The sequence below is a fragment of the Leopardus geoffroyi genome, chromosome X (genome assembly GCF_018350155.1).
Source record: "Leopardus geoffroyi isolate Oge1 chromosome X, O.geoffroyi_Oge1_pat1.0, whole genome shotgun sequence".
NCBI classification, from domain to species: Eukaryota; Metazoa; Chordata; class Mammalia; order Carnivora; family Felidae; genus Leopardus; species Leopardus geoffroyi.
The window spans coordinates 22107747-22179835 of record NC_059343.1 but is presented as its reverse complement, the minus strand read 5'-3'; the positions used below and the strand labels follow the sequence as shown (position 1 = coordinate 22179835).

The 72089-nt window shown below is 43.4% G+C and overlaps 3 protein-coding genes and 1 long non-coding RNA gene across 4 annotated transcripts in view; 1 reads left to right on the top strand and 3 right to left on the bottom strand.

Moving 5' to 3' along the window:
* Positions 1-45534: 45534 nt before the first annotated feature.
* LOC123594135 (melanoma-associated antigen B5-like) lies at positions 45535-53414 on the bottom strand. Its single transcript, XM_045470781.1, has 2 exons — positions 53326-53414; positions 45535-46883 (listed from the first exon to the last, which is right to left on the bottom strand). The coding sequence occupies exon 2, from the start codon at positions 46820-46822 to the stop codon at positions 45722-45724; it is 1101 nt and encodes a 366-aa protein (XP_045326737.1). The 5' UTR covers positions 46823-46883; positions 53326-53414; the 3' UTR covers positions 45535-45721.
* Positions 53415-56820: 3406 nt separating this feature from the next.
* LOC123594332 (melanoma-associated antigen B5-like) lies at positions 56821-57556 on the bottom strand. The gene is given in 3 exon segments (XM_045471141.1): positions 56821-57237; positions 57240-57439; positions 57442-57556. Coding segments are annotated over 3 exon segments (732 nt in total).
* A 5764-nt stretch (positions 57557-63320) lies between these two features.
* On the top strand, positions 63321-65670 carry LOC123595056. Its single transcript, XR_006711004.1, has 2 exons — positions 63321-63538; positions 65054-65670. It is a non-coding gene; the product is annotated as an uncharacterized LOC123595056 (long non-coding RNA).
* A 6029-nt stretch (positions 65671-71699) lies between these two features.
* The window catches only part of LOC123594331 (melanoma-associated antigen B4-like), a gene marked incomplete at its 5' end in the record, with an annotated part of 1277 nt that continues 887 nt past the window's right edge, over positions 71700-72089 (bottom strand). Inside the window, one exon of the mRNA XM_045471140.1 lies at positions 71700-72089. This exon is cut by the window's right edge and continues 887 nt beyond it.

The following is a 72089-nucleotide window of genomic DNA, read 5'->3' as shown; positions in this document are numbered from 1 at the left end:
GTTCTTGAGAGGTCTTCAAGATAGAAATAAACTCTCCCTCTCGCTCTCTCTTTTTCCCTCAAATAAAAGTGAAATCATTAAATTCAGGGAAAAAAACAGTGTCCCAAGGCAGCTATGGTCCAAACATGTGTATACATAATCTTGATTACTGAAATGTTTTACTTCAAATAAATTAGGGTCAATACATTTTATCCAAAACAAACTTTGGTAATCTTGGCATACTGCTCGGTTGGTCAGGAAATACTATTTCTGCACTCATAGTATCTGCATTATATTGACTTTACAGTGAATTTAATTTTAAGCTTTGCAAATTTATAGGCAAGAAAGTTATGATTACGGTTGAAGAAGAAAATGTAGGATTTAACAACCTTGACAAGTGTAAAAGTAAATCTGTAGGTGACAGATGGTGGGAGATGAGAGAGGAAAAGAATGTGGAGGATGCATGGAGGCAGTGACATCCTCATCCTACACGGAAGGGAGTCAAAAGCCTTAAGTAAATTTTATAGCACAAGAAATTGAGGAGTGAAGACATTACTTAACATCGTAAAGTTTCCCGGCACCAGAAGTAGTTACAGCCATCACTTGTTTGGAGACATGTGCATGTGGGCAATAGAATGAGCCAAAATTCAGGGCGCCTGGGTGGCTCATTTGGTTAAGTGTCTGACTTTGGCTCAGGCCATGATCTCATGGTTTGTGAGTTCGAGCCCCACGTTGGGCTCTGTGTTCTCAGTTCACAGCCTGGAGCCTGCTTCAGATGCTGTGTCTCCCTCTCTCTCTGCCCCTACCCTACTCACGCTCTGTCTCTCAAAAAATGAATAAATGTTAAAAAAAAAAATTTAGAATGAGTCAAAACTTTAAATTTCCTCTTGAGTTAACTTTTTCCCCTAAAACCAATCAAAACATGGAATTATAAGCCTATATAGTTTTAATGCGTTATAGCTTAAATTTTGGACATTACTTCCAGCAAAGTTATATTAGGAGCCTGTTACAAGCTAGGGAATGGTTAAGAAGATTTTCTATATTTATTTCAGATACATGTGTTTTATTATTTGATTTTTAATATTAATAGAAAATGTTTAAAAATTTATTTTCAAAGAAACATATTTACCAATCTATAAACATTAAATACTAGGAAGAATAAAGTAGGATTAGAAAAGAATATGAAATTTTAAATGTTGCAATTTACACGATACAAAATTTTAATTCTTTCCTAAATTAATGTTCCCTGGGACTGTTCAAATTTGTCCCATATCAAGGGAGCCTGGGTGGCACATTTGGTTAAGTGTCCGACTTCGGCTCAGGTCATGATCTCACAGTTTGTGGGTTTGAGCCCGGCATCGGGCTCGTTGCTGACAGTTCAGAGCCTGGAGCCTGCTTCAGATTCTGTGTCTCCCTCTTTCTGCCCCTTCCCCCACTTGTGCTTTGTTCTTCTCTCTCTCTCAAAAATAAACAAACATGTAAAGAAAAATTTAAGATTTGTCCCATTTCACATTCAGTCACCCAGACAAGTGCAAAGTGCACTTAACCATCAGAAATTATAGGCTATATAGTTTGACCAATGTCTATAAAATTGTAGTACTGTATTTGATATAATGCCTTGTAAAAATAGAAATAACCTTATGACCCTGTGTAGTTTAAAAATGTTAAATGCTATGTTAAAACTGTCCTCAGCATTATATGCGAGACAAGATTACATAATGTTTATGTTCTTGTCATCACACACAAAGGGCACTGTTCATATTATCTATCCACTTGGGGCTGCCTCAAGCAAGATGGAAGCCTGTGTGTGTTCATCCATATATGCGCTGTATGCATCACAGTGCTCATTGGTCTTGTGCTTCCAATTCCTGTACCTTGTTTACTACAGTAAAGCAAAGATTTGCAAGAGAACGTTTTTAACCACATGACTAGTCAGGTTTCATCACTTAGGGTAATAATAACAAAAACTATGGAGAGGCTAGTCTCAAGTAATCAAATCTGCCCATATAAATACTGGGTGACTTCTTTATTGAACAGAAAGCATTGTACTCTGTTTAGTCCGACCCTGTACTGCTCTAATAATTATTCCTGACTGAAACTTAGCCTACGATTTCATTTCTTCCTTAACCCATGGAGATCTTCACCTGGGTTTTTACATCCCATGTCCTAAACTACCTTTATGTATGTGGTTTCTTCTTACATGCCAGCAACACAGAAGCTGGCTTCCTGGCCAGCTTTTTCCTTTCCTGTCCAACACATGAACTGAGATCATGGAAAACTTTTCCATTAGGGTCCCCACAAATAATAATTATAACTTTATTTTATGGTGGTATTCTGGTGATTGAAGTAATAAATGACCTTTCTCTTCAGTTGAGATTTGCCATCATAAGGCGAAATACTTGATCCAACAGTGTAAAAAAAACTTAAAACTTATGCTAACCATGACACCTAGTCAAAAAGGTGAAACGATCTGCTGGAAATCATGTAAGTGTGCTGTGAGGTTACTGGTCTGAATCATACTTTCCAAAAAAAAGTCTTACTCTCTTACAAGCATTCGTATCCACTTAGTGTCATTGGAATATCTACCTTATATTCTAGTCCTGACTTTAAGTGGGATCTTCCATTTCGCATTCAATTAACATCTCCTACCGTTTCCATTTTTAACATGAAATTGCTTCTCCTTATAACGATCATGTTGAATGGATAGATCAGTCGGGTTTGTTCTCAGCACATGAGTTCTTTGACTTCCTTTTCTCTCCCACTATACATCTTAATCCAACATTTTCTTGTAGTTATTTCTATATTTAAGTTCTTCCTTTCACACTCTTGTCTCTTGGACCTAGGTCATCTCTTCCACTAGAATCAGAACAATCCGGTAGGCACCTCTTGCACAACACAAATTTGGAAGCAGCTGCCTCATAAATGATTTTATTTAGAGTCAGCATGTCCTTGTTGAGTCGGGTTTTTTATTGCATTGGTAAAAAGTTCAGCAAAATTGATAGAGAAAATCAAATTTTATCAGACCTTTTTTAAAAAGTTATCATCAATATGGGTATGCAGATACCTCTTAAATATGCTGATTTCATTTCCTTTGGATATATACCCTGAAGTGGGAGTGCTGGGTCATTGGATAGTTCTGGTTCTATTTGTAATTTTTTGAGAAAGAGTCATCCTGTTTTCCATAATGACTGTACCAATTAACATTCCCACCAAAAATAAATAAGGGTTTCCTTTCTCCAAATCCTCACCAACATTTGTTACGTTTTATATTTTTTATACTTGCCATCCTGTCTGGTGTAAGGAATAATTTCATTGCGGTGTTGATTTGCATTTCCCTAATGATTAGTGATTTTGAGCACCATTCCATGTACCTATTGACCAATGTGGCTCTTCTTTAGAAAAATGTCTGTTTTGCTCCTTTGCTCATTTTTTTTAATGTTTGTTTATTTTTGAGAAAGAGAGAAAGAGAGACAGAGTGGAAGCTGGGGAAGGGCAGAGAGAGAAATTGGGAAACATAGAATCTGAAGTAGGCTTCAGGCTCCGAGCTGTCAGCACACAGCCGGATGTGGGGCTCAACCCCATGAACCACAAGATCATGACCTGAGCCGAAGTCGGACGCTTAACTGACTGAGCCACCTAGGCGCCCCACCTCATTTGCCCATTTTTAACTGAATTATTAGCTTTTGTCTTTTTTTTTAATTTTGAAAAAAATGCTTAATGTTTGTTTATTTTTGAGTGAGAGAGTGCAAGCAGGGGAGGGGCAGAGAGAGAGAGAGGGAGACACAGAATCTGAAGCAGGCTCCAGGCTCTGAGCTGTCAGCAAAGAGCCTGACACAGGGCTTGAACTCTTGGACCTGCATGATCATGACCTGAGCCAAAGTCATAAGCTTAACTGCTGAGCCACCCAGGTGCCCCTCTTTTTTTAAAAGAATTTTTAAGTTTAATATTTATTTATTTTGAGAAAGAGCATGAGCTGGGGAGGAGCAGAGAGGGAGGGAAAGAGAGAGGATTCCAAGTAGGCTCCATGCTGCCAGCACTGAGCCCAAGGTGCAGCTCGAACTCATGAAACCATGAGTTCATGACCTGAGCCAAAACCAAGAGTCACACGGTTAACCGACTGAGCCCCCCCAGGCTCCCCTTAGCCTTTTTTTTTTTTCTATTGACTGGTATGAGTTCTTTATTTTGAGTATTTATTCCTTATCAGGTAGATGGTTTGTCTCCCATTCTGTAGATTGCTTTTTTAATTTATTGTTTGCTTTGCAGGAGCTCTTTATTTTGGTATACTCCTAGCATATGTTGTCTGTTATTTGGGTGTCTATTCTAAGGAATTATTGCCAAGACCTCTGTCAAGCAAGTTTTTCCCCTATGTTTTCTTCTAGGTCTTTTATGGTTTCAGACATAACATTTAAGTTTTTTATCCATTTTGAGTTAATTTTTATAAGCGATCTAAGATGTACACATGTAGATATGCAGTTTTCCCAACACCATGAATTGAAGAGCCTGTCCTTCCTTACTGTGTGTTCTCTGCATTCCCATGTTCATTGTAGCATTATTTGTAGTCGTCAAGATTTAGAAACAATCTATATGTTTTTTGACTGATGGATGAAGGTGTTAGGATATATAAAGGAATCTTATTCACCCATGAAAAAGAAGGAAGTCCTGCCATTTGTGACAACATAGGTGAAACTGGAGGCCATTCTGGCAAGCAAAATTAGCCAGACAGAGAAGGATAAATACTGCATGGCATCACTGACATGTGGAACCTTTTAAAAAATGAATAAAAGCCTATTTCATAGAAAGAACAGAATAGTGGTTGTCAGGGGCTGGGGAGAGGAGCAAATGGGGAGATGTAGGTTAAAGGGTACAAACTTTATAAGAAAAATAAGTTCTGAGCATCTAATGGAATGCATGATTACTGTAACTAATAATATGGCATCATACAATTGAAAGTTGCTAAGAGTAGATCTTGAGTATTCTCATCACATGCCCCAAAAGAGTTAACTATATGACATCATGGATTTGTTAATTGTCTTGATCTTGGTAATCATTCCACATTGTATATATCTAGTCACCATGTTGTACACTTTAATAGATAGTACTCTATTTTTCAATTACTCCTCAATAAAGTCAGGAAAAAAAGGAATTTATCAGATAGTATGGAAAATAATCTTGGTTTTTTGGGGTTTTGTTTTTGTTTTTGTTTTTGGAGAAGGGATGTATCTGTATTTTTGATAGCTCCTTAAATGAAATATGGTCATGGGTAGATGTGGAATTGATACATGCTGCTTATCCTGTGGTATCTCATCTTAATACTGCCCTTTAGATTTGGGTGTTTTTAATATGTCAGATTGTTACAAAGTTGTTTTAAACAAAATTGAAAATTACTGTCTCCCCTTCAAGAAAACTGTCTCACCTTCAAGGTGAAAAAAACATGATTCAAAGTCTGAACTCATATTCTTAATATGCCCTCTGTTCTGTGTTACTGGATTCAAATATGAGCCTCTATTCCTCATTTTACCACATTAACATACTAAGGATGGAAATCCAAAATACCACTCCAAAAGAGAATTTTAATTTAATTCCATGTCTTCCCATCATTAAGATAGGTTTTCATTTCTCCAAAAGAATTGGAAAAAAACCTGAGCCACTATTTTTAAAAAAATGTTGAATACCCTCTGTTGATTCTTTCACTGATTTCAAACACCTTTTCTCTCCTAGAGGAATAATTCGAAGTTATATATTTTCTTTGGAATTCCCTTAGTGTCCTATTTCTTTTCCTAGGATATATGCCACCTTCTACCTTATTAAGAATTTACATTTGCTGGGGCGCCTGGGTGGCGCAGTCGGTTAAGCGTCCGACTTCAGCCAGGTCACGATCTCGCGGTCCGTGAGTTCCAGCCCCGCGTCAGGCTCTGGGCTGACGCTCAGAGCCTGGAGCCTGTTTCCGATTCTGTGTCTCCCTCTCTCTCTGCCCCTCCCCCGTTCATGCTCTGTCTCTCTCTCTCTGTCCCAAAAATAAATAAAACGTTGAAAAAAAAATTAAAAAAAAAAAAAAGAATTTACATTTGAAAATTACTGTGTTTTTTGCTGTGGGATTAAGAGTTAGTTGAGAACAGATACTGTTTCTTATTCATTGACGTACTTCAGTGGCCAGTGAGCCAAGTCTATAGTGTTAGTTAGATAAGTGTTGAACTGAATCTGAACTTTCACTTTCCTTCTAGACCTCATTAATATGTTAGGTATTTTATGGAGAGTTTAACCAATGTATTGATGTTATCTTTTTCTTCAGTATTATCCATAATGAGTATAATTCTTTGATTTAACCAGTAAAAATAATAAGCAAAGAATTAAGTCAGGTCAGTCTATTATTTCTCATCTGGAATACATAACGTCTGAAATACGATTCCTAGTGAAAAATTCTGTAAAGACATGTAAGAATGTTAAGGAAAAGCATATCCCTGCTGATTTTACATAAATTGCTCAGCTTATTCCTAAAATCAGGTCATAAATTGTTAAAAATTTATCCAAGGCAAATCACATTTCTATTTTCTTGAATTTGGGGGGGGGGTGTATTATCATAACAAGTTGTATTTAACTATATCACCAGAACATAGCTATAAGATTCAAAGTAATACCCCATATGGAACAAGTCACTGTGAAACTACCAGTATTCCAAAACAAGTATTGTCATTTGAGTATTTTAAATTAACTGTTCCTCAACTTAAGATATAACTGAGTGCTGATTCATAGGGGTACATGTACCCCAATGTTTATAGCAGCACTATCACCAGTAGCCAAATTATGGAAAGAGCCCAAATTTCCATCAACTGATGAATGGATAAAGAAGTTGTGGTTTATATACACAATGGAATACTACTCAGCCATGAAAAAGAATGAAATCTTGCCATTTGCAACAACATGAATGGAATTGGAGAGTATTATGCTAAATGAAATCAGTCAGAGAAAGACCAGATATATATCAGTATGTTTTCACACATACCTGGAATTTGAGAAACTTAACAGAACACCATGGGGAAAGGGTAGGACCAAAAAAAAAAAAAATAGTTAAAACAGAGAGGGGAGCAAACCATAAGAGATTCTTAAATACACACAACAAACTGAAGGTTGATGGGGGTGGAGGAGCGGCGGGGCAGGGAAAATGGGTGATGGGCTTTGAGGAGGGTACTTGTTGGGATGAGTACCGGGTGTTGTATGTAATTGATGTATTAAAGGAATCTATTCCCAAAGCCAAGAGCACACTGTATATGATGTATGTTAGCTAACTTGACAATGAATTATATAATGAAAAAAAAGATATAACTCCAACTTTAGTAATAGGAAAAACCAAGGATAAACTCAACACCACAGGTTTGCTGGCTTTTCACAACCTGAAAGTTATATTTTATTTCCTTGCAAGGCTTATATAATAAAGTTAGGAAACATTTAGATGGCATTTATCCAAACTATACAACACAATTCAAGAAAATTAAGGATGTTAAATATAATGTGTCAGTATAGCTTGTACTAAGTTTATTTATTAAACCATTTGTTCATTCATGAAATATGTATCCTGTAACTATTTTGTGCCACAAATCTGTTAGACTTAGTCCTCATTTTCCTGGAGTCCATGCCTCAGCAGAGAAAGTGGATATCCCACAAGCAGTAAGAAATAGGATAAATACTAACAAAGAGAAGTATTGTTAATTATCGTTATAAATGTGCATGTCTTTATTCTATAACATTAAGTATATTGAAGGCATTTATGGATTTTTTAAAGCACCAAGTATAGTGTCTTGTAAATAGGTGATAAATATATGTTAAATGAACAAAGAAATCAATATGTAACTATGGTAGTCACGTTGAGTGCCTAAAGGCTATCGTGGTGTATGAGGAATGGCATGAGAAGTATTTTACACAAGGGCTAGAATGCATGCCCTCCAATTTTATTAGAAATGGAATAAGGAAAATTCAGATTTTCAAGTAAAGAGTACAGAGCTTAGAATAGATGTATGAAAGCTTTCCAAAGAGTTGGTAGTCATTAAATATTATAATTTATTTCCAGATGAAGTTGTCAAATTCTTTTTACATGTCTTTGAGAAGAAGATAGGAGTTTCATCTGTTCAGGATACTTTAATTGTCTCTACATTATGCCAAAACATCTGCTAGTTGCAGTCAGTAGTAAAAAGTCCATACTGTCAATTGAAAGAATAAAATCAGTTCAATCATTTTTCTGGCATCCTGTAGCTCAAACAAACCTGTTGATTGACATTTTTATTTTTCTTCAAATTATTTTAACTTGATGGCAACTCCAAGGCTCTTACAGTTCTGAGTGGGGTAGATTAAATAAAATTTCCAAATTCCTTTTCTGTTATATGTGAATTAAACTGTTGTTATTTGTGATGTCTGAATATAAAATATATGTTACCTTTATATAACTTGAAGCTTACTTTAAGTACCTTTGAAAACATTTAAAGTGAGAAAATGCTAATGTCTGTGTTGAAATTATAAGGAAAATTGCTAGAACTTAAGAAGTTGGCCTCAATGTTCAAAGGCCAGTGTGTTTTCTGTATTTCACTTGTGTAATCATCATACATAGTGGTGTGCAGTGAAAAAACTTTGGAAAGAATACCAGTTATACCAAAAGTGAGGAAAATAAGAAGGAAATGGCTTTTTACATTTTTTTGGAAAAAAAAAATAAGAGCTTGGCTGATGTTCAATGAATACCTATTGGATAGATTAACTGGCTGATTGCTTTATATGGTGAGTCGCTGATCTGAGGTATATATGATAAGAAGCGGTATTGTTAATCTGTTAATTCAGTGTGTCTAAGACAATACTTAATCTTCAGCTAAGGATATTTCCAGTGAGAAGAGGGAATTGGACAACACTGGTATATGGGGGCCAAAACTGCTGCTTGTTTCATGTTCTACTTGAGTTTTTACCTCATGATCGTTTAAGGTGATATTTCTAGTGAACAAAATAAATCAACTGCTTTTTATGGACATTCATATCTGTATAAATGACCAATATCTAAGGTTATAAGTTAATTCAATTTAAAAGTAATAGACCTTTATGAGATGTTCCCTTGTGAACATAGCATTTAGGCTAAGGGCTTTACATTTCTTTCTTTTTTTTTTTTTTTGAGAGAGAGAGAGAGAGAGAGAGAGAGCATGAGTGAAGTAGGGGCAGAGAGAAAGGGAGACAGAATCCGAAGCAGGCTCCAGGCTCTGAGCTGTCAGCACAGAGCCCGAGCAGGGCTCAAACCCACAAACTATGAGGTCATCACCTGGGCAGAAGTCAGATGCTTAACCAACTGAGTCTCCCTGGTGCCCCTACATTTCTTTCTTAGGAGCTACATAAACTAAGTGGGGAGGTACTCATTTTTCAGATGAGGTGATAAAGATAAGGGGTCAATGTTAAAAAGGTGAGTGAGTAAAAACAGCTTTCGTGACCAGTTAGTCCTTACTCTTTTTTTAAACTTTTTTAATGTGTATTTATTGAGAGAGAGACAGAGCATGAATGGGGGAGGGGCAGAGAAAGAGGGAGACACAGAATCCGAAGCAGGCTCCAGACTCTGAGCTGGCAGCGCAGAGCCCGACACGGGCTCGAACTCAAAAGCCGTGAGATCATGACCTGAGCCGAAGTTGGACACTTAACTGAGTGAGCCACCCAGGCGCCCCATACAGTCCTCATTCTTATAAAATAATATACTATTTTGATTATAACTATTCAGTCAGTGTTATCTCATATGTACTCAAAGTGTCATTAGTAGCTATAAAAGATAAGAATAAAAGCTCAAACTTATAAAAGATTATTGATCATTTATATAAGGCTCACTAGGAATGTTTCAAACCTGTGTGTGGTTCTCTTTAAGTAATATTTAGATACCCTTGTTCTTTTTGGTTTGTGGGTCTGCCATTTTAATAAGTGACTTCTGGGGTGCCTGAGTGGCTCAGTTGGTTAAGCCTCCAACTTTGGTTCAGGTCATGATCTCAGGTTTGTGATTTTCAGCCCTGCATCGGGCTCTGTGCTCACAGAGCCTGGAGCCTGCTTCTGATTCTGTGTCTGCCTCTCTGTCTGCCCCTCCACCACTCGCGCTCAGTTTCTCTCTGTTTCAACAATAAATAAAACATAAAAAAAAAAAAAAAAAAACCCAATATTCAAGCCCTAAGCCCCAGAACGGATGGATATGATAATTTACATGACAAAAGAGAATGGAATTAAATTTTCTAATCACCTGAATTTAGGATAAAGAAATTATCACAGCTTATCTGGGAGGGTGCTCTTATCTGTAATCACAGGATCCTTACAAGTAGAACAGGGAGCCAGAAGAGAAGTCAGTGTCAGAGAAGAAGAAATGATCAAAGGATATCGTAGTGATGTGTTGTGGAGACCCATTCAGCCGTTGCTGCCTTTGAAAGTGGAGGAAGGAGTCAGGAGCCATGTCCTGTGGGCAAGCCCTAGTTGTGGGAAAAGGTGAGGAAAGGGATTCTCAGCCGTGGTCTCCAGAAAGAGACCCAGTCCTGCTGACAATGATTTTGTACCAGCGACACCTTCATTGGACTTCTGCCCTCCCGGACTATGACACGATAAATTTATGCTGGCTAAAGTCACTAAATGTGTGATAATTTGTTACCGCATCAATAGGAAAGTAATACAACTCTCTCCCTCTGTGAACATCCAGTATACCAAAGGGGTCCTGGAATGGGATAACAGCAAATTGTTCCCATTTAGGGAAGGAAAAATGGGAGATAGGCAACAATATTGGCTCACAGCAATGATTTAACCTTGAGAGGAAGGCATTGTGATCCCGCTTTTCCCCTGCTAATTAGGAGAGTTTCTTAACTACTGCTGATTTTATTCTTTGTTGGCAAATTCGTTGCTTTTAAGTAAGGCTCGAGCTCTTTCTTCTGCAAACTTTATCCTCTGTCATTATTCTATACGTGAAATGGGTTGTGAGGATTATTATTTCCTTCAATATTACGTAGTTTTTACAAGCCACTCTTTTGCACATGTAAATCAGGAGCCATGATATTTTTGGTAACATAATCAAAAAGATATATTTAAAAACCTTAAGAGGCTTATTTTCTCTCAGATTTTGGGTAGTTCCTATGTGTTTACCACGTTGAAATTATTTTCCAGACAGAGCTAGAATATGGTATTTTCTTCGGTTCTTTATTGGTGGTGTGTTGGTGGTTTCTTAGATATTAAATCCCTTTGAGTTACAGTAGGTTCATTTGGAAAGCAGGGATTAACATAGTAGCTGTTTTATAGGATTAACATGTGGGTGAAGCATGAAAATGTATATAAATCACTTAGCTCATGGCCAGATAGACCCTAAATATTGAAAAAATTTGAGCTGTTGATGGCGGGGCACTCTTTCTGTTAGAATTACCAACGCTGCAAATTATTGTCACTAAACCTAGTTAAACTTGGGATGTGAAGGCTGCTGTAGCCACACTGATCACATTTATCTAGCACTTTTTGCTCCACTGATGAAATGAAGAATTTAATTCACATTTTACTTCACTGCCAGACACTGGTGTTTTCCATATTTGTTTGGCTCAAGTGTGTTTGTGGCTTTCGGCATCTCTAGGATTACCATGACCAGAAGTGACATCAAAAAGAGGTGTTCTTTTTAAAATCAGACCAAGGTAGAGGGGATTAGAACATTATCTGTTTTGCCATGTAGTAACAATAAGCTGTGGCATTTGTTATTGAGTAGTCACAGAAAATGGCTTCACCTATATATAAGGGACCTGGCAGCAAACAATACGGCTGAAGAATCCAGAACTAGTATCCTACAGATAGAGATTGTTATAGTTTAAATGTGAGAACCCTTATTTAAGGAGGCTCTACTTATCTTGAGGGTGTCTCTGGAACAGAAGTTTCAGGCCAGCGAGGAGCTTACAGGAATATTTGTTGTCATCGGTGCTGGTAGCATATCCTCCTGGAGCTCTGACGCGGAGGTCTTTTCGCTGTGGGATGGTGAATTCAGTACGGGGAATCCAAGGTATGGCTGTCTGCAATTTTAAGGAAGAGTGTGTGATTTATAGGACTACGCAGGGCCCTGTCCATATAGGATATAGTTGATCCTAGGATGACCCATTTTTCCACATTTTGAGATAAATCCATTCCCCCGGTTCATTGGGGTGAAGGTTAATTCCGATGGGTTGAAGGAAGCAAACATTTTCCATACGTGTTGAATGCATCCACCGCCTGTTGGAGATCAACTCTATGCCAAATGGCCAGAGAAACTTCCAGGTGAGAAGGAGTCAGAGCCTTTTGGAAAAGCCTCCCATAAGTCATTCCACCTGGGATGAACTTTTAGTTTGCCCTTTGAGACAGCTCTCAGTCTGGTCAGAGCTACCGGTAGTAAACTGAACCAGTATTCCTGTGTTTCCTGGCACAACTTCGTCAGGGTCTTTTTCAGGGTTTTGTTAGCATGTTCTGTTGTCACAGAAGCCTGAGGTCTCCAGGCAGTTTGTACCCTCCACTTAATATTTAAAGCCTTGGTTACCTCAGAAATCATTTTTGATATAAAGGCGGGCCCATTCTCATTTTGGGTTGACCTTGATGATTGAAATCAGGGAATTATGTCTTAATAAAAGAACTTTATTGCTTTATTAGCTCTTTCTGTCCTATAGGGAAATGCATTTACAAACACCAGAAGGTACTCGAAACTTCCAGGAGCTATAGGCCTTACGGTGAAGTTTGTTTGTCGATCCTCCCCTGGCACTGTACCCTGAATTTGAGTTGCTCCAACTGCAGGGGGTACTGGGGTTCTGGTTTGTACACTATTTGTCTGGCATTAGGCACATTGTTTTTTTCTTTCTCAATAATTTCCTTCATCATTTATGGGCTGACAGTCTTTATTAATGGTAGGTATAAAGCTTCCTTAACATCGTGAGTTGAGTCATGTGTAGTCTTAAGGATTCGTCAATCTGGTTGGCTTAGGTACCCAGATTATCTCGTTGTTCACCCTCCATCCTCTGTCCAATTTTACAACCTCTTTTATCTCATCCAGGAAGTAGGGTGGCATGAGCTTTTACAGTGGTAGAGACGGAATTAGTGACAGTTGCAGAACCCCCCCCAGACCTGGCAGACCGTTTTGTGACTGCAACAGCCCAATTATTTCCCTTTGTTACCTCTAAATTTCCCTTTTGATGGACTCTACAGTGAGCCATTGCTAATTCTTTAGGCTTATGTGTGGCCACTAGCACTCTGTGGATTTCCTTGCCATATTTAATTTCTGTTTTCACTCTTTATAAGTGCTCTTTCCCTCCATTTGGCTCCACTGGCTTGAATTACAGAGAAAGCATATTTGGAATCAGTATAAATAGTTAACACCACACCTTGTCCTTAGTCAATTCTGATGCTCTGGTTAATTGGCAGTTATTTCTGCCTTTTAGGCTGTGGTGCCTGGGGCCTGTCTTGTAGCCTTTACAATAACCTTTAGGAATACTACCACATATCTTGAACTTCTTCATCTATTTTCCATAAATTGCTGCCATCTACAAACCACATTTCTTCTGCGTTGGACACAGGTTTACTCTGGAGATCTTTGTGGCTAGAGTACATTTGATCAAATACTTGCTGATAGGTGAGGAGTAGGGTGGCAGCTGTAATGGGGGGGGGGGGGAGCAATGATTATCTGTCAGCATGGCCTGATACTGTAACATTCTGTTTTGTAACAGCCGCAGATGTCCCTAGGTTTCCAGTAAACTAGAAACTTGGTGTAGTGTTCAGTCATACGTTGGGTCGTAGTTACTTTTTCTGCTTCTTTTATCAAGAAGCATGTGGCTGCTACAGCTTTCAGTCAAGGGAGCCAACCTCTGGCCACCATGTCTAATTGTTTAGAAAAACAAGCCACCACCGTACTTTTTAAGGGCCCCAGCATTTGGGTTAACATCCGTACAGCTATTCTGTGCCTTTTGTGTATATACAAATCAGCTTGTCAGAATCAGGTAATGCTAAGTCTGGAGGCTTCATACTAGTGCTTTAAGTTGCCTAACTTTAGTTTGCAGGGCGATAGGGAAAAAGGTTGTTTTAGTTCTCAATGATCCCAAGTCAAGGGAATGAAACAAAGTTGGAAACCGTAGTTTGGCGATTCATAGCCAGATATGTAAGGAAACCAGATGAATTCAGGATCTAGACCAGCTTTATAGACAAACAACAACCACTAAAAGACATTCAGAATCTAATGTTGACCAAGATGTGTTATTGAAACAGTGTTTCTCTAAAATCACTCTCATTTCCCTCAAAGATAGCCAAATTAAGACTAAAGCATGTGTAAAACAAATCCAGGTTTAACAAACTCAGCCTAATTATTTACATAAACTCAGCAAGAGTAGCGATTCACCACGTAAGTTTTGTTTTTGTTTTTTTTAATTTGCTTTGCTGGAACTTTTATAAGGAATTTCAAATTGAATTTTTAATATCCTCTCAAGGCCAGAAGCTAAGCCAAATACTTGACTTCAGATTTGCCTGAAATACCTGTATATTTCAGTAAATTCCTCTTCTCAAGGTCTCCAAAATATCCTGACGTTTCCTGCACCTGGCAGGAAGTGACCTTTATTCAGCTGGTAAGGCTGCTGAGAACTCTCTAAGCAAAGTATCAGGCCAACATTTCCAACGGACTTTATTGGCTCCATAAAATTGGCCTTAGTTTCTAAAAGCTGTCAGGTCATACATACGTTTATGCTTGTCTTTCTCAAATATGATATTCCACTGAAAGCCTTGGTAATATAATCAATGTTTCCAATGGTGTTCTGTTAAAAACAAAAAAAAATTCTCATTGAATTTATGCAAATAATCATAATTGCCATGAAAGAAAGGAAGAATACTCATTGAGAGTTTCTGAATTCTGGAGGGTTCATGTAAGGAGAAAAGAAAATGTTTCAATTTGTTCACAAAGGTATATTTTAACGTACTTCTCTAAGTCATAGATATTTTAAGAGAAAAAGGTTCCTCAAATTTGGAAGATGACATTAGAAAGTCAGCAGCATTTCAAACAAGATTCATAAAAGTATAATCATCTTCCTCAATTCATTCAGTCCCATGTTATTAATTCTTGTTCTGCCTGAATGCAGCTTTTCCATTAGTTGTGGAAATCCTTACTCAGTTTTATGATCTAAAAGATAACAAAAACCTGTGTTTGTCAAAAAGTCCTTTTCATGAATCTCCTTGAAGATGAAACACATTTTGCAAGAGCATGAGCACAATAACTGTAAATGACAAAAATACTCAAAAAATGGACGTGGTTAAAGATCTGATGAGAGTTCATTATAATGCAGTCAACAAGTTGTTCTGGATATTTCCTGTGACACACATTTCAATAATTAGAATACTGAGTGATGACCCTGTAGAGGATGTATTAAAACCTTAGGAATTTCAAGGGTGTCCGGTGGCTCAGTTGGTTAAGCATCCTATTCTTGGTCTCGCCTCAGGTCATGATCTCACAATTCTTGAGATTGAGCCCAGCGTTGAGCTCCACACTCACAGTACGACGACTGCTTTGGATTCTCATTGTTTCTCTCTCTCTCTCTCTCTCTCTCTCTCTCTTTCTCTGCCACTCCTCTGTGTGCTCTCTCTCTTTCTCTGTCAAAATAAATAAAACAATAAAAAAACTTAAAGAATTTCATATAATTTTTAGAACATTTCCATATATAATATAATCCAAGAAAGTTTATCATCATCTGTTTGACTTTGCTTCCCATGTAGCATAACATACCAAATAAGCAAATCTAATTAGTCAAGACTTCATTTAGAATTTGAATCTTGGTAATTTTGTTAAAAACCTCACAAAGTTTTTTTTGTTGTTTTTTTGTTTTGTTTTGTTTTGTTTTATTATTTTGAGAGAGAGCCTGAGCAAGGGAGGGGCAGAGAGAGAGAGAGAGAGAGAGAGAGAGAATCCCAAGCAGTCTCCTCACTGTCAGTGCAGAGCCCAATGCACGGCTTAAACTCACAAACCGTGAGACCATGATCTGAGCTGAAGTCAGGAGTCAGACGCTTAACCGACTGAGCCACCCAGGCACCCCAAAAGCTTAATATTTAATCATCCATTTATCTAAGCTGGCAATATGAGATTCTGCAAAAGGTTTTAACTTGTTAGCAAAACTAAGCTTCTTTAATATTGAAAAGTTTTACTTAACTGATCAAAGTCTTGTTAAAGACAAAGCATAGAAATTTTGTTTTTCTGGGCATATAGAAAAACTTTGTTTACAACTTCTTATCAAGAGTAGACCAATAATCTAAGAAAACTTTGTCTTTTCACCAGAGAAAAGCCAAATTTCCATCTAATAATAGTGTACTTTTAAAATTCTTTCATTCCTGACCATCCATATGATTTTTTTCAAAGATTTTCCTTACAGACCTACTATCACTTTCTTTTTCATTCATATTTTGTCTGAACCCTCTCTTTAATAACCAGTAGCATTTTCAGACAAAATTTTTTTCCCCTCAAGAAAAATATATTCCCATTCTTTATATCTTTCTTTTCAAAAACATCTTATTTTACTTGCGTCCAGGTTGTTTCTCTTATTATTTCTAGCAGTCTCCATTATATTTAGCAGAATTTTTACTTTTAGTGTCCTTAGTCTCCAGTGAAAATGCAGTAGTAATCAGTTGTGAACTGTGTGTGACACCAGATCTTTACATCAGAAATTTATGACTATATTTCACAATTTCTCAAATCATGTTTTTTTCAGAGTACAACTTTTTAATAAAGCATAAAACATATTCACTAACAGACCCAAGTATCCTCAGTTACCTGCAAAAGAAGCCAAAAGCAGACAAACCTACATTCAGTAATCAATGCTTTAGTATTCTTATTTGAAAAAGTTTTAGATATCTAATGAATTCAACCCAATTTATCATTTAACTTAGCAAAACTTTAAAGTTTCAGGTTACCAAAGATTTTGAAAGCTATTTAAAGCTGTCAGCACTGAACCCAACCTGGGGCTTGAACCCACAAACTGTGAGATCATGACCTGAGCCAAAGTCGGAAGCTTAACCGACTGAGCCACCCAGGTGCTCCCAAATCAACCATCTTTCTAAGTCATTTTTGCTGACACATTATAACAGGTACAATATGAATTTAATAAATTCAGAGAGAATAAAAGTTGATTATTATATTTGATGTTGATAACACCAAAAGACATGTGTATTTTAATTTGCCAGACATTATCCCAGATCACATGAACTTGAAAAACATTTAGGTTAGTTTTTATTTTTCTGAGTTTTAGAATGCCCAGTTTTTACAAGTGCTTTTCTTTTAAACAATTCAATAGAGCTCTTACCTGTTCCAGGTAAATGCTTCCAGTGACCCACAGGGCTGTTGCTTCCTTTGTTCAGGTTTGTAAGGGAAGGAGGAGGAGGTACCCCAGGGCCAAGTAGCAAGGGTGGAGATTTAAACAGGGAACAAAAACAAACAGAGTAATAACGAACAGACCAAACATCCAGTTAGGGCAGAGATTACTTTCAACTTCCTAGGCCTTACCCAACAACCAGGCTGGATGGAGGTTTCTTTTAATCTCCCAGATCCTAGACTAGTCTTTGTTCGATCAGTCTTATGTTGTCAGGCTGGAGCATCCAAGTCTCCAATGGCCGGATCATGTGATCTTCTGTCACCCACAATGTCTGGATGGAAGTCTAATCGAGTGTTCAGTCTTCCAGAGTGTTGACCAGAGAGGCCCTGTCATTTCCCCAAGTATTCTGACTGTTAAACTGGCTTGCCCAGACTTTGTGACACAACTCTAGTTTTACTTCTAACAGTTGTGCCATGGATCTGCCATAACTTACTTAGCCCAACAGAATTCCCTCTGAGTAAAAGTATCAGAGTCACCACTGGATTTGAGGTGAGGACAAAAGGCCAGAATGGTGGGCACAAGTACCAAGAAGGGAGGGTGCCCTCCAAGGACTCCACTCCTGGTCCTAGTAGCTTGAACAGGTTAGCCTGGGTGAGCTGTCACGGTCCACTGGTCTGTCTGTTGCAAAACCAGGGAACTGAAGGGCAGAACCTCAGAAGGACAACTGTTCCATCTGGGTCACCAAATTTGTAACTTAACTAGTGTGAGTTTGCTCCTTGGTCAGTCACAAATAGAAACTGTAAGAGGTGAATTGGTGCACGAAGTAAACTTCATTTGCGGTAGGTAAGAAGATCACCCGGAATAACTTTGAAAGTTGTGACTCCCCAGTCAAGAGTGAATACCCATTTATTTAGGGTTACTATAGATAATTAGAAAGGGGACCTTGTCATGCTATGTAGAGCCTGGCATAAGGTTGCTCATGCACCTTAGAGAAACAAGCCTATACATACATCGTACGTTATGTAAATGAGCCTTGTGTTCCTGGTTGGGCACAGCTTTCAGTATTATAGTGAGGTAAAGATAACTGTTGGTTAGTCTGTGGTCTATCTGTGCAGGCATGAGTTGAAAGATAAGTTCAAATTGGTCTGGATTGTGTGGGCAGTAGGAGTTCTACCTCCAAGTAATCATTATGGACTGGTAGGTTTGGTTTCCATTATAGGGTGATATGCCTCTGTGTTCTTGTGCCTGAATTAAGACCTAAGCTGGAATGAAGAGTTTAGGGAAAATGTGGGACAAAGTCATGAGAACAAGCTGACTGAGCAGCGAAGGTCAGGTGTTGGACTCTAGCTGGTGACACTTCCTTCCTGAGGTTTCCAATACAATAGATTTACCCCCTACTCGGTGCCTTCCATTTGTTATCCTCTTACCTGCTCCAGGTGCCTTTTTTCTCTACAGCATTTCCTTAACTTTTGCAGTAAGAAAGTGAGGGAGGGAGAGCAGTGCTAAGATACTGTATTTCCTCTGTTCAGAAGCTATTTCCTCATGCTGAGTTTTTGAATTCCCCCAAAGAAAAGACACATCTATCATAGTGTCGAGGAGGAAAAATAATTTTCACTCCACTCTTGTGTAGTAGGATCTCTTGGGTGAGATTCCCTTTAATAAAAGACAGATTAACAGAAAAGAAAAAAATTTTTAAACATGTATACCTCCTGTATACATAGGAGATGTACAGGAAAATGGAGTAACTAACCACAATGGCCCAAGCTACCACCTTAAAGACCATTTCCAGCTACAGATAAAAGAAAGATGTTGCGGGGGGGGGGGGGGGGGGAAGGGTTAGGCAGTTATGAAAGTTTTTTATGCAAAATACAGTAATCAAAGGTGAAGTTGTTATGCAGACTTAAGTCATGACTTTCCATTGATAAGAGTGTTTTAGATATTCATCATCCTATTCTTGGTACAGAGAGGGTGACACCCTCCCAAATGAAGATTTTCCTTATAAACATAAATGTCTTCTGTAAAAGAGTAATTTCTACTCATTTTCTGAGCTTTTCTTATGTCTGCTGCTGCTTTAAGATGATTTCAAAACAATCCAAAAAGCAAAGAGGTGATATTTTGGGGTTGCATATTTTGTTCCCTTTGACTAATTTCGCTGAAGTCAAGCATGTTGCCAACCACATCCCTTCTCTTTATATTTTTTGGCTCTGACTCAATAGGCCATCTTTTGTACATAAAAATAATGTCTGAAATAAGTCAGCTATTTGAATCTTATATGAACTTGGTACCTGACAATTGTCCAGCTACTAAATAAATGTATCCCTGCCCCAAGATCTTGGCCCTTGTGTATACACATTTTTTTCCACCTTTTTAAAAGAGATTTCAAAGAAAACATTTTTAATGTGTCTTTCCCAAAGTTTCATTCCTAAATAATACTTGAATTTTCTACTTTTGATGCACCTGATCCTAAGAAGAAATTTATGCCTATAATCCAGTTCTCTCAATGCCATGTAATTGTTGTTAAAATTAATGAATTGGTACCATTAGCTTCAGAACCAAAGCTTTCTTGTAGATGGGAATGTGGAAAAGGCAAAAAATAATTTGCTTATTAAAATAAAATTGCTCACACTTATGGCAATAATTAAACTTGTTTTTTGCTTCCCCAAGATTTTTCTTCTCACCAACCAGTCTTTTCGGGGGAATTCAAATCAATAATTGTTAAAACATCTGTCATCTAGGATTTCTTTTCCATACACGTAATGTCAACATTTCCCTACCTGGAAAGTTGCTATCAGTGGAGCATTACTTCACCTGGTAGAATGAAAAGATGAAGTCATTAGATATATCTGAGATATAGTCAGGACCTCGGGGATTTCAAATCTCTTTTGGGGATCCTAGATCAATGGTTTTCAAAGTGTATTTTCAGTACCAGTAGCATTAGTAATATTTGGGAACTTGTTGGAAATGAAATTTCTTGGAAATCTTTTCTATGAAACCATCTGTGTGATTCTATGCCTTCTAAAGTTTGGCAACTGTTGTCCCATCAACACAGTTTTGAATAACAGCATTAAAGGAATCTGGAAAGTGATTCTTGGATTCCCTTGACTTTTGCTCATTTCTGTATAATTGTCCACCAGGCTTGATCACTCACAAATAAGGGGATTGGAGACAACTCTTCTTGACACAACTTCCTTATCAAATAAACTTCCTTCAACAATATAAACATCTTGAGTCCACAGATCTGCTTCATCACACAAAATTCCTTGTTTTTTTCCTGTAGGTCTAGATACCCCTTTCTAAAATCAAAACATGACACTAAAGAATCTTCATAACCAAACCATCTCTGTAACTGCAAAATTTCAGACAGTTGGTGTACTGGCAAAAGGAAACGACGGACCCTCTATAAATTCAGCATTTATTCAGCCAAGAAAGAGAAATTCAGCAGATGGTAGGTGACTACACAGAGCAGGATTAAATGGATAGTGTCTTGGATAGATACTTGAATTTCCCTGGCTCCTGGGTTTCCTAATAATGTATGTATCGGCCAGTGACACTTTCCAGACTGATGTTTCTTTGAAATAAAACAACTGAATAATTTGTATACTACTGTTCTTCTCTACTAGGGGAGGAGATCGCTGTAGCAGAAGTAACTACCGTGATCATCAACACATTTCTGTTTAAATAAATGCATAGAGGTCTTCCTTGTTTCTTGAATGAAGTTCAGTGCTTTCAGGAGCACTCCCTCAACAAGGTCAAACAACAAGTTTGATCTTTGACCAGGTATTTTTGCATAATAATTGTGCTATCTGATTTTCGAGGACTAGGAGTTCTCCCCTACAGTATCATTTTCCCATTTTTTAAAATATGGCATTTGGGCATTAAGGAGGGCACTTGTTGCAATGAGCACTGTGTGCCATATGTAAGAGTTGAATCACTGGGTTCTACTGCTGAAGCCAATACTATCCTGTGTGTTAACTAACTTGAATTTAAGTTAAAAAAAATGTGTGTGTGTGTGTGTGTATACACACACGTACATACATACATACATATATACATACACGTACATACATACATACATATATACATACATATATATACACATACGTATATATAGTATTTTCTTGTTTAGGCATTTCTTCTTTATAAAGTCTTTACATATATTAAAGATTTAATTCTTTGACTACCATGTTTGTTGGATATCTTTTTCTAGCTCACTAATTCTTTTACATATATTTTTATATGTAAAGCATTGTTTCTTGATTAATCAGATTTATTAATTTTTCCTTTTATGTTTCTGTGTCTATTCCATATGTTAGAAACATAATCCCAAACTAAGTATCAGATATTCAGTCCCTTAAGTTCTGAGTATTTTTTCCAAGTTTTTATTTTTCACCTTTACATTAAACACATTTTTTTAAGGTTATTTATTTTGAGAGAGAGAGAGAGAGAGAGCCTGAGCAGGTGAGGGGCAGAGAGAGAGAAGGAGAGAGAGAGAGAATCCCAAACAGGCTCCACACTGACAGCCCCAGATGCGGGGCTTGAACTTAGGAACCACGAGATCATGACCTGAGCAGAAACCAAGAGTCTAGAGCTTAACTGACTGAGCCACCCAGGTTGCCCTCACCTTTCCTTTTTTTAAGATGTACATTGAAATGAACTTTGTTGTAAGGTGTGACGTGGTTTTCTACATTTCTTTTTTTTCCTCAATTGCACTGTTCTTTACATAATAATTAAATAATCTATCCCTTCCAACTCATTTCGAAGTTCACCTATAAAATGGTCTATATCCTTATAAGTTCAGGCATATATCTACACTTGATTCAAGTACTTAATTTTTAATAGAATAAGTCATCATCTATTCTCTTTTTGCCAGATATACTTGAGTATTTCATCTCTTTCTTCCCAAAGAAATCCAGTCTCTTATTATAACATTAATTTCCATTTTTCTAAAACATAATTGGTATTGAATTTTAATTACTTTAACAATAATTGAAGTCATGTAAATAACAAAATTTATCATTCAGAAACAATTTATCTCTTCTTTTTCTTTGTGTATTTTTGCATGGTCCTCAATATAGAATTTTGTACCTTTCTTATATTTAATATGAGAACCCTCATGCTATAATATATTTAAAGCATATTGAGCATTGTGTTTATATAAATCAGTGGATATATGTCTTAGTCCATTAAGACTGATGAAATAAAATACCAGAGAATGGGTGGCTTATAAATAACACAAGTGTATTTCTTGCATTTCTAGGGGTTGATCTGAGATCAGGTTGCTGCCAAGGTTGGGTAGGGCCTTCTTAAAGACTGCAGACTTCTCGTTATGTTCTCTTGTAGGGGAAGGGGCAAAGGACCGCTCTTGGGCCTCTTTTATAAATCATTATAAAAATGTCATTCAGAATCCTGCTGACCTAGTCATCTCCCAAAGGCCCCCCATACTAATATTGCCCTGGGCATGAGGATTGCAACATGAATTTGGGAGGGAAACAAACATGCATGCCACAGCATTATATGAATGGAAAATATTCCCATTACCTTAACCAAAGTTTATCAAATGCCAGTTAGAATACAATATATGAATGTATTGTCATTTTCAAAAATCACCATCACGGATAAAATCTTCCTCGAATATCACTACCAAGGCCCTTCCCTTTCCTAGGTTGGTAAGTACCATCAGCCAGACATCTCTCTCCCACAGATTTACACCTTTACTTGTCTTTGCCATAGGTCATTTGGTGTTTTTAAATATAACTTGCATGTGATCATTTTGCACTTCCTGTTTTCTCAATAAGTCACCTTGATTAATATATTTTATAAGTCAATAAACACATATCTGTCACAAGCATATTAAGTACTGCGGACTATTCCATGGAACTCTGGTTTTCATCAGTACCGTCTTGATGGACATACAGCTTTTATTCCGTTTGTTGTAACTATGGATATCAGTTCAAATAAATAAAACAGTTTTGTGCATGCCTCTTAAGGGACATGTGTGAATGTCTCTAGTACAAATATTCAGAAGTGGAGTTGCTGGGTCATAAGATACGTGCCTTCTTATTTCAATATATTCTATTAATTACTCCCCAGAGTAGTTTTAGAAATTGACTCTCCAATCTGCAGATCATTAAATCATTTGTTTTTCACACGTCATTCTATCCTCCATGTTATTAAACTTCTAAAAATGTTTACTTCTTCATCTTTTTTACAGTGTAGGCAAACATTTTTATTACCAAGAGAGTGGACATTAGAAAGTATCAATATACCAGTTCAGAGTTGGAGATGATCTATTTTTCAGTGTTATTCTTTGCAGGGTATTATCACTTAGTACTTTATATTTCAACTAGCATACACATTTCATTCTGTATCTAAGTAAATCAATAATGCATACTTGTTTGACACAGGAGTGGTTAACAAGTTCTCAGTTAATGCTCCTCACGCATGAAGTTGTTTTTGTGGGTTTTTTTCCCCCAGTAACTTTCCCAGTTTGAGTTAGCATCAAACCAAGACAAAAATCTAACACTTCTGATACTCAGAGCAGTATTGTTTCCAGCTGTATGAAATGGCCTTTGACCTAAGTTATCTATGCACAACTAAAAATTATACTGTTCTTTGTGATGTGCTGACAGTCTTATAACATTCCGTTTACAATGTGAATAATTCTTAAAAGTCAGAAATGGGTAAGATTATAGATACTTAACAAGTAGTTTATTCTTATTCTGTAGGCGTGGGGTCCAAAGAATGTGTTCTCGCTTAATTATTTAAGGCTTTTGTTAATTAAATTGTTATGCTTAATTGATTATTTAATCATGTTTTGTTTCTCTGTTTATATTTAGGCATTTTTTTTAATTTTACAAGTAGTGCAAATTCATTGTTGGTAACATAGGAAACATTCAAGATTGTATTTTTTATGTTGTCCTGTAATATAACCATGTAGGAAACATCACTACTAACATTTTTATTCATTATTGTTCATATGATTGTGTGCCTAACATATCCATACATGTTACATATGCTTCATTCTTCAGAATTACTATGTAATCAATGTGGTTGTTCATTCTTGTCCTCAGACACACTCATGGATAAAAAAAATGTGTACATAAATACATATATAGGCATATACACTGACATACCTAGGCAAAGCATACATAGACTTAAATGCATACGTATTTACCTATAAACATATACATATTTATTACTTTTGTATTCATCCATACCTGTCCATATATATGTGAAATATTTTTCTGTATTATATATAGTCTTAAATGGAGGATGTGAGGTAGATTTAATAGGAAAGCATATAAAATCTTCGGTTTGCCTTTGGCTTAATTACTGCTTTGGTGATTCTAACACTTGTCACCTTCATGATGCTACATTTCATGTAATCTCATTACCAGTACAGAATGGTAGGAGGTGTTACTTAATTGGGTGCTGATCACTGTTGAATGGATTAGATACAACGTTTTTTTCCATTTTCTTCTTGATTTAATTTGTGCCTTCTTCCAAGTATGGATCCTGCCAGAGTGTATTTACTTTCCTTAAAAAGCAAACTGCATTTTTTTTCTAAACTCCCTTTTGGGATTGATGGATGGGAAATTTTCCTTCATCTTTATTTTCAGATATTTAATTGGTCATATGTGATTGTATCTGTTTTTCATGGAGTTATAATTGATACATAACATCGTATTGGTGTCAGCTATATAGCATAATGATTCAATATTTGTATATATTGTGAATGATCACTTCAAGTCTCACTAGCAGCCATCACCACTATACTTATAATTTTTTTTCTTATGAGAACTTTTAAGATGCAACAACTTTCTAATATACAGTATAGTTTTATTAATAATAATCACCTCACTGTACATTATATTCCAGTGACTTACATATTTTATAACTGGAATTTAGTAAGTTTTTACTATCTTCACCCATTTGGCCCACCCTCCCTCCACCTCTGGCAACCACCAGTGTGTTTTCTCTGTGTAAGTTCAGGTTGTTTTTTTGTTTTGTTTTGTTTTAGATTCGTATTTCTCATATGATTATATCATCCGGTATTTGTCTTTCTACATCTGACTTATTTCACTTTGCACGGTATTTCAAGCTCCATCCATGTTGTCAGAAATGGCAAGATTTCCTTTTTTATGGTTGTATGATATTCAATTATATGCATATAATATATATGTTTCATTGATAACAAATCATTTATTCATATTTTTTAAAATTTTCTAAACATTTACTCATTTTTGAGAGACAGAGACAGAGTATAAATGGGGGAGGGACAGAGAGAGATGGAGACACAGAATCTGAAGCAGGCTCCAGGCTCTGAGCTGTCAGCACAGAGCCCAACTCAGGGCTCGAACTCATGGACCACGAGATCATGACCTGAGCTGAAGTCAGATACTAACCCAACTGAACCACCCAGGCAGCCCAATATTTATTAATATTTAAGTAAAAAATAATATATAATAAATATTCCTATATATTTTGTTTATCCATTCATCCATTTATAGGTATGCAGTTTGCTTTATTGTCTTGGCTATTATAAATAATGCTGTTATGAATTTGGGGGTGCACATATATTTTCAAGCTAGCTTGTCAATTTCCTTTCAGTTAATACCCAGAATCAGAATTACTGGAGCTTATGGTAGTTCTGTTTTAATTTTTTGAGGAACTCCTATACTGCTTCCTGTACTGTCTGCGCCAATTTATATTCCCACCCAGAGTGCATGACAGTTCCATTTTCTCCACATCCTTACCCACACTTATTACTTCATTTTGATAATAGCCATTCTAAGAGGTGTGTGGTGATATCGTGGTTTTGATTTGCATTTTCTCAATGATTGGTGACATTGAGTACATTTTCATGTACCTGCTGGTTAACTGTATACTTCTGATTATATCTCTTTAATGAAATGTTCCTTCACTGTTTGATCTGAAAGTTGGTGTTTTCTGTCTTTTCAAGGAAACTTTTTTCCTATATGTATACATATATATATAAATATATATATATATATATATATATATACACACACACACACACACACACACACACATACCTCTGCTCCATTTCTTCTTGTTCCCCACCCCCTCAAGGACCCTGAATTTATAGAGTGATTATTCTCTCTCTTTTGTCCAAAGCAACCTGTTGGAACTAATCCCTTCTTGTTCTCATTTTTGTACTTTTCTTCTGTCTTCTATACTAATGGTTGTATTTCTCGCCATGCAGATGCTAGTATTCATGTCTTCTAATGAGTTTTAACTTTTATGGTTATTTTTTGGGAATTATTTTCTCTCACCATTCCTTTATTTTGTCTTACCATTCCTTTTTCAACTCTATATTTATTTCCGTTAAATTTTATCTACCAATTAAGAATGGAATGGTTTTAATTTAAAGGAAGCCTAACTATATGTGCACTTGCAAATTATAATACAGAGGAGAAAAATAGAGCACTTTTTAAAGCAGTGAAAATGCCCAACTAGAGTCAAATGTAGCATCAAAAATGCAAGTTATCATTTGGAAACAATGGTGAACTTACAGAATTATTGTAATATTTGATTTATAAAAGCTGGCTTTTTCCTGATCAGTAAATATGGTCTACCTTAATCATACATGAAATACACTAAGAATATTAAAATTATTATCCAGTTAATTCCAAAAACTTTTTAACATTTTGTTAAAAAATATATAATATTGCCTTCTTTCATTTGGAAACTATTAGATCATGGGGATTCCTTGTGGTACACAAAGCAGATGCTGATTATGAAATCAGAGCTTTCTGAGAATCTAATATGCATGGATCAATGCTGATAGGAGCAGACCATCCCTAATACTTTCAAGACAGGAGATACAATAAGGTGTTCATGCTTCAAACATAAGTCATCAAATTGAAAATGACCAAAGATGTTGATGAAGCCATCTGGCGTTTTATGGACTTATTGGTAAAAAGCAGATTTTGTTCTTTTATTTGAAACATAATAATTTTAACATTTATCGTAGGGAGAATGTAAAAGAACAGAAGGTACTGTTCACACTTCAGATTTAGAATGTAACCTAAACTATAAGTAGAACTATGTCAAACAAAATCTGATCTACATAAACCACAACTGGCCAACAGTGACAAGCAAGCAGATACTTCTGAAGCACACAGGATGGGAAGAAGTTCACTGGGATCAAGCCAGAATGCATCGTGCATATTGTGAACAAATATATTTGATGAATTGGCTTCACGTTGCAAAACTTAAAAAAATACCCAGGTTGAAAACATAAACACTTAGCACAATTTGTGCTTGGTGCCTGGCATATGAAGATTCATGAAATCATATACAAATCAGAACTAAGGAATCGCTTTTGAAAAATGTTTAAGGAGGAAGATCAAGATTATTCTTACTGAACATCTGAAGGTGTTCAAGATGCACACTGTATTTTATATCATCCTTAAATATCTGTTAGGCTGGTAGTTACGTTTTTGGAAACAGGCTTTAGTGGTTTACGCCAAAAAATGCCAAACATTAAAATGAAGTTTATTTTACTTTTAACGGTAGGGAAAAAAGGAAAGTAGTAATAAAATATATTTATTAATTACACAAAAGTAATGACACACAAGAGCAAGCAAGAAAAGCAACAGAAATATACTTGTATTTGGCTTTAATAAATATTCAACTGAGACAAGTACATCTTCTTGGCTTTCATCATAACAGTAATTCAAATCAATGAACATTATCTTTGAAGATGCTAAAGAAAACCGCAGAAAAACAGGGACAAACATTTTTTCTTGATATGGACAGTCCATTTCCCTATCTGGAGGTGAGAAGATCTTGACAATTTCCTTCCACATTTATGATTATGGTATATATACACGTAAATCTGTACTTACATAAAAATCATACAGAAGTGGAAATAGTTTGCTGATGAGCTAAATATAATCAAAGAAATTTAAAAACAAATTCTTGATCTTTCCTGAAGGCTTTAGGCAAAGGAAAGAGAAAGGGAGGAATCACATTTTCTTTGGCCTTTAATTACTTTTGTTATTGACTTAGAAATCTAGTCCAAAAAAGAAAGTTTCCTGGGGAAGTATTTACAGATGTCATCCCAATTTCTATAGTACCATAGAAAAGGGTATAAAAGACACCCAATAAATACCGAAATATCAGAGTAGAGACTTCAGGATTCCCACTGGAGATGTAGAAAATCTATCATTCATTCCCTTACATAAGGGACCAAAAAGAAAGTAAGAGTGTGTAATAACAATGCTTTGTAGCAAATGAATATGCCTAACACTCCCGATCATTCCCCATCATCAGGAGAGAACAAGAAAACTTTGCCTAGGAATTGTTTTTTTCTCTTTTGCTTCTTGTCTTAATACAATCAGCTCAAGGATATATAGCTGGCAGAGTGATCTCATAAAATCTGTGACATTTTTGTATGTCATACGATACACAATATCTAACTTCACAGAGTTGGTATCAGGAGTAAATTAGCAGAATGCCCAGACCCTGACTGGCAAAGAGTAAGGGTAACGGAGCTCAAGTGTTCGCTGCTTGGGGTGCATCAAATTGAGCACCTCCCAAGAGAATGTTGAAAGCATAGAATGTTTTATTATTTTACTCATGGGGTTTTTTGGAGTGATGGGGCTTCAGAGTTTATGGCCAAGAAAGCTTTCTTGGGACATCTTTGGTGCAAAAAAAATTGATTTCATAAAAGCACGGGGATGGGACCCATGGGCAGGAAGAGCTGCTCCTGATCTAGACTGATTATATACTTGGGAGTTGGGGAAGATAAAGACAAGCAAAGTTCACAAGGGATTTTCATATTCTAAAGAAGACCCACAGGATCCTGGAGGCCTAGCTATTGTCAAGCTAAGGTTGTTTTTCCCTCTAGCAAAGCATTAACATTAAGACAGTGGGAGTTCCTGGAGAAATGTTGTACTCTGTATTTGCCTCAAGTATTTGTCAATGGGCTGCAGGTTATAGGGAAATTTAATTTTATCTGCCATTTCCTTCTGCCTTTGTTTCCCACAGCACTTACTACAAGTAAGGAGATAGCTCTAAAAGTACTATGTCCGCATGGACCTAGTGCAGGAAGTTTTTATTCAGTGTGTTACAGGATGCGGGCAGGGAGCTTGCATAGGCACCTTTGGTTCAATTGCGCATGCTTCCTATGTCAACTTGGTGATGCAAACATCCTGTGTTCAGGAGATGGGGAAAAATCCCACCCTTGGGAGGAAATCTTAGTATTATAATGAGTTAAAGGTAACTTCCGGTCACCTCAGGGGCCTTCTGCATCTGTCCTTAGCTCCAGTCCAGCTCAGAGTGGCTCATGTAAGAGGCTGTCTGGCCAGACACCTAGCAAGGGGCTCTCAGGTGAAAGACCTAGTTGGATGTGTCCTTGGCTGGAACTGTTGGTTGTACAAAACAAAACACATCCCTTCCCTGCTTTTCTCCCTTCGCCTTCTCCTTTTTGCTGAAAGCTGTCAGCCCTCTTATTTGAGTAACTTTCCCTTGCCTCCAACTAAAGTAAGCATTGCATATGTTTGTTAATTGAATTTATATTTTTAAAAGTCAGTCAGCAGTAGATTAATTTGTAACAAAACCTGCCAGTTACTACTTGATTAAGTCAAATCAACTTTTTGGATTCATATAGACTAGTATATTCAAAAGTACACCGATGGTAGTGAGAAGGGAGCCTAAGGCAAGCTGAGGACCACACACGAGGTAGTATACCCCACCCTCCAACATCTGGGATATGTGTGATATTCCTCGGACCCTCCTGGCTGCCCAAGAACAAAGGAAAGGGGGAAAAAATGGCTAAATGATAGAGATCATAGTCCTGCAGAACCTGAGTCTCCATTTATTTACAAATATCTTAGTAAATGACAAGAAAAAGGCAATCTTATCAATAGCCTAATCTCCAGAAACCTTACAGACTCCGTTTCCTGGAGCCCCAACATCACCCTCCCCTCCATTGTGAAGCCGGGAACAAAGGCAAGAAGGAAATGGCAGGTAACATTAAATTTCCGTAGAACCTGCAGCCCATTAACAAATATTTGAGGCAAATACAGAGTAGAACTTTTCTCCAGGAACCCCCTACCTTCCTATTGTTAATGCTACCAGAGGCAAAACAACCTTAGCTTGACAATAGCAAGGCCTCAGGTATTTTAAGAGTCCTCTTCAGCATATCAAAGACCTTCTGGAGGCTTCCCTTTTGCCTTTACCTCCCCCAAGTCCAAAGTATATCACCACTCTTGACAACCCCAGTGCAGCTCTTTCTGCCCATGGGCCCTGTCCCCGTGCTTTAATAAAATCACCTTTTTTTGTACCAAAGACGTCTCAAGAATTATTTCTCGGCCTTGAGTTCCAAACCCCCACCACTCCAAAACCTCATCAGTAGAAGCTGTAATTGTAACAGGAAAACAGCTGGGTTTCCTCTCCTGAATTTACTTAAGTTCTTTAAGTGGATTTAACACATTGAACATTAATTGATAGCAATGATACCAACTTTCCATTTTGAGTACTTCAAAAAAAATGTTTTTTGGTCTTTATTTACCTTTGAGAGAGAGACAGAGTGCAAGCGGGGGAGGAACAAAGAAAGAAAGGGAGACACAGAATCCGAAGCAGGCTCCAGGCTCGGAGCTGTCACCACAGAGCCCGATGCGGGGCTGGAACCCATGAACCATGAGATCATGACCTGAGCCAAAGTTGGACACCCAAACGACTGAGCCACCCAGGTGCTCCAGCCCATTTTGAGTACTTTTAAAATACAAAGGGGAATTTTAAAAGTCAATAAAAGATCTTATGTATTGTATATAGATATGACAAGTGTAAAAATATTACATGCAATCCAGTAGGAAAAAAATGTAAATAGTTGACAAAGTTGCAAATCCAAAGAGAAACAGCCCTATGAAAAGAGGCTCAAATTCACCAGCAATGGGGGAAATGCCAATTAGAGTAACCATGAAATACCATTCTACATCTTTTAAAAAAATTGTTAACATTTATTTATTTCTGTATTTATTTATTTATTTATTTTGAGAGAGAGAGTGTGAGCAGGGGAAGGACAGATAGAAGATGAGACACAGAATGGGAAGCAGGCCCCAGGCTCTGAGCTGTCAGCACAAAGCCCAACGCAGGGCTCGAACCCACAGACTATTAAATCATGACCTGAGCTGAAGTCAGATACGTAACTGACTGAGCCACCCAGGCACTCCTCATTCTACCTCTTAAAAGAGCTAAAACTAAAAAGCTTTGACCTCTTTTGTGCATGGTGAACGAGGAAACAGTTATTGTCACAATTGCTAGGGAAATTCTGATGCATTAAAAGGTTTTTGGAAGTAATTTGGTAACATACATTACAATTAAATATACACATACCCACCCCTGGGTCCCATCCTATAGAAATAAAAGCACATAAGAACACATGCATGTGAGAGTTGATTGCTGCAGTATTTGTTAAAAACAAATAAAAAAGGTAACTGGAAAAAAATGTGCATCTCTGTCAGGAAATGTCAGAATATATGGTGGCATGTCTCTACTATTAGTTATTATGTTGCTATTTAAAATCCTGAATTAGGGGCGCCTGGGTGGTTCAGTCAGTTGAGCGTCTGACTTCGTCTCAAGACACGATCTCTCAGTTTGCGTGTTCGAGCCCCACGACGCATTCTGTGCTGACAGCTCGGAACCTGGAGCCTGCTTTGGATTCTGTGCCTTCCTCTCTCTCTCTCTCTGCCCTTCCCTTGCTCATACTCTGTCTCTCTCTCTCTCTCTCTCTCTCTCTCTCTCAAAAATAAATAAAACATTAAAAATTAAAATACTGAATTAGAACTGTACCTTTTGAGTTGGATGTTTTTCATGGAGTATTGAGAAACCAAGATGCAGACGTAGGTGTTCAGTTTAATGACACTGTTATGAAATCAGTATTAACAAAAATAACTACTTAGATATGTATAGCTGTTTATACAGGATATGTAGGGATGCAGACTGTTTTCTTGGTCATCTTAAAGGCAGAAGAGGGGGCGTTAATTGATTAGAGGGGAGGCAGAAGAGGAGGGCCAAGTAAAGACAAAATGTAATAATAATTTAAAAAAAAAAAAGCCTGTACCAGCAATAAAATATCTGTGTCCATTTTTTTTTTCAAATGTTTATTTATTTTTGAGAGGGCTCAAGCTGGGGAGGGGCAGAGAGAGGGAGGGAGACACAGAATCTGAAGCAGGCTCCGGGCTCCAAGCTGTCAGTGCAGAGCCTGACACGGGGCTTGAACTCACAAACCACAAGATCATGACCTGAGCCCATGTCTGGCGCTTAACTGGCTGATGCACCCAAATGCCCCTGTATTGATTTTCATCATATATTTAAAATTACCTATTTCCCTATATTTAATAAAGTTAAAAATACAAAAGTACAAAGATACTTGAATATCAATACCACGAGTAAACCACTTTTTTTGTTTAACCAATTCTTAAGAGCTCATCCTAGTTTGTTCTTAGGTATGTAATAACCTTCAAAATACCAATTTTTGTATTTCAGTACTGTGTCACATGTTGGGGGCCATCCGATCAGGGGGAGGGAGGCCAGCAGCACAGGTGGGGAAAGAATTCACCCAAAGCAAAACCAAGGAGACAGAAGTTTATAGACTACACAGCAAGGGAGCAGCTGGCAGAACCACAGGGGAGAGGCTGTCTGCCAGGAGGCAGTGGGGGTGAGGGCTCTGGTTAAGCGGGGTAGTGAGAAAATGTGGGAGCATATGGAATTTTCCTTTTTTGATACCTGCGAGTGGTTTATGTAGCCCATTGGTCAGCTCAGACCTATGGATATTTTTAGGTGGGTCGTTTAATGAGTCTGTTGGCATTCAGCCCTGTAGTTGCTGTCGGCCCTTTTACCTAACTCAGGTCTCCTTGCTCAAGCCTGTTGCCTAAAAGTGGCGTCTATCATTTCTTTGGTTATATGAAACCACTCACCGCCAGTAATGGACTTGTCCCTTTTGAACATGGTTTAGGTTGACATAGGTTTCAGTTTTATAATGTTCTCTTTTATCATTAATATCGTCAGTCATTCTTATTGTGCTGCTTAAACTGTATATTGGGTTGGTTGGGGAAGAAAAAAAAATTTCCCTCTAGGTTCTTTGGCTGGTCTAATCAAATAACACAAGATACAGTAATAGAAAAATGAGTATGGTTACATACCTGTGCAGACTGCCTAAGTATATGCACTCAAGTACTAGCCAGGCAATTGAGGTTATATGCCCTCTTGAGGTAAGGAATGGAATAGGGGTCTGGGGCTTCAAGGGGTGCGGTGGTGGGGTGGGGGTAAGATCAGTCACACGGTAATTAAAAAAAAAAAATGTTTGTTTGGTAATGAGAAGTTTGTCCTGCCATATAGTTAGGTCGTTCAGATAAAAAAGTTATTTATTGGTAATAGCTGTCTTTCTGGCCAGGATCACTATCTAAATTCTTTTAGGCAGTTTAAAGGAAAGGTCAAAGTTTTTCTTAAGGGGCTCCTGGGTGGCTCAGTTGGTTAAGCGTCTGACTCTTCACTTCGGCTCCGGTTATGATCTCACGGTTCAGGAGTTCGAGCCCTGCATTGGGTTCTGCACTGACAGCTTGGGATTCTCTCTAGCTCCTTCTCTGCCCTTTCCTCCCTGCTGTGAGCTCTCTCTCTCTCTCTCTCTCCAAATAAACACACTTTTTTTTTTTTAAGGTTTTTCTTGAGTCAGCTGGGTCTTGATTGCCTTCAGCTCAAAACAGTCTGCATACAAAAGTGGCACATTTGGGGGAAACTGGTCCTGCACCCCTTCTGGTTCGTTCTAAAATGCATCTCCTTGTCCATGATGCTTTGTTTCATTGCAGTGATTTCCCTCCGCTTTGCCATCTTAACTTGCATCTTAGCATGTTTGCTTGTCTCCTCCTCCCTACTTGATTGTATTTCTGTCCTGAGTCTTCTGTCAGATATTTGAATGTTTGGTTATATTTTCTTAAACATTAATTAGAAAATATTTGGTCATTCTTTGTGTCTGCTCTGTGACCTGTTTCTAGTGGGTCTTCTTCGTATGTTGATTAATGGTGATACTCTTGATTTCGTGTTTCAGTGGGGTCTTTAGATAGCTGCTGTATTAGTTCCCATTTCGAATAGTCTCCACGTAGCATTGTTAACCCAGAAATCACAAACAATATGAGGATTCATACTTCACTGTTGCTTGTTCTTGGCATTTTCATGGTTAAAGAAATATCTGGGAATTTTGATGGCATTCATCTTAGTTACAGTCTTTCAGATTGGACAAAACAGGTCACATGCCTATTTTTCACAGTCTTTTTGGATTTTAATGTATTGAATATTTTTGTAATATTTATTTGAGAGAACATGTGCACATGTGTGCTTGAGTGGGGGAGGGGCAGAGAGGGAGAATCCCAAGCAGGCTCCCCACTGTCAGGCAGACCCCAAAGCGGGTCTCCTTCCCACAAACCATGAGATCGTGACCTGAGCTGAAATCAAGTTTCAGATGATCAGCCCATTGAGCCACCCAGGCACCCTGAATGTAGTTAGTATTTTAGAGGTCACAGATGTCTCTTTAACTGCCTTGGCAAATTATAGAACAGTTAATGATTAAATACTATTTCCAAAACAGTAATAATGCTTACAAAGCAGTAAAACAAAATGAGCAAAATGACATCTGTGATGAACTGTGTGTTTTAATACACTTTTTCAGGTGAGGAAAAGTGACTTCACTATATATCCTTCTGTGTTCTTAGCTGAGAACCCAAATGAAGGACATGTTAACAGGAGAAAAAGCAGATTAACAGGAGAAAAATAAAGTTTAGTAACTTAATATTTAAAAAAGTTTAGACACGCCTGGGTGGCTTAGTCAGTTAAGCCCCTGCCATTGGCTCAGGTCATGATCTCACACTCATGGGTTCAAGCCCCATGTCGGGCTCTGTGCTTGCTTCGGATTCTGTGTCTCCCTCTCTCTCTGCCCTTCCCCCACTCACACTCTGTCTGTCTCTCTCTAAAAACATAAACATAATAATAAAAAAAATTTTTAAAGACAAAAGAACATATTGTGAAGGGTGGAGGAGGAGAAGGCAGTTATGGGTGGTTACAAAGACAAGAACCCAAATAAAGGTTATGGTTCTTAGCCCAGTTTACACCCTTTCTTTCTCCAGTGATAATGAGTTTCTAGAGGTTTAGAATCCCCCCTCTTCCAGGTACAGAAAGGGAGACACCCTTACAAATAGGGGTTTCCCTTGTAAATGTCTACTACAAAAGAGTAGCTTTTAATTAGTTTTCAGAACTACTTCTGTGTCTCAATTTCATAAAAAATAATTAGCTCAAAATAATCCTTTTGACAAAGAGATAAGTTTTGGTATGGCACATTCAGCTCCCCTTCACTTGAAAAGAGGAAAAGAAAGTAACGTCTTTCAGCAGAAACCTCTTTGGCATTTTAGAACTAGATAGTCGAAAGCAGTAAGTGGAATTGATGTAAATAGTCATCACTCTTGTCTCACATTGAAAGATTTTTTGAAAATCAGTTTTGTTACCTGAACACTGACCTTGCTGTCCGTAACCATAATTTTGAAATCATTTGTTTCCTTAGCTTCTTGAATGGGTTTTTGTAGTTGTCCATCCAGCTTGATTTTAAAGAATACACCAAGTCAAAGAGGCGATGTGGAATGTAAGCACTTTTTAGGACCTTTATGGTCCCTTTCACTTCTCACGTCCCATGGATATCTGTGGTGAAAATTCAAAGGTATCGTAGTCATTTGCTTTACATAGTATTTTTCTCTTACCTGGCTTGAAAGGATAATGTGATGTGATGATTAAGTTTATATTCTGATTAAAAGAATGAACACAAATCCCATACAGAAATAACTAATTTCCAATAGAATGTGATTCATTTCAGTAATGCCAAGTATAATTGAATGTGTAATGCAGTTAATTAATTGATGTGCCTATTTTCGAACATTTATTGACTATGGATAATATGCTTGATGCTGTACTTCATACTCATAATAATAGAGGTATCCTTCCAAGGGGAATTTACATCATTTAATTTTCTTTGTTCAAATTAAGTATCAGCCCTTTGAGGTCTATTGGGACCACTGTCAATTACTGTTTAAAATAATTAAATGGGGGCACCTAGATGGCTCAGTCGATTGTCCAACTCTTGATTTCTGCTCAGGTCATGATCTCAGGGTAATGGGATCAAGCTCTGGATGGGGCTCTTTGCTGAGCATGGAGCCTCCTTAAGATATTCTCTCTCTCTCTCTCTCTCTCTCCCTCCCTCCCTCCCTCCCTCCCTTCCTCCCCTCCTCCCTCCCTCCCTCCCTCCCTCCGCCCCTCTCCCCTGTTTATGCTCACTGTCTCTCTTTCTCTGTCTCTCAAATAAACTAATGACATTTTCATTTGTGGTACTTGTGTTATTTTCAAAATATTCTAGCAAAGTCAATACAAAATAAAAGATCATAAATCATCCTTTCCTTTATTATTTTAGCCCTGCAATGCTGTTTTATTTTTAGGCTAAATAATCATATAAAAATTTAACTCAATTAAATATAATCATTTTAATCTACAAAAATACAATTTGTACTCTGTGTTTGGGATGGTTTAATAAAAATAATAACACATAATGCACAGCCTTTGTAATACAGTACTTTTATTTTGTAAAGAATAATGTGGCATTTCTTTTAAAAATTTTATTAAATTAAGGAATTCATTTATTCTTAGATTGCTGTAATTATTTGAAGATTTCCCACCTCACTATGTATGAGAATTTGTGCTAAGCAAACTGTAAATCAAAAAGTGATTAACTCTTATTTACAAAATGCATGAGGGTTTGAAAGTGTGCTTAATAAGTCATATGAGTGACAGGTAAAGGAAGAGATGTGAGCATCTGTGTCATCCACTGGTCCAAAAACATTGTTTGTCTTGAAGAAATTTTATACACCACTGGACCATGTTATGAACTAGTAACATTTAATTAAAAAAAAGATAATCTTAGTATAATGTGAACTCTACAATACTGACATGCCAAACTTTTAAATTTCCAAATACCACTTTAAGAGCATTATTGTTTTCATGGATAGCGGGTGGCTTGGACTCACACAGTATTTGAGTATTGTGCTTTAAATATCAGTTTTCGCAAACCGCTTTTTCATGCAGAGAAAGCAACTGTACATATTAATTCTCATGAGACTCCCATCAGTATTCATTATATGCATTCTTTGTAAGAATGGGTATCCTCTTACTGTTTTATTATCTGGCATGCATGCACGCATGAACCTTAACATACCAAAGGAGTTTTATCGAAATCAGTATTTTTCAATGTTTTATTTTCTAATAGTTATATATAAGTTACCTTGTGGAGAGGTTACTTTTGTCGCACAATCTGTCTGTGGTCAGCCTGTAGCTGTATCCATAGATTCCTAAGGAAATGAATGAGTTCATGATTCTTTAGGCTGTGTAATTATGGATAAAAATTATAATATTAATGTCATTACTAATTTTGTGTGACATTTTGCAAACCACTTAGCTGTGCATTTATCGTGTCTGTATGAAAAAGAAAAGTTCCCTCACTAACCCAACATTAAAGCAGATGAAAAAAATAAGTCACAGAAAGAATTTATCATTTTATTTAAAAAAGCACTTAGAAATGGTATATGATGTAAACATTATTGAAAAAATAATTTTTAAACAATTTTTGCCTTTTTAAGGATTAATTCAATGAGGCCAGAGTATTGAAGAACCAAAAATCCATCATGAAAGCCTTTACTATTAAGTTGTTCAAAATCTTATTTAACCCTAATCATATTCAGTCACTTTTTTTTTTTTCCTTTGGCCAGCAATATATACAAGCCTTCCACCATTCCCACTTAAAACATGTGGAAGAAAGTAACATACATATTATGAAACAATTGGCAATTGTAGAAGTTAAGGATGTTTGTCCTTAAAAACAGGGGAATGGAGTTAAATCCATGAAAGTAGTCGACTAGAGAACTCTAAAAATCTATTCTGAAAAAAAAAAATCTAATAAACTGGTAAAAACTGTCAGAATCAACTTTATCAGAACTCTGAAAGTGAATCATAGATTTCCAACAGCCATGGGAAATCAGGAAAAGGTAGCTGACTCTTGGTAAGAGACCTTTGTGGAATTTTTACTTACTACATGCCTGGCTCCCCCAATCAATGGTAGCCTTGAGGATGGGAGCTCACTTTCCAGATATGGGTCCCTTGTGGCAGAGAGGGCAGAAAGGTCATTGTTCTCTGGGAATTATCCTTGTTTTGGCCTGTTTAGTGTGTCTCTGAAGGATGAGTTCAAAGGACTCCTTTCATTACTCCTAACTCAGAACTTGCCCAGGGTGGAGTCATTTTCTAGGGAGTGTTTGTCAAAAACATGTAAAGATAAATGCATTAGCCACTCATGCTTATGGATGGCAGTGGATAACAGTTGGGGCAAACAATAAAAACCCTGGAAGAGTTGAGGAGTAAAATACCTGGGGGGGAAAGGAGACTTCACAAAGCTATGACATATTCCTGGAAGTCTGGGTGATCATCTGAATTCCAGGAGGTCCTGTCAAAAAATAAAACTGAAAGGCCCTAGTCTCTTACTTGAGGCTCTCACATTTAGGTTCTTTGGATGCAGAAGTATAGGCAAAGTTGTAAGCCATCCAGCTGATGAAGAAGGCATACTCCAATACAAACACAGAGCCCATCTGCAGAGAATGAAGGTCATTAAGGAAATCTTTGCCAAATTACCAGCTGGCATATGAACGAATTGATCAGAGATATCAGTGGTCACACATAGCAATGAACACAGATCTTAAAAAGTTTGTTGACAGAATTCATGAAGAAAAATAAAGCATGAATGGAAAAGAATCTGATTCTAAAGCTGACGCATTATAACATTTGAAATGTTTAGTTTTCCCAAAAAATTTTGAGATGTGCGATGAAATAACGAGGTGTGGGGGGAGATGACATCAGTAGAATCTGTGCAGGAGGAAGCCCAAAGATTGGACTTACTAGACAAAGACCTTAAATCAACTATTTTAAATATTATCCAAGAAATAAAGGATATCATCTACAATAAACTAAAGGAAACTGTGAGAATTAAGTCTCACCAAGTAAGGAATATCAACCAAGATAGAGAAATTGTTAAAAGGAACCATATGGAAATTTGGGAGTTGCAAAGAACGCTAACGGAAATGAAAAATACACTGTAGGGATTCAGCAGGAGATTTGAGAAGGCAAAGGAAGGACTCAGTAAACTTGAAGATAGGTCAGTTGAGATTATCCGGTCTGAGGAATTGGGGTAAACTCCTCAGAAAAAGGAAAACATAATTAAGGAAAATGAACAGCACTTAACAGACTTATGGAACACAATCAATTATAAAAGCATAATGTAATAGGAGTCTCAGGAGAGAAGGGGGCAGAAAGAATAACTGAGGAAATAATGGAGTTCCAATTTCTTATCTGTCATGTAAGGAGTTTCGAAGTCATCATTCCATCCTAACAACAAGTAAAGGTGAAGACACTGAAAAATCAACAAATCTTAGATCTACCCATGAAGTGAGACCACAGGACATGCTACCGCCCCCCACCAAGTGGAGAGACAAATAGGTCAGTACAGAGAATCAGAACTTAGCAGAGGAGAAACCTCCATGGGAACCAGTACCAGGGTAGGAAAACCTGAATTATAATTGAGAAATTTCCGGAGTCTCTTTGTAGAAAAGTCTGAGAGTTTAAGACTCTGCACATGGTGAGTATTACTTCAGGAGCTCTACAGATTTCCACCATGAAGATAAAAAGTCTCCTTTCGCTTCTAGCAGGGAGAGAAAAGTATTCATTTGAAATATGCCAGACTGCTCCGTTCTCAAAAAGACCTGTCCTCAGAAGAAACTATATTATACAAGTTGAACCTATTGGGGTTTTGTCAGAGCTCAGCTGATCTGGGTTAAAGGAGACACTCCACTCTAGCCTTCTCTAGCCTTCCACGTGGGACAAGGAAAATAAACAACTTCAGTCGTACATAGCCATCCTGTCTTGTTAATGGAGGTGCGGAAATGAGAATCACCTTTGAACTTTGTGGCCTATAGGTCACAAGTACAACTAGTATCCTCGGACTTGTGATTGTTATCTGTTGTGGGGGCAGTCTTGTGTGGACTGATCCCTTAACCTGGGAGATCTTATGCATCCTCAAGACAGATAGTGTCAGACTTGAGGCAAATTGGGGACTTGCTTGGTGGTAGAAACCTACACATTATAGCATATAATACTCAAACTGCAGAAAATCAAAGATAAAAGAAAATTTTTCATAGAAGCCCGAGGAAAAGCAACCTACCTTTAGAGGAGCAAATATGAGAACTACATGTGACTATTTCGCAGAAACCATACAAACAGGTGAAGAATGTAGGGAGATGTTTAAAGTGTCTAGAGAAGAAAACAACCAATCTAAAACTTTATATCCTGCAAAATTATACTTCAAAAGTGAAGAAGTGCTTTCTCAGACAATCAAACATGGAGGGGATTTGTTGCCATTAGAACCATGTAGCAAAAAAATGGTCAAAGAAGTGTGTTTAAAAAAAAAAGGATATAGGATGTATATTAAAAGAGGAAGAGGATTAGAGAAGAAATAAGTGGAGGTAAAATAAAACTTATTTCTCCTCATTCTTAACCAGGTAGCAATTTGTTTGAATTAATAACAACCATGGTGTATTTGATTATTATAACTTATATATAAATGAAATGAATGACAGAAATGAAATAAGGGATAGGAGACAGGAATTAAGAATACTTTGTGATTATATAAGCTACTTGCACTATCTATAGAGTCGTATAGTGTTATTTCAAAGTGAGCTTGTATTCATTGTAAATATATATCGTAAACACTAGGGCAACCCTGAAAAAATGTTTAAAAAAGTGAAAAGAATCAATATGCTAAGAATGGAGAGAAAACGGAATCATATAAAATGTTCGAGTAATTTTTTCCATTTAAAAAATTTTCAAAGTTTTATTTATTTTGAGAGAGAGCATGAGCAGAGGGGAGGGGCAGAGAGAGGGAGCGAGAGAATCCCAAGCAAGCTCCACACCATCAGTGCGGATCCTGATGTGAGGCTTGATCTCATGAACTGTGAGATCATGACCTGAGCCAAAATCAGGAGTCAGGTGCTTAACTGACTGAGCCACCCAGGTGCCCCAGTTTTTTCCACTTTTACTGAGGTGTGAATGACAGATACACATTGCATTTATTTAATGTTTGCAATGAGATGTCTTGGTATACATATATATTGTGAAATGATTCCCCCAATTAAGTAAATTAATGTAAAAAATCACAAAAGGTAGAAAAAGAGCGTAAGTCAAAAATATAAAAACAGGAAAGGATCAGCAAATATGGTAGATATTAATCTAGTCATATCAGTAATAACCTTGAATGGAATATCAACAATCTGAAGATACCAATTAAAGGACAGGATATCAGTATGAACCAAGAAAGAAATATCATCTATGTGTTGTTTATAACAAACCCACTTTAAATATAAAGACACATACATTGAAAGCAAAGGAATAGAGAAAGATAGACCACGGTAATATTAATCAAAGGAAAATGGGGGTAGGTATATTAATTTCACACAGAGCCAAGCTCAGATCAAGCAAAGTTATCAGGGATGGAGAAGGGCAGTGCCTAATGACCAAGGTGTCAGTTCTTTAAGATGACACAGCAGTGTTTAATAGGTATGTGCCTCACAACAGAACATCAAAGTGTGAGAGGCAAAAATTGTAAGAGAAAGTAGTTGAATCCATTATAATAGTCGGAGACTTCTACAACCTTCTCTCAGAAATGTGAAGATCCAGCAGGCAGAAAATCATAGGGATATAGTGGAACTCATTAACATCCTAAGTCAATCAGACATGATTAACATCTCTAGACTTCCTTATCTAAGTGCAGAGTACACATTCCTATCAAGCCCACATGGGGCACTCCCCAACCTAGACTACATTCTGGGCCATAAAACACATCTAACAAATATATAAGAATAGAAATCATGTAGTTTCTATGTCAGACAATAATGGAATTAAACTAGAATCCATTACCAAAATGATGACTGGAAAATTCCCAAAACATTGAGATTAAATAAAACACTAGTAAATAACACATGACTAAAAAATGAAAATTCAAGAGAAATTTAAAAACTGTTTTGAATGAAGTGAAATGATAAGAAAACTTACCAAAAGCTGTGCAGGTTTTTGTTTGGGCATAAGATATAGGTAATGCTTTGCAAAGTGCTCACATGCAGCGAAAAGGGGCCCAGAACGCCTATTTGACCTTTACCTGTGGGAAGTTTCTTTCTAGCGTATCCAGGATTCAGGAGCCATTTTCACTCCCAGCTGAAATCTCTCAGTCCTTCGGCCCTTGTTTCCATTCCCACAGTCTTACTTCATATTGTTAAACCTAAACTTCAGTCTCACCAAAGAAACCTGCACTTTCCCAAACATATCTGCACCATTTGCTCCTAACTGCTACCTCCCCATGTTCATCTGGACTCCAACACCCTCATTCTGGTGTAAACACCTCTGGTTTACTACAATATCTTACTATCGCCCTTCTAATATTACTACTCCCAGACACTCCCTTTTCCCAAATCTGAGCATCCCCAGCAATAGCACAGTGTGTTCCCAAGAGCAGATGCCTGATTAATATTAAGGGAATAAATGGGTCAATGAGTATATTAGCCAATTGATTGAGATTTAATTTCTTGTAAATTCTTAAGCAAATCCAGCTATGTGTTGTTAAATTTTACTGAACGGGAAGATAGAAGTTGATAATCTTTTACTTTTTTTTGCCTTTTATGGACTCAAATAATTTTACTGCTGAGTTATGTTATAAAGTAACATCTATTCCAATGCCATGTTGTCATGTTCTGGATCCACAATAATCGGGAAGGTTTTCCAATTTGATTCACAAAGCTTAAAAGCTTCTACTTGTAAACTTGACACGTTAATAAGTGTGTCAAGAAAATTCCTCATAAATTTACAGTAAGAAGCTATTTAAACCATCTATTAGAAGGCTTAACTTTTGGAGAAGGCAATGTCTGGTGTGTTGAGAGAGAGAGAAATGACGATCTCCATATTACCACATAAACAGATATATTAAAATGATATATATCCGTGGTGAAGGAGGTGACCACCAGGGAGTTGGAATGCTCTAAGGCAGGGCTAGAGCAGGTGATGCAGGTTTTCAGGTCTGCTAATAATGGAGTGCAGCCATCCGAGGAGGCCAAAGTGAAGAATTGGTCAGCAGGTCAGGTTCCAGATTTGGAAGGAGGGCAGACTTAGGAAGTCCCAGATGAAGGGTTCTCCAATGATGGAAGGTGCTAGAACTGGACACAGTACTAGGCCCTGGACAGAATTAGTTCTCAGTAGGATCTTAGGAAAAGGAGACCCGAGGACAATCCCCAAATTATGACTTATTCTCATGTTTCCCTTCCCTTCAACAGGCCTGCTTTTAGTAATTTGGTTTCAAGTGCCTTTATACTGTCTGAGAAACATTTTGGAAGAGTGAGTGAGTAAACGAATTAAGAGGCGGAAGGTCTGCCTCGGGTGGGGAGAAGGCGAACGATGTGGCCTCTAGGCGAATTCAAACCAAGGATCTAGTTCCAGCTCTGGTAGTGACCATTCTTGCGAAGTTGAGAAAATTGCCTGTTTTTATCCTCCAAGTGAGTTTGGTAAGGCCTATCTTACAGGATTGTTGGAATGTATATATGTAACCACATGATAAGATGATTAGCAAGTATTACCCAATATTTGAAGGAATGGAAATTAATATTTTGATCCCAAATGATATCATCCACCTCCCTTGTATTTTTTTTTTTTAATTTAGGAAGTGTCAGAGAATACGCAGTATTCTTGGACAAAGAATCAGCCACAAATTTACCTGACCTAGTAAAATGAACTAAATTTTCCCCATTAGATCACCTGTCATTTAATTCAGGCACAGAGTTGTCTTTCTCATTTGGATACCAGTCAAGTTCCTAGAATTTGTGTCAAGGTACAAGTTTTCCCATCCCTCCCAGGTGCCCTTCCATCCATATGACCTCTGTTGACATTCATTATTACACCCTCAACAAAAGCAAGCCCTTGCTTAGTCTGCCAAATTGTATCCATGATAATCTAATTAAAATGGCCTTTTAATGGAACAGGCTGTGGCTCTCCCAACTCCAGGCAAACAGTGCCAGCACAGTGACAGCACAGCACAGCGTCTCACCTGAAGGTGGGCATCACCCTTATTTCTGAGAAACTCCATGAAGATGTCGTGCCTAGATCACATAGCATGCACACTGTACTCATCTGCACTGGAATAAGAACAAAGGACCCCTTCCTTTTCTGCCCCGGGGTGGAGATTTCTCTTTGGTTTACCCATCCATAATCCCAAAATAACTCATAGCACCAATTTTTTATTACAGACTGAATGTGTCCCCACTCACCAAAGTTCATATGTTGAAGCCCTAACACCCAATGTGAATGTAATTGGAGGTGCAGTCTTGGGGAGGTAATTCGGTTTAGATGAGGCCCTGAGGAGAGAGCACCCGTGATGTGATTAGTGTTCTCCTAAGAGCAAGAGAAACCAGAATTTTCTCTGTATGCCACATGAGGATACATGGAGAAGGTGGCAGTCTTTAACCTAGAAAGAGAGCTCTCACCAGAAATCAAACCTGCTGGCATCTTGATTGTGAACTTCCCAGCCTCCAGAAATGTGAAAATGTTTGTTGTTGAAGCCACCCACTCCATGGTATGTTGTTGTAGCAGCCTAAGCAGACTAACACTGGGTTTTCTCTCTCAATTCTGACATGTACTGTTGAAGGAACTGGCCTCTCCCTAGTAATTCCACAGCCTCAACTGTGTGCACCACATACTGTAAATGAGAATTACATCCCCCTGAAGACTAGCAGGTTCCTAAAGTCCCAAGTTGTGTTGCTTAGGAAATTTCCACTTAATTGTTCTCATAAGGACCACCCTCCTCCTCTCTCGTTCTTTTTACTCTACTTACAGGCCAGAGAGGGTATCTGGGCATCTTGCTTGTGTGAGTGTGGCTCAAAGGCTCTAAAATTCTATGAGTAGAGACTGGATTCCTTTATATCAGCATCTGCAGTGCTAAACCGAGCTTTCCGGTGAGCAGATACTCCATGTGTGATGAACAAAAGAGTCAGTAAACACACTGTATAATTTAAGATTTAATTTATCTTTATTGAACAAAGTTGAAGTATGAATTAAGATGTAATTCATCTTTATTGAGCAAACTTGAAGTCTAAATCATTTAAAACTAAAACATAGTAACTTGTGTAAAACTAACGCCTAAAAGGAACAAGAAAAACTGGATTGACCATGTTTAAATTTTTTTTTTCTATTCTCTCATCCTTAACTATTTTACTGTGAGATTCTTTCACATTGCTAATAATCTAATTCTTACTGCGACCTTGTATTATCTCGTCAAAAGGATTAGAAGCCTCGGTTCTCAGCAGAGGTGGGAAGATACTCCTGGCCATGATGCTGGAAGGTATGAGGACTCTGGCGGTAGCGCCAGCCCCGGTTGCGCCTCTGGCCTGGCCTCTCTCTTCCTCTTCCCGCAGAGCCTCTTCATAATAGGACGGGAAAGCAGTAGGGACGGTATTGTTGACTTTCGACAAGAATTGCAGGACTTTCATCTTGGTGGTTTCAGCTAGGGCGTTTGGGCCCCACAGGAACTCATGGCGTGGAGGATCACTGTTGGCCACCTGGCGGTACTCGAGATACTGCAGCCTCACCAAATCTTTGGTGAGGAGCTTCCTGGGCTCCCCGAAGATGAAGTGCTTCCTCCCAGGATACACTCGCATCAGACCCAGGAATTTCCAGATGTCTTCCTCAGGAGCACAGTTGCCTTTCATGAAGATCAGTCCCAGGATATTCATCAGGAGACCGGTCTTGGGTAACCCTCTGCCAGCACGCACCCTCCCGTTGTTGGGGAGTTGGAGTTTGCTGACGAGGTCGTATCTAGTCGAGTCGATTTCCTGTAGGTCGACGGCGAAGACGATCTCAATGCGCTCAGCAGCTTTCTTGAGGATGTCGGGAAAATGCTCTTCATAATTTGGGCCGATAATCTTCAGCATGTCTTGCTTCAGAATGGGCTGCTTCATCTTAAACCTGTACAGAAGGTACTGCTCCAGCAAGCCAGGCTTCCTGATCAGAGAATCTTCGCCTGGGCGTTCAACGTAGAATGGGGCCTCGTAGGGGTTCACCCTTTCCTCCTCTTGGTTGTTGGATTCTTCATCAGATTTAGTGCTAGGAACGGCTGCAGCAGTAGCGGCGGCGGTTCTTGCTCTTCTTCTACGCCGCTGAGAAGCGCCACTTGACCCAGTAGTGGGCACACTCTGGGTAGTATCTTCGCCCTGAGCAGCGGAGGAGGGAGTGGACTCCGCTTCCGCTGCTGCTTTGGCCTGAGCATCTTCACAACCCTGAGCTTCACCTTGAGCCTGGCGGCGTCTGTTACGAGCCTTGGACTTACTCTTGTGTCTCCGAGGCATGATGGCACCTCGGTCAGGCACAGGAGGCAGGCGTAGAAACGGGATCAGGAGATGCGGATCCCTGGATGAGGGAGAATGAAGTGACGTGAGCACCTTCATCAGGGAGATTCCTCCCTGGCTTTAACCAAGGCTGCCTCTGGGGGCTTATCAGAGGGCCCTGCTCCAGGAACCCACGAGGCTCCTGTTCTCATCAGCCTGTTCCCAGAGAATTCTATGGAGGAAGTTAGAGGGAACCTTAGAGTATAGTCTGCCAACCCTGCCTGGGGTATACTGGGGTGACACCAGGGGCTGCCAGTGGGGAGCCTCTCTTCTGCGTTCTGGGGGTGTTCCAAGTTTACATTCAGGATCATCCTGAAAACTCTTGACCAGTCCTGGGTCTCGTCTATTCTATTGCCATGAAGTCGATACCTCAGACCAAAGCCAAAGACCCTAGAGGAAGAAGTAAAGTAGTTCTTTACACCCTGTCCCCCTCAGGGGGGCATCCAACTGAGAGTTGTGTGGAGCCCTCTCCTTCATGGGCTGTTTTGGTCCTCATTTCTCATTCAGGGTACTCACTTGGCCTCTAACTAGCGCCTGGTACACTTCCCTTCTGCTCACTGGTGACTGTACTCAGAGTTGGTATAAATAAGTGAGGGTGAGGCTCGGCCTGAGTGCCCTGCCCTGAGCCTTCAAGTCCTGAATGGAAAAGTGGGGATCTGATTTTTTGTTATTTTTCGACAGCCAGTGGTTTCCCCCTCCCCACCTTCCAATCTTTCCTTTGGCCCCTACTGTAGCCTGGGATTCTTTTCTTCCTGCCAGCCTGTCCTTAAACATGCTGGGAGAATATGGGAGTCATCCCCCTTTCCGATTCTCTAAAAGTAAGAATTGTTCGATTCAGATGTCATGGAAAGATCTAGAAATCCTCCTACTTCAGGGAGTAAATGTTGTTGCTTTTAAACAAAATCTTACTCCACCCGACGCCCCCGCCCCCCTCCCCCCGCCGCCTCCCCTGACGCCCCCCGACACCCCTCCCCCATGCCCCCTCCCTCCACTGACCCCGCTGCCCCCCCCCGCTGCCCCCTCCCCCCGCCCCCTCTCCCGATGCACCGACACTCCCTCCCCCCACCGCCCCCCCCGCCATCCCCAACACCCCTTACCCCCGCTGCCTCCCCCGACGCACCCTCCCCAAACACCTGCCCCCCCCCGACGCCCCCTCCCCACCCCTGACGCCCCCTCCCCCCGCCGCCCCCTCCCCCCGCCGACTCCCTGATGCACCCTGACGCCCCCTCCCCCACCGGCCCCCCTCGCCGCCCCTACCCGCCCCCTACCCCTGCCGCCTCCCCCAACAACCCCTCACACCCTCTCCCTACACCGCCCCCCCCCCCGCCGACGCACCCTCCCCCCACCGATACCCTGCCACCCCCCCCACTGCCCACTCCCGCCTCCCCAACGCACCCCAATGCCCCCTACCCCCACTGCCCCCCTGCCGCCCACAACGCCTCCTCCCCCCACTGCCTCCCCTGAAGCCCCTTGACGCCCTAACCCCCCGCTGCCTACCCTGAAGCCCCGTGACGCCCCCACCCCCCGCTGCCCCCCAACCCCTCCCACCGCTGCCTCCCCCAACGCCCCCTCCCAACACCTCCCCAATGCCTCCTCCCCCCACACCCCCTCCCCCCAGCGACCCCTCTCCCCACGCCCGCTCCCCCATGACCCCTCCCCCCGCTGCCACCCACTGCCGCCCCCTCCCCCTGCCAACCCTCCCCTTGACGCCCCCCCACGCCCCTCCCCCACAATGCCCCCCGGTGCCCCCCTGATGCCCCCTCCACCGGTGACCCCCGACGCCCCCTCACCCCATGCCCCCTCCCCCCACGCCCCTCCCCCGACCGCCTCCTTGATGCCCACTCCCCTGATGCCCCCCACGCCCCCTCCCCCATGCCGCCTCCCCTGCCCCCCGACGCCTCCCCCACAGCCTTGACACCCCGTCCCCCCGCTGTCTCCCCAGATGCTCCCCGATGCCCCTCCCCCAATGCGCCCTCCCCTATGATGCACCTTCCCCACCTCTCCCTACGCCCCCTCCCAATGCCTCCCCAATGCCCTCTCCCCCCACGCCCCCTTCCCCCGACGCCCCCCCAGGCCCCCTCCCCCGGTGCACCCAGACGCCCCCTCCCCCCATGCCCTCTCCCCAGACCGCCTCTCCGCTGCCCCCCCCACACCCCGTCCCTCAAGCCCCCTCCCCCCACTGCCTCCCCTGCCACCGACGCCCCCCCGACGCCCCCACCCCCCACGGCCTCCCCTGCAGCCCCGATGACCCCTCCCCCCGCCGTCTCCCCAGAGGTCCTCCAACGCCCCCTCCCCCCCACTGCCTCCCCCGACAGCCCCTGACACCCCCTCCCCCTCAACGCCCCCTCCCCCCGCTGCATCCCCGACGCACCCGGATGCCCCCCCACCACCTCCCCCGACAGCCCCCAATGCCCCCTCCCCCCACCGACCCCCCCACACCCCCTTCCCCTCAACGCCCCCTCCCCCTGCTGCCTCCCCCACAGCCGCCGATGCCCCCTCCCCCCAATGCCCCCGACGACCCCTCCCCCCACACCTGCTCCCCCTGACGCCCCCTCCCCCACCGCCCCCTCCCCCCGCTTCCCCCCCACGCCCCTCACCCCGCTGCCCCCATGCCCCCTCCCCCGATACCCCCACGCCCCTTCCCTCTGCCGCCCCCTCCCCCGACGTGCCCCACGCCCCTCCCCCTGCCGTCTCCCCCGACGGCCCCCGATGCCCCCTCCACCAACACCCCCCCCAACGTCCCCCGCCGCCCCCTCCTCCGCTGCCTCCCCCGACAGCCCCTGATACCCCCTCCCCCTACCGCCGTCCCCTGCCGCCCCCATGCCCCCCCGCCCCCTCCCCCCATACCCCCCCGACGCCCCCCACGCCCCTTCCCCCCGCTGCCCCCCCCAACGCCCCCCATGCCCCCTCCCCCCATGCCCCGTTCCCCCACTGCCCGCTGCTGCCCCCTCCCTCAACGCCCCAGCCTCCTCCCTCAACGCCACCGCCTCTTCCCGAGGCTGCCTCCCCCCATGCCCCCCCGCCCCCTTCCCCCATACCCCCCCCGCTGCTTCCCCTGCTGCTCCCCCCGAAGCCCCTTCCCCCCACTGCCCCCCCGACGCCCCCCCATGCCCCCTTCCCCCATTCCCCCATGCCCCATTCCCCCACTGCCCGCCGCTGTCCCCTCCAACGCCGCAGCCTTCTCCCTCAACGCCGCCGCCTCCTCCCTCGATGCCGCCGCCTCTTCCCGACGCTGCCTCCCCCCATGCCCCCCCCATACCCCCCCTCCCCCATACCCCCCCCCGCTGCTTCCCCCGCCGCCCCCCATGCCCCTTCCCCCCGCTGCCCCCCCCGACGCCCCCCATGCCCTGTTCCCCCACTGCCCGCCGCTGCCCCCTCCCTCAACGCCGCAGCCTTCTCCCTCAACGCCGCCGCCTCCTCCCTCAACGCCACCGCCTCTTCCCGACGCTGCCTCCCACCATGCCCCCCCCGCCCCCTCCCCTATACCCCCCCCCGCTGCTTCCCCCGCTGCCCCCCACGCCCCTTCCCCCGCTGCCCCCCCCGACGCCCTCCTGATGCCCCTTCCCTCCACTGCCCTCCCCGACGCCCCCCCCCGACGCCCCCCATGCCCCCTCCCCCCATGCCCCGATCCGCCACTGCCCGCCGCTGCCCCCTCCCTCGACGCCGCCGCCTCCTCCCTCGACACCGCCGCCTCTTCCCGACGCTGCCCCCCCATACCCCCCCCGCTGCTTCCCCCACCCCCCTCGACGCCCCCCGACGCCCCTTCCCCCCGCTGCCCCCCCCCAACGCCCCCCCCGACTCCCCCCATGCCCCGTTCCCCCACTGCCTGCCGCTGCCCCCTCCCTCAACGCCGCCGCCTCCTCCCTCAATGCCGCCGCCCTTCCCGGCGCTGCCTCCCCCCATACCCCCCCCCGCCCCTCCCATACGCCCCCCATGTTTCCCCCGCCACCCCCCGACGCCCCTTCCCCCCGCTGCCCCACTCGACGCCCCCCCATGCCCCCTCCCCCCATGCCCCGTTCCCCCACTGCCCGCCGCTGCCCCCTCCCTCAACGCGGCAGTCTTCTCCCTCAACGCCGCCGCCTCCTCCCTCAACGCCGCCGCCTCTTCCCGACGCTGCCTCCCCCCATGCCCCCCCCGCCCCTCCCATACCCCCCCATGCTTCCCCCGCCGCCCCCAACGCCCCTTACCCCCGCTGCCCCCCGGACGCTCCTTCCCCCTGCTGCCCCACCCGACGCCCCCCCAACGCCCCTTCCCCCCGCTGCCCCCCCCCGACGCCCCCGCATGCCCCCTCCCCCCATGCCCCGTTCCCCCACTGCCCGCCGCTGCCCCCTCCCTCAACGCCGCAGCCTTTTCCCTCAACGCCGCCGCCTCCTCTCTCAACGCCGCCGCCTCTTCCCGACGCTGCCTCCCCCCATGCTCCCCCGCCCCCTCCCCCCATACCCCCCGCTGCTTCCCCTGCTGCTCCCCCCGACGCCACTTCCCCCCACTGCCCCCCCGACACCCCCCCCGACGCCCCCCCATGCCCCCTTCCCCCATGCCCCATTCCCCCACTGCCCGCCGCTGCCCCCTCCAACGCCGCAGCCTTCTCCCTCAACGCCTCCGCCTGCTCCCTCGATGCCGCCGCCTCTTCCCGACGCTGCCTCCCCCATGCCCCCCTGCCCCCTCCCCATACCCCCCCGCTGCTTCCCCCGCCGCCCCCCACGCCCCTTCCCCCCGCTGCCCCCCCCCCGCTGCCCCCCCGACGCCCCCCATGCCCCGTTCCCCCACTGCCCGCCGCTGCCCCCTCCCTCAACGCCGCAGCCTTCTCCCTGAACGCCGCCGCCTCCTCCCTCAACGCCACCGCCTCTTCCCGCCGCTGCCTCCCCCCATGCCCCCCCGCCCCCCCGCCCCCTCCCCCATACCCCCCCCCGCTGCTTCCCCCGCCGCCCCCCACTCCCCTTCCCCCCGCTGCCCCCCCCGACGCCCCCCATGCCCCCTCCCCCATGCCCCGTTCCCCCACTGCCCGCCGCTGCTCCCTCCATCAACGCCGCAGCCTCCTCCCTCAACGCCGCCGCCTCTTCCCGACGCTGCCTCCCCCCATGCCCCCCCGCCCCCTCCCCCCATACCCCCCCGCTGCTTCTCCTGCTGCTCCCCCCGACGCCCCTTCCCCCCACTGCCCCCCCGACGCCCCCTTCCCCCATGCCCCATTCCCCCATGCCCCATTCCCCCACTGCCCGCCGCTGTCCCCTCCAACGCCGCAGCCTTCTCCCTCAACGCCGCCGCCTCCTCCCTCGATGCCGCCGCCTCTTCCCGACGCTGCCTCCCCCCATGCCCCCCCTGCCCCCTCCCCCCAAACCCCCCCTCCCCCCATACCCCCCCGCTGCTTCCCCCGCCGCCCCCCATGCCCCTTCCCCCCGCTGCCCCCCCCCGCTGCCCCCCCGACGCCCCCCATGCCCTGTTCCCCCACTGCCCGCCGCTGCCCCCTCCCTCAACGCCGCAGCCTTCTCCCTCAACGCCGCCGCCTCCTCCCTCAACGCCGCCACCTCTTCCCGACGCTGCCTCCCACCATGCCCCCCCCGCCCCCCGCCCCCTCCCCTATACCCCTCCCGCTGCTTCCCCCGCCGCCCCCCACGCCCCTTCCCCCCGTTGCCCCCCCGACGCCCCCCATGCCCCCTCCCCCCATGCCCCGTTCCCCCACTGCCCGCCGCTGCTCCCTCCCTCAACGCCGCAGCCTTCTCCCTCGATGCCGCCGCCTCCTCCCTCAACGCCGCCGCCTCCTCCAACGCCGCCGCCTCCTCCAACGCCGCCGCCTCTTCCCGACGCTGCCTCCCCCCATGCCCCCCCACCGCCCCCCACGCCCCCTCCCCCCACACACACCCCCGCAGCCCCCTACCCCCACCGACCCCCACAACATACACTACTCTCTCCAACCTTCCGGTGACACCAGAGTGAAAAAAACACGAGCGTCCGTCCACATACCACTGCCTTTCCCCATATCTCTCCAGGACTGATGGCGGTTGGAAGTTAGGCACCACCTCGTTGTTCTAGAAACGACGGTTCCCTCAGACCTCACTCAGAGTTCGCTTCTTTCATTTTCTTCAGAGTCTAGTACCCTTTCTCTAAATTCAAGGCCTTCAGCTTCCTGAGCCTCCAAATAGGGAGGGTAGCGTCACACACGTGTGACCGCCATGTTTGATTTCCCCGGGAGCCACGAGGAACCAGGCATGGCTTTGGTGGCACCCGTTACCTACTTTTTCTCCCCTTGGTTTTCGTTAGGGTCTTCTCCCCCCTCCGCTGAACTGGCGCCTCCCACCAAAGCCTTCATGTTCTTGCGACCCCCTAGGTGGAAGTCTCTTTCGGCCTGACTGACCACTCTGCCGAGGGCCCCATAAGACTGAGAGTAGGCGCGGGGGGCAGTGGGGAGCAGGGGACGCACTATTTGCGGGGAGGGAGGTATTCTCTTATTCCTTAATCGGGCTTCTTACCTTGACTTGCGCTCGGGCCTAGAAGATTCCTCAGTCGTCTGCCCTGAGGAGCGGCAGCCAAAAGGAACGTCTCTCCCCTTCCTCAGGCGCCCCAAGAGGAAGTGAGGGTTCTTCTTCCTGTCACCAACGATAGGGCCTGTGAAGGCTGGCAGCGGGGGGCGGGATCTCTGGTGCCCCCTCTGTTCGGGAGTGGAGAGGACTCGCGGTTTCCCTCCACCACCACCCTCTTACCTCCTCGATACTTTTCTTTAATAGGTCAGCTTGACAGCATAGGTGTGAGAGCAGATGAGGGTAGGTTGATGCACGACTCCTTGTATGCCTGTATGTTATTTTCGTCAGTTTTCATTTATATCGGTCCTCATCTTGGCTTCTGTCTCTTTAATGAAAGGCTTCCGGAGCGCTGCCACGTCCCTACGAACTGTTTAGTAATCTCTTTAGTGCCCATCTTAGAGGGACGAGTCTGTGTCCCAGGGGTGATCGGAGACGCGAAAGGTGAAGAACGAGAAAGTGGACTTAGGTTGGGAGAGGGAATGTCAGAGGAAAAACCCTGCTGATACATTTGTTCCCTTGACCCCTGCCCCAGACTTGGTCTTTTAGGTAACTTCTGCTCTGTAATACTTAACTGTAGGAAACAGGCTGAGGCAGATAATCTCACGAGACCACCATGTTTTGAAGCTAGGCTACACTGCATATGCAGATCGTCATATGTTATCAGATATTGTATCCTTTCTTTCAGTATTCATACTCCTCGTTTATTTTGGTATTCTTATTGCTCTGTATACGTATTCCAATTTTTTCCCTTAATGGACTAAGATATATTGTGGAGTAGCAACAAGGAAAGTGAATAAGGTATACAAGGTCTGTTTCAGGGTGGGAGTGGTAGCCCAATACATGCCCTGGATGAATGCACACTAGGGGTCTAGTCTAGCTCTGACACCACCTTGTGAATATGAGAATATTTGAAGTTCTTCATGTGCCAACTGAGTTTGGTAAACTATCTTGTAAGACTGGGAGTGTGTATGCTGTATATAAAGCATCTGTCAGAATGACTGGAAAATATTGGGCACTTAATGAAAGGCAGTTATGATTTTTACCTAGGCAATATCACCCTCCATGTAGGAATGTTTTTTCAATCCAGGATATGTCCTAGGAAATGGAATACTCCTAGACAAAAGAAGATTGAATCAGCCAAACATTCACTTTAGCAGGTAGAATTAAATAGATTTTCCCCATTAGGGCATGTTTTTAAAAGTTTGTTTAATTTGATGGAGAGAGAGAGAGAGTGAGCACAAGCAGGGGAGGAGCAGAGAGAAAGGGAGAGAGAGAGAGAGAGAGAGAGAGAGAGAGAGAGAGAGAGAAAGAGAAAGAGAAAGAATCCCAAGCAGGCTCCACACTCCCTGCTGAGCCTGATGCAGGTCTCAGTCCCATGGCCATGAGATCATGACCTGAGCCAAAATCAAGAGTCAGACACTTAACTGACTGAGCCACCCAGAACATTTAATTTTGGTGTGTGGTTTTTCTTTCCCCACCTGAATGCAACTCTGAACTCCTTGGATTTTGTCCAGGACCAACTCTTTAAGCTTTTCTCTGTTGTCCTTACATTCAAATCACCTCTATTTTCATTTGTTTCCTCCCCCACCCCCAGTCCCAAAATGTAGCCTTCTCTTAGAATTCGCCAAAATACAGTCAAGATAACCTAATTAAAATGCTCTTTTAATAGAGTGGGCTCTGTACCAGTTCCAAGAAGAAAGTATCTATACAGTGGCTTCTGTGTATGTCATCTCAAGGGAGTTCACCCTTTTATCTCAGAGAGTCCCTGGAGACAGTGTGTTTAGAATAGCTATTTGTGCACTATATTCTTTTGTATTGAGACTGGAATGAAGACGCTCATGATTTCTGCTTTTTCAGAGCTGAATTGTGTCCCCCCAAATTTCATGTTGAAGCCATAACCCCCAGTACCTTAGAATGAGACTGCAGTTGTAGATGAGATCCTAAGAGGTGGTTAAGATAAAATGAAGATTTTATGGTAGGCCATAACCCAGTCTGGCTCATGTCCTTATAAGACCAGCACCCACAAAGAGACACCGGAGATTCATGCACACAAACAGACAGCCAAATAAAGAGGGTGGCCATCTAGGAGCCCAGGAGAGGAGCCTCAGAGCACACCAGCCCTGCCAGCTCCTTGACTTTGGACTTCTAGCCTCCAGAACTGTGAGAAAATAAATTTTGGTTTAAACCACCCAGTCTTTGTTATTTTGTTATGGCATTCCTGACAGGTTAATACACTGCCCCAAGTAGAGATTTCTCTCTGGATTATCTACGAAGCCAAAGTAATTTCTAAGAATCTATTTTAATGGCCGCCTCTCTACCCCCCGAGGTAAGGAAGGAGCCTCCACGCTATGGTTACGTGGAGTTGACACATGCAGCACTGGACAATGTAGACATGAGATAGACAACCAGTTATTAGCCATGTTTCCTCGCTGGCTAGGGGATAAGGCACCATGTGCTACCCAGTGCGACACGGGGATACCGGTCAAGAACACAGTGAATGAGCGAGTCTGTGGGAGGCATAGTTTGGTGTCAAGAGCTTGAGGTGACCTTTCATTCCAGTGGTGCTGTGTCATCAGCTTCTTTGAATAATTTTGCATGCTAGTAGGGAACAGAAATCTGCCGCTTAGGAATAAGCAAGGTTTGTGCCTTGTTCCCTTGATAAAGATGACGGTTTGGTAGGGGCCTTTATCTGTAAGTACAGAATATCGAGGAGGAACTTCCAGTAAGACAATTTGAGGCCCTGTAAGTTTCACTAAATGTCAAGGAGCACATAATATTGAACCTTAATTTGAGAACTTACAGCTCAGTGTAGTTTTTGATTCAAGGATTTTTCTTTTCTCTCACGTCTGAGATGCATCATCTTAGGGTATGGCATCTGATCACCATTCCCACAACCTCAGTCTAGTCCACTGCATAGTTTAATTCGAAATTACATGACATGGTTTGACCCACAATATCCTAAAACTTAAACAGTCTTATTTTGGGGAACTTACACTCTGCCTGGCCCTAGGGAACCTCCCTTCTCCCTCATTGCGTTTTTTTGTTTTTGTTTTACTTTTTTGTAAGATACAGAGTTTTGGGATCCTTATGATCCCAGCTGATAGTTTGTAAAATTCTATGGGAAAGGCTGGGTCTTTATCTTAGCATCCCCACTCCTAGCATGGAGCCTTCCAGAAAGCATGTACTCAGTAGACATTTGGGGAATAAAAGGGAGAATGAGGTCTAACTTGTTATGATTTGGCATATCCTAAAACTAAACATATTGAGGTATAAATTATTTAATTTTATAAAACAAAAGGCTGAAAGGAGTAAAGAACACCAAAGTTGATCATGTTTTATTGTTTTTTTATATTCCATTATCACAATACATTTACTATGAGGTTCTTTTACATTTCCATGAAAATCCCTATTGTGAGGGTATGTTTTCTTACTGCGATGATTTTTTTAAAAAGCCTCAGACTTCAGTAGTCTGCTGGAAGTGACCCTGTTACACACAGTGGCTATAGGTCTGGCTTCAGCTCTTACTTCCTCATCTTCCAAAGTTTCTTTATATCTTGCTGAGAAGACACTGGGAACTGTGTCATTGAACTTGGCCAATAATTCAAGGACTTTCATCTTGATGGTTTCAGTGTGGGCTTTTGGGCCCCATAGGAACTCATAGCATGGAGGATCACTGTTGGACACTTGGCAGTGTTCTAGGTACTCTAGCTTCACCAAATCTTTGGTGATGAGCTTCTTAGGCTCCCCATAGATGGAGTGCTTCCTCCCACCATATACTTGCATCATATTCAGGCATTTCCAGATGTCTTCCTCAGCATCACAGTCGCCCTTCATGAAGATCACACCCAGGACTGTCATCAGGGTAGACCGGCCTTGGGTAATCCCCTGCCGGCGCACACCCTCCCATTGTTAGGGAGTTTCACTTTGCTGACAAGGTCATAGGAGTGGCTGGTTGAATCCACTTCCTTGAAGTCTACCGCAAAGACAATCTCATGTTCAGAGGCTCTCTTAATGATCTCAGAATAGTATTCTTTGTAAGTTTGGCCACTAATCTTTAGCATTCCTTCAGAATGGGCTCTTTCATTTTATATTGGTACAGAAGAAACTGTTCCAACAAACCCATCAAAGCATGTGATCTCAGTAAAAGGTGGGGGCCCAGAGAAACATAGATGTTTCTCATCTTGGCTATTCTCACCATCAGATATTGTACCAAACATTTCTGAAGAAGTAATGGTGGTAGATGGGGCTCCCCAAGACTCTTCGGAAGTGCTAATTGAGTCATTAGCTGATAAACTCTGGGTATTACCTTCTGAAACAGGGGAAGAAGAGGGAGGAGACTCTTCCACTGCTACAGGGGCCTGAACTCTTGTGTCACCTCGAGACTGGTGGCATTTCTCATGAGTGCATTGCTTATTCTTCTGATCCTGAGGGATGATGGCTATGATCAAGGTCAGTGGTCAGGAGTATGAGTAGGAGAGCAGGTGGTGAGGTCCCACTAGAGGAGGAGGAAGGTTGACGGGGTGTGTGCACCTTTATAAAGAAGGTACACTTGGTTTTCCTCAAGGGCACTTCTCTCACCACCCACAGGGCTCCTTTCCTCCCAGTTGGCTTATCCCATGGGAAGCTTGTGAAGGAAATTGGAGATTTAGGCTGCTTCCTGTCAGACCTGCCTCGGGCATACTGGGGTGATAGCAGGAGCTGCTGGTCTTGTGGTTGAGAACTCACCTATTTCACAGTCAAGACCATCATTCAACTAGTGGCTAGTCATGGGGTTTTTGTTTTGTTGTTTGTGTCTGTTTGTTTGTTTCACCTCTGTTCCTCCGATGTTGACATCACAAACCTCCCTGGTACCCATGATAAGGAAGTGAAAGGGGTCCTCAGCTTATGTTTCCTGTCCCGGCCTGACTGTTCAGTGGGTAGTTTTCTATCTTGACCTCTTTGGGGTCCTCAGTCCTCATTAAGGTCCTTACATGGGGTCCATATAGGGCCTGACACCTCCACCCCTTTCACTGAAGTGTAGCTGCACTTTCGATCTAAGGATTTCATTTCCCATAAACCTAATATATAAAAGTGTTGGGGCAGTTTCTACTTGAAACTCCTGCCCTGGTTCTTCAAGGGCTGAAATTAGGGGCAGAGCCAGAATCTTTGCTTTCCTTTCTGCCTCGTGGTGAGTAGTCCTTTGGTCCTCGTTTTGAGCCCTGACCCTTTTCATGGCCTGGAATTCCTCCCTCCCTTGCCCTTAGGCCTGCCCCTCATATCACAGCCTGCACCACCCTGAGACCCCTAGAAGAAAGTGGGACCATCATCTGATCCTACCTGTCCTTGGTCTCCTGAGGCTGAGAGTAAGAAACTAATGCTTTCCTACTCCTACTCTTAAGGGGTGTGTGGCTCCCTTAGTCCACAGGGTATTCCTTTGATCTCTGGAAAAAAAAAAATCTTCCCACTGCTGCTGCTTAGGCCATAGTCCTATAGACCAAGTTTCTCAGCCCTTTATGACACCATAGGAGGAAGTATGTCGTACTCTGTCATCAATGCCCAGGTATCCAAAGGGTGCCAGCAAAGTCAGAGTTCTGTATGATTAATTCAGTTCTGAGGGAAAAGAGCTCCCTAGGTCCTTACTCAGGATCCTCACCTTGACTAGGACCTGAGACTCCTTTCTTCGCTTGCCTGAGATCCCTTCCCTTAGAGCAAGGCACTTGGGTTTCTGACCCTTTTCTTGTCGAGTCAGCCTGACATCCTTACCAAGGCATCCCAGGGTTGATGGCAGGGGCAACCTCTGTGCCAGCTCACTATTCTGGGGTCTGAGGTCTCCACAGTCATCACTCAGGATTCTGCCTGTGTTGAGTGGCAGTACCTGGGATGCCTCCCTCTATTGTTAGGTCTCAAAGCCACAGACTGAGTCCATCACTCCCCAAGGTGTCAGAGAGGGAAAGTCAGGGAATGCTGCATGAAGCTACTCCTGCTTATGCCTTTCCAAGTATGGTATCAGGATTCAGGATCCTTGGGGCCCTCTCTGATCCTGGTCTTCACTTAGGATCTTCACCTTGACTTCCAGCAAGCCCTGGGTTTCTGCTTTCTTTCAACCCAAGATTACCCATGTAGACCAAAGCTCAAATGTCCCTGAGAGCCCTGAAAATAAGTGAGGGAAGGCTTATCTTGTCACTTCTGCCTTGGCCTCCTGGGTCTGAGAGGGGTCACAGGCCAATCTTCCTATGACTCTAGTTATTATGGGGTGTTGGTCTCCTCAATCTTAATTTTTCAGTCTTCCTATGGACTCGGGTCTTTTTTTTTATAGTTTAAAAACCAAATACAATTATTTTTTATTACAGGGTCACAGTCTTTCATATTCAGTGCTTTGGGGGAAAGTCTTTTCTTCAAACAATTCCTCAAATCATGTTGAAAAACATTTCATGTCTTCTGCAGTGCCTCAGACGCATAAATAACAACATTAAGGGGCACCTGGGTGGCTCAGTCGGTTAAGCGTCCAACTTCAGCTCAGGTCATCATGTCACCATTTGTGTGTTTGAGCCCTGCATGGGGCTCTGTGCTGACAGCTCAGAGCCTAGAGCCTACTTTAGATTCTGTGTCTCCCTCTCCCTCTACCTCTCCCCTGCTCACACACATACTCTCTCTCTCTCTCTCAAAAAGAAACAAACATTTAAATTAAAAAAAAAATAAACATTAATATACATATTTGTCAGTTAAACAGCTAAAAATGGTAATTTCACTCTTGCGCAGTGATGATCCAGATTAGGTTTCAAGGGAGTTAAATTTCTGATGACCAGAGCACCATCCAGAAACCTGGGGAAAATTTCTCATGGTACAACCCAGTTGACTGACGTTAACTTTTCCATTTGCAAGAATAGTAGGCATAATGCTCACAGGTAGTTGCTATTTTGCTTTCTCATTAGTTGTCTGAGATTCACCACACAATGCAGTTTCCTAGACTGTGTTAACTTGGTCATAAACTCTTGGACATTGGTGGGGAAGTCTGAAATGGGTGGTCCAAGTGGTTGTTCTTTGCTCCCTGACTTCAAGGGTGGCAGTAGGAGCCAATGGTGCCAAGTTTGCACCGAAGCTCGGAGTCCAGGTGAAAAAAAATCATAGCCCTGTGTTCAGGCACCAAATAATGAGGTTTTGGGGGTTGTGGGGGGTTTGGAGCTGATGGCCAAGAAGGAATTCTTGAAGACCTCTTTGGCACAAAAAGGTGATTCTATTAAAGCATGGAGACAGGACCTGTGGGCAGAAAGAGCTGCTTTTTTTTTTTTTTTAAGTTTCTTTAAAATTTGTTTATTATGAGAGCAGAAGGGAGAGTGAGAATCCCAAGCAGGCTCCATACCAGCAGTGCAGAGCCTGATGCAAGGCTCAAACCCACAAACTGTGAGATCATGACTTCAGCCAAAAATAAGAGATGCTTAACTAACTGAGCCACCCAGGCACCTCTCCTGACTCTTCTTTGAAAGGCTTCCTGGGAAATACCTCATCCTTCCAAACTCCTGCTTAGTCTCCCTACTGCAAACCTGGCAGCAAATGAGTTGATTCCCAGGAGTAATGTGAGATGATGAAACTATAGTAGAGGCAGGGGCCCAGGGCCGGTGGTATGCTATCGCAGATCTCTTCTTTCTTCTTTCTTTCTTCTTTCTCACACACTGATCTCTTCTTTCTTTTCACAGACTTAGCCTCTTACATAACTTCACTTCTAATAGATTTATTTTCCACAATAGAGGGACTGAGCCACATGATACTGTGATTCCCTGATCTTTTCATGTTTATTGACATTTCCTTTGTTGATAACATTATTGTCGCTGAATACTGTCTCTTTCTTTATTCATACTTAACATTGATTTTGCTATTGCTTGTTCCTTGGGCTTTGTATTCCAAAACCATATTTGGGGTGTGAAATCATGGTTTTTAACACCTGAAATACATTTGGGAGTAATGAACAGAACAGTGAAGTGATACACATATGCCTCGGGCTGAGAGGAGTGGCACTGTGGGCTCTCGAGGAATTCAGAGCCAGGGTCTACTCCAGTGCTGTCACTTGCCAGCCTTGAATTTAAGAATATTCCAAGTTCTTTATTCGGAAAGTGAGTCTGATAACATTTGTCATGTAGGACTATAGACATATAGGTGATGGATATTACCCATTTGGCATGGTGTTAGGCAAAGTTTGGTGCTTTTTTTTTTTAATGTTTAGTTTTGAGAGAGAGAGAGAGAGAGAGCGCACAAGCATGATCCAGGGAGGGGCAGAGGCAGAGGGAGAGAGAGAATCCCAAGCAGGCTCCGCACTATCAGCGTAGAGCCCGATGCGGGGCTTGAACTCGAACTCACCAACCGTGAGGTCATGACCTGAGCTGAAATCAAGAGTCAGATGCTTAACCAATGGAGCCACCCAGGTACCCCACAAAGTTTGGTGCTTTTAATGAACGGCCATTATTACTAAGATGATTGTGACCCCTGATGATAAAATTGTTTCTTCACAGAATTTTATTTCCAGCCTGTATTAGACAATATCCAACTACTAACAGTATAGAAATCCAAATCTACTGAAATGCTACAGAGCAAATAAAACCTGTAGTATTTCTCCACTAGAGCATCTGTTGTTTAATATAGGTATGGGGCTGTCTTCCTCAATTGGATGCAACTGAAAGTTTCTCTTTGTGTCAGGTACCAACGACTTCCCTTTTAGGTCCCTTTCCATCCAAACCACCCCTGTTGTCATTCATTTTATCGCCACCAAAATTCATGCCCTCTCTTAAGAGTTGGACAAATTATACTCAAAATAACCTAGTTAAAATGCCCTTCTAACAGAGTGAGCTCAGGCACTCCCATCCCATGAAAAGCAAGAAAGTCCAGGGCCTTCTTAGCATCACACTTCAATGAAGTATTACCCTTATTACTCAGAAGCTCTCTGGATGTTCTCTGCCTAAAATATGTCATTTGTGTACTGTGTCACCTGCACTGGGGCAAGCACATAGGACCCATTCCATTCAGGCCTCAGCTAGGGACTGACGCTGGTTTTCACACAACCCCAGAGTAAATGTGAAAAACTGTTTTCCACTACAGGCCTGGGCTCCCAACTCTGAGAACCATCACCTAAAGACCTGGCCCCTCGCTGCCCACCACTCGCCCGGCCACATCCAGCCCACAGCACAGCCTGGCTTAAAATGACCTCCCCAAGGGACTGGCATTTTACCAAGCCCAACAGAGCGTTAACCGAACACTTTACACTAGACTTTTCTCACCTAGGACCTCCCCTTATGCACCTCTTCCTTTTAACTTGTCATTTATTTCTTGGAGGGGATCTCACCATCTTCATTATATAACTGCTGCCAGAGTCTCCAGTTCTATGTGCATTGGTTTGCTTATTTTTCTTAACATTCCCAGTGCTACCAGGGGGCTTTCCAAAGAGAGGATGCTCAACTGATACTAGAGGAAAAGAAATAAATAGCATTTATTATTATTGAAATAAACAAATAAACCAAGAGGTTTATTTAATTTCTTATACGTCTTGAATAAGCCACACAATACCCAGGTGTATGTTATTTAATTTTATGAGCAAAGAGCCCAAAGAATAAAGCAAAGAGTTAACCGTCCTTTACTTAAGTTTCACCACCTGGTGATCCCAAATATTTTCCTATGAGGTTCTTCCATGTTCCCATGAAAAACCCTATTTCAGTGCTCTGTTAACCAGTTCTGTAGCAAAAAGGAAAGAATGAAGGCATTTGAGCTTGTTTTAAAAAAAAAAAAAGGCAAACCCTAAAACTTAAACGTGAATGGTAATAATGTGATTTCTCTGGCATTAGTAACCTTAGGTTCTGAAGCAGAATATCTTCACTAAACTGAACAATATTTGAAAATTTAAAAAAAAAAAGCTTACAGATGACTTTAATGAAAAAAACAAACAAAAAAGGCAAAGATCTTCATTTTGTTCCCTCCAGCCCCCAACTCTGCACTACTTGGAAGGCCAAGGGCCATCTTTTGCCTCACCTGACTCACTGGATTCTGCGACAGCAGCTGACCCGGGTCCTTGAAGGCTTCCCGCGCCACCCCCCCACCCCATCACCAGGAGAGGCCACCCTGGCTGAGGCTCCGGGTCTGCGAGCTGCCTCATGTAACAGGGCCTCCTTATACATTTGTCATCACCAGAAATGGAAGTCACGTAAGTCACATCTAGTCACAGCTGTTTGGAGATTCTGAGAGCTAACAGCGGGGGACAAAACTCGATGGGACACTACCGTTCTGGGGTGTGTGAAAGGAGTGTGTTTTATACAATGCAGAACCAGCCCCTTTCAACCATACCTGAGTTTATGTTCATGACGTGACTTTGGAAAGCTCCTAAGTATGGGTACTGGCTGCCCAGGGGGAACCAACCGTGTATTTAAGGAGTTGGAAGTTTCGGCCCCACCTCCTGATCTGCGGGGAGGGGAGAGAGGCTGGAGATTGACTTAATCGCCAACAGCCAGTGATTTCATTAATTGTGCTTCTGTAACGAAGCCTCCGTTAAACTCCTAACCAAAGTGTTTTGGAGAACTTCCAGTTTGCAGAACTCACAGAGATGCTGGGAGGGTGGGACAGCTGGGGACAGGACGAGGAATCCCTGAACGCCTTCCCCACACCATGCTCTGTGCTTTTCTTTTTTCTTTTTTTTTTTTTCTTTTAATTTTTTTTTTCAACGTTTATTTATTTTTGGGACAGAGAGAGACAGAGCATGAACGGGGGAGGTGCAGAGAGAGAGGGAGACACAGAATCGGAAACAGGCTCCAGGCTCTGAGCCATCAGCCCAGAGCCCGACGCGGGGCTCGAACTCACGGACCACGAGATCATGACTTGGCTGAAGTCGGACGCTCAACCGACTGTGCCACCCAGGCGCCCCATCTTTTTTCTTTTTTTAATTGATGTATTTATTTTGAGAGAAAGAGAGAGAGCACGCGTGCAAGTGGGGAAGGGGCAGGGAGAGAGAGGGAGAGAGAGAATCCCAAGCAGGCCCTGTATCACCAGCGCAGAGCCCGATGCAGGGCTCGAACTGCAGGATCGTGACCTGAGCTGGAGTCAGACGCTTAACTGGCTGAGCCAGCGAGATGCCCTATGCATTTCTTACATTTGGCTGTAATTTAGTCCTGTCCATTCATGAGAAATCAGTAACCTACTAAGTACATCATACTCCTGACTTCTGTGAGCCATTTTAGAAAATTTTCAAACCCAAAGAAGAGTTTGTGGGAATCTCTGATTTATAGCCAGTCAGAGGAGCGGGAGGCCCAGATTTGTGATTAAGTATAAGAGAGTCTTCTGGGAATGAGCCCTTGACTTGTGAGATTTGATGCTCGTTTCAGTAAATGTTGTCAGAATGGAATTGAGTTGTAGGACACCTGGCTGTTGCTTAAGAATTGGTCCTTTTGGGGGATAAAGACACTAAACCCTATACTGCTGGTGTCAGCAGTATTGTAAGTAGAAGTGTAGAGCACATGTTGTTTTCTTGTAAAATGCATTTTCTCCTTTTCTGTGAAGGCAATGATTTCCCTTTGTCGGTATTTTCTTCTGTGATCTAACCATTCTGTTTCTGAGTCATCCTATTTGATTCCTAGTGAAATCCATGGTCTTTCCTCATCCCCAAACTGCAAGAGAGGCTTTGGTTATTGACCACTTGGGTAAGCTCGCTCATTGCTGTGTCTTTCAGAGGCCAGTCTCAAATAACACACCAGTAACAGGTTCCAGAGTTGGACACGAGGGCACACCAGGGAAGGCCCCGGGCGAGGATGCCGTCTTGCAGGAAAGTGCTGGAACCAGACGCACGCGTTGCTGCCAGGGCAGGGTCTGCTTCCAAGGATCCATACGGCTAATGGTATGTGGATCTGAGGTGAATGCAAGCCACAGACAATCCCCGAATTGTGGTCTCTTTTCACAGTAACCATCCTCTTCTATGCCTGCTTTTAACATTTTGGCTACAAGTTCCTCTTTCTTATTGCCTCAGATCTATTTTGGAGGAGTGGGGAAAACAAAGCGAATTGAGAGACACCGTGTCGGTCTTCATCTGGGAGACACGCAGTGGCACAGTGTGGCCTCTAGACAAATTCAGACCAGGGCTCTAGTTCTGGGTCCGTCACTTCAAAGCCAGGTAAACTGGAGAAAATGGCTAGTTCATCATCTGCAAAGTGAGTCCGATGTGTCCTCTCTGGTAGGATTGTTGGAATATGTGCAGTGTTGGCAAAGCATCTGAAACAGTGATCTTCTAAAGAGTGGCATTTCTTACTATGATGATTAGGACCCCAGACAATAATACCAATTCCTCTGGGATTTCGGGTTTGTTTGTTTGTTTGTTTGTTTGTTTTTATGAGATGTCAGAAAAACTGCAGCACCTTTGGAAAGAAGGAAGTACTGCTTAGCCAGTAAAGCTATGTACATTTTTCCCGTTTGAAAATGTGTTATTTAATCTGGGTGTGGAGGAGTCTCCCCCAGTTAGATGCAATGCAGAGGTTCTAGAATTGGTGTCATGGACAGTTTCCCTCCCGGGGGCCTTTCCATCCAAACCATGCCTGTTTTCATTCATTGCACCACCACCAAGAATCTAGTTTTCCATAAGAGTTTGCCAAATTCCCCTGAAAATCGTTCAGTTAATAGAATGCCCCTGGAATGGAGTAGCCTCTGGCCCTCCCAGCCCGGCGCAGAGATAGTGAAATGACATCTCACTCTCCAGGAGTGTCACCTTTGTTTCTTAGAAGCCTCCTAGACAGCATGTGCCTCAAACATCTGTGGTGTGCACTGTGTTCACATGCACTGGAACCAGAGCCCAGGACCGCTTCTCTTCCTGCCCCAGGTGGAGAGCCTGTCTGTTGTATCCAGCATCCCAAAGTAAGGATTAAGGGCAGGATTTCATTCTTGCCTATAGTCAGACTCTCAGCTCTGAGACCCACCTGAGGGCCCATTCTGGGCTCACGATTCTCACCACTTCATCTAGTCCACTACCTTGCTTAGCTTCAAACGACCTCCTCTATAGGAAGTCAGGTGTGGCAAAGCTCCCAAGTGCCTAGCTGCAGAGCACTTGCTCGTGGCTACTCTCATCGGGAACCTTCTCTCTCTCCCTGACTCCTTCTTTTCACTCGTCATTTACATGGGTCCTAGAGTCTAGGTCACTGTCTTGCTGATACGGCAGCAGCTCCTAGACTAAAAGTCTATGGACACTGGCCTGGTCTTCTTTTGTGTAGCATCCCTAGTACTGGCATGAGGCCTCCCCAAGAAGAGATGCTCAGTTAACAGTTGTGGAGGAAGAGAGATAGCAAGCAGAATGCCTACTTTGTTATTATTTAATTTCTCTCGCCATCTTGAATAATATAAGAAATGGGAGATACACATCTTTTAGTTTTCTAAAAAGTGCTAAGAAAGTCCTCCACCGCTTCGACACTAACGACATTCTTCAGTGAAAAGGTCCAGAATCTCCCTGAGGCTGTACTTGATGTGGGCGTAGTTAGTGGTAATGGCCCTGGAACACGTGCTGGTTTGGGCGCTCAACCTGGCAGCATCTGCTCTAGAGGCTTTCTTCCTCCTATCTCAAAGCCTGTTCATAATGGGATGGGAAGGCACCGAAGATGGTAACATTGACCTTGGCCCACAATGACCAGACGTATCTCTTGCTGGTTTCAGCACAGGCTCGTAGACCCCCATGGGAATTCACAGAGAGGGAATTACCAGAGAGGGAATTCACAGAGAGGAGGATCACTGTTGGGCACCAGTCGGTACTCCAGGTCCTCGAGCCTCATTCCATCTTGGGTGATGAACTCTTCATATACGAAGTTTTTCCCCCACCATATGCCTAAATCTGACTCAGAACTTCTCAGTTCTTCCCTGCTGTGGCCCAGTTGCCCTTCATGAAGCTCATGCTCAGGAGTGTCACCAGGAGATGGGTCTTGGGCAAACCCTTATCGCCACTCACACGCCCGTGGTTAGGAAGTCCAGGACGCTGGCAGGAGCATCAGAGGGATGCTCTAGCATCACTCTTGCATCAAAGGAACCCCACTTCCTTTAATTCAAGGCCAAAAGCCAATCCCTTTCTCCTCAGGATCTCAGGGAAGCGGTTCTTGGACATTTTGTCAGCACCTTTCAGCATGACTGCTTTTCAAATAGGTCTTCATGTTATAGACGTGCAGCAGAAATTGTACCAGTATAACTTGCCTTCCTGCTTAGAGGAGTTCTGTGGGAGCTCTCAGTGGATGGTGCTGTCCTCTCCTCAGCTTGGTTGGCTCTTGGCATTGTCTTCACATCTTGGGCAGGAAACCCCTACAATAGAGGTAGTGGTGGATGGGGCTCTCTTTGGCTCTCGGGGAATGCCAGAAAGAGGGGATCTCTGCAGAATACCCCCAAATCAGGAGAGGAGGAAAATGGGGGACTCTGCTGCTGCTGCTGCTGCTGCTGCTGCTGCTGCTGCAGTAGACTGAGCACCCTCAAGACCTTGGGGGCATTTCTCGCAGAGGCGGAGCTTACTCTTTTGGCCCTGAGGCGTGACGACACTGGTTAGGGACAGCAAATAGCAAAGGCACCTGGGCACCTGGCTCTGCCTGACATCAGAGGGAGATGATGTGAGCCCCATCAGTGGGGAGATTCCACCTTGGCTTCGACCATGGCTGCCCCTGCAGGGTCCTCGAGGGCACTGCTCTAGGACCCCACAGGGCTCCTGTTGTCCTGGTCAGCCTGGGTCCTGAGCACCCTGTGGAGGAAGGTGTTGGGAGTCTTGGGCCACTCTCAGACCTGCCCGGGAGTGAACCAGGGTGACCACAGGGGCTGGCAGGGGGGGCTGCTCACTTTGTCACCTCGGGGCTGGGACACACCCTTCTGCCCTCTAGTGGCTTCACATTCAAGCTAAGGATCTTAACATCCTTAGACATGCTATAAGGGAGGAATAGGGGATCCTCTGCCTGTCCACCCTGCCCTGAGCCTTGAAGCGCTGAGCAGAGGTGCAGCTGGACTCTTTGTTGTCCCTTCCACTCGGGGGGTGGGGCAGGGGCCCCTCAGTCTTCAGTCAGGGTTCTCACATTGAATCCTAGGAGGGCCGGTGGCTCCTCTCTACCTTCGCCTGAAGACATCTCCTCTTAGGAAGGCCACAACGCTTTGAGACCCAGTAGAAAGAGTGAGGATGACCATATTTGGCCACCCCTGCCTGTGGTCGCTTGAGACACAAAGTTGTGGTAGGCAAATCTGGAACTTATGATGGTTTGCCTCCCTGGTCCTCACTCAGGTTCCTCAGTTGGACTCTGGGATGGCCTCATTCCTTCCTCTCTTATCTCTTACTCTCCCTATTTCTCTGTCACCCTGACAGGAATTGAGGGTTGCCTTCACTCTGTCTGACATCTTTCCCGATGTCTCCTGGGACTGATAGCAGGGCGGATATGATGTGCTGCACCATTGTTATGGTTTTCATGCTCTGCTCCTTTTTCAGGGCCCTTACCCTTATCCCTGGCACAGCCTGGCAGTTGTCCCTTTTCTCGCTTCCAACCAAGGGCCTCACCACCCCGAGTCCCTAGAGGTGGAAGTCATGTAAGTCACATCTAGTCACAGCTGTTTGGAGATTCTGAGAGCTAACAGCGGGGGACAAAACTTGATGGGACTCTACTGTGCTGAGGTGGTGACACCTACAGTCCTCACTCTGTCAGGATCTAGGAGGCCTCCTTCTACTGACCTGAGTCCCCCAAGGCTGGAAGTCAGTGGGTGACACATTTGCATACTCCTGCCTGGAGCCCCCAGCCAGGTCTGACAGGGTGGTGGGACTGTTTGTTCTTCTCTCTTTTCCGTTGTTTCTCTTGGTCCTCACTCAGTCTTCACACTGCTTCTTGCCATGACCTGGAGGCCCGTTCCCCCACGCTAAGGCTTTTCATGGCCTAAGACCACCTAGGGGGCTGTGAGGGTTGCCTCCGTGGCAACCCTTCCTATGGTCCCATGGCCGACAGTGGCCGAGGTGTTCTGTGGTGTCTCTACCTTTATGGTTTGGGTGGTTCCCTCTTGATGTAGGGCCCCATGCCGGATTCTTGGCATGACCTGGAATTTCTCCCTCTGCTCCGCTGAGGCTCGCCCCTTTGACCCAGCGCCTCACCTCCTCCCCAGAGGACTCGAGCGGGACAGGAATGCCAACATTCCTGGGTTTGCGGAGAGAAGACAGCAGTGGTTGGGCTCTGCGTGGCCCCGTGTGTTCTGGTCGGTGTCCCTTTCCCCTGATTTAGAGTCATCAACTTGCCTCCAGTTAGGGACGAGGTTTCCGCACCGTGAGGACCGAGGCTGCTCCCATTAGGCAGAGGCCCTCTCCTCCGTGAGACCACTTCCCGTGGAAAGAGGGGACACCTCAGCTGGAAAGCTTTGCCCTGGGCCTCCTAGGACTGACAGCAAGGGTGGGACTCTGGGCATTCTCCCTCTTCTGGGGTGAGGGGTCCCCTTGCTCCTCACTCACGGTCCTCCTCTTGACTCATGACCAGCCCTGGGACTCTACCCTCCACTCACCTAAGGCCGTGCTCCTCAGACCAAGGCCGTTACCTGCCTGGACATTCCGATTTGGAAGTCAGGATGAACCCTATCTGTCTGGGGCTGTTGGGATCCTCTGAAAGATCATAGTAGGAGCTAAATTTTAGGACACTTCCCTCTTGTCGAGTGACTAGCCCCTCGGGCTTTGCTCGGGTGTCTAACCTGGACTCCGGGGAGTATATGGGACTCTTTCCTCTACTGAGTCGGCCAGCCTTCCGGCAAGGCTGTCATCTTCCTGAGACACTAGATGGGGAAGACCATCTGCTACTCCCTGGCTTCCCCCTGCCGGAGGCTCTGTGTGGTCCCCTCTGTCATAGGGGTCCACTCATCAGCCCTCAATATCCTCACCTTAAATGCCAGTAAGGCCTGTTGGATAGGATCTGCTGCTTGGACAGAATCGGAGCTGCTGCCTCAGCATGAGACCTTGCCTCCCCCATGAACCCCCCTCCTCTGTTCCCCACCAGAAGAAATGAGGGGGAGCCTCAGCCAGAGAGCGCCGGCCACAGCCACACAAGGCGGAAAGCAGGGTATGTGTTGTGGAGCCCCTGGTGTGGCAAGACGGGCAGTTCCTCCTTCCTCATTCGGGGTCCCCACCTTGCTACCTGTCAGGCTGGGACTCTTCTCTCCACTGCCCTGAGGACACAGCCCTTAAACCGAGGCTTCTCTATCTCTGAGAACCTTGAAGGAGGAGGTGACGCTCAGGTACAGCTCTACCTGAGGCCCCCTAGGTGTGAGGGCAGCTCACCTCGGTAATCCCATGTTCTGGGGTGTGGGTGTCTAGGGTCCTCATTTTGTCCTCTCCTCAGTTAGAGGCTGCTGGGAAATCCACATCTCTGCCGATCCTCAAGCAGGTTTCTGACTACAGGCCTTGCAGGGACTTGCCTAGGAAGATGTGACACTAGGCAGGGGTGGGGGGGGGGAGGCCTGGGAGGCTGGGGGTAGGGGGCTGCCCAGATGGTCTGCTGTCAGAGAAGAATCCTTCTCTTTGCCAGCTAGACAGCATCTTCCGGGCCTCTCCTTCTAACGGATTTACTTCTTACAGGGACGAGGCGGGGCCCGTCAGGTATTTGAGAGCCCCTGATCTTTTCGGGTTGTCTGACGTTGCATGTACAGGTGATCCTGTTGACACTGGATGTCAGTTTTTTCTTATCTTTGATCATGCTACACAGTTATGTAGCATTATTGTTACCTTGGCTGTGTATTCCAAAACGCCGCTTTGGGTCAGGGTTTTGTTTATCCCATGAGATAGAGTGTGGAGTGATGAGAAGAGAAAGAATGAAAAGCTGGGAGGAAAGGAAGAGCATGGGTCTCGAGATGGATCTAAACCAATCCAGAGCAGGGATCCAGTCCCAGGGAGGTCACTCAACACTCCCGTGAACTTGAGGCATTTACCGGTGCTTTGTCTGTAAAGGAAGTTTGCTATAGGAATGTTGGAAGTTATGTACCATAGGAAGCATTTCACATGCTCAGTAGAAAAATACCCGGCCTGAGCGAATGGCAGTTAGGATTGGTATGAACCCCCAACCTCCCACCCGCCCCCCACCTGAATTTGGTTTTCCCTGAATGCTTATGTCCAGAGAGAAGGAGCAAGAGTGGGGGGAGGGGCAGGGAGAGTGTGGGAGGGAGAGAATCCCAAGCAGGTTCCACACTGTCAACAGAGAGCCCGACCGGGGGGCTTGATCCCACCACACTGGAGATCATGACCCGAGCAGAAACCAAGGGTGGGTCGCCCAACCAACAGAGCCACCCAAGGGCCCCATCTGAGTTTACTTTTCATCCAGCAGGTAGCAGGGAATATACAGTGCACAGAGACAAAACAAACATTCTTGATAACACATCTTTTCTTTTTACTAAGAGACTGAATGGAAAAGGTAAACCATGAATTAAACACCTTTTCCTTTTATTTAACTAGTGTTTCTCCGTTGGCTATTCCCCGCTCTTTTCCGTTTTCCTCTTCTCACACAGCCATGAAAATCCCTACTGCATGCCATGTTACCTACTTCTGGACCATAAATGCAATATCGATGGTCTGTGGCTTTGTTTTGCACACAACACTGTAACTCTCCCTTGAGGAACAGCCATGGAGGTGAGAGCCATGCCATTCTTAAGTTTATATTCTACTGCTAAATAAGGGATACTAGGAAAAAACTTGTAAGCACCTAAATAAATACGAATGATATGTGTGTTGATATTAGTTAAGAGTTTAGAACAAA

Coding starts and splice junctions, on each gene's coding strand:
- LOC123594135 (XM_045470781.1), bottom strand. CDS start 46,822: ATGCCTCGGAGACACAAGAGTAAGTCCAAGGCTCGTAACAGACGCCGC.